Below are 72089 nucleotides of genomic sequence, written 5' to 3' on the forward strand. Positions count from 1 at the left end.
CACTGCTTTCAGCTGCGCTGTCATGTTTGCGCGATATGACTTGTATGGTATAAAAATTGCGTAAAAAGGCACACCAAAAATATGGGAGCATAGAATGCGAAATCGCACATCTGAAAAAGATAGAATAGAATGTGGTCGCTTTGGTTAGGCCAATAAAGAGTATGTGCAGTACGCCTTGGAGCAGCTTTCACAAGGGACATTGTACAAAATCCAAAGGCATTTGATGGCAGTCCTCATCGATTAACTATCAAAGAGTTCTTTAAATAGTAGCGCAGTTTTTGAGTAATATTACACTAAAGGTTCCCGAGAGATAGTTTTGGAACTATGCTGTGGAGAATCGACGAAAAAAACACAGAAAAAATGGCTGAGGCTTAACTTGGTTAAGCCTGGAGAATGCGAAGCATCATCGTGTCGCGTAATTTCGAGGCGCACAACCACAGCGACGGCCCGAGGTGGGCCCCCGTTTCTCCACTGCCGTGACGTCATTAGATCACGTGGTGTGACGTCATGTATCACGTGATTTGGAGGCGCACAACCACAGCGACGGCGCGAGGTGGGCCCCCGTTTCTCCACTGTCTTGACGTCATCGTGTCACGTGGTGTGACGTCATGTATCACCTGATTTGGAGGCGCACAACCACAGCGACGGCACGAGGTGGACCCCCGTTTCTCCACTGCCGTGACGTCATCGTGTCACGTGGTGTGATGTCATGTATCACGTGATTTGGAGGCGCACAACCACAGCGACGGCGCGAGGTGGGCCCCCGTTTCTCTACTGTCGTGACGTCATCGTGTCACGTGGTGTGACGTCATGTATCACGTTATTTGGAGGCGCATAACCACGGTGAAGGGCTGAAGTGGTAGCTAATGTAGTATGCTTCGCATAAAAATATTGAATGAAGTGCCAAGATTGGTTTCCGCTATTCCGTGGCCGCCTGCGAGAAAAGCAGCCCGTGTGACGAATATTTAATGGCTTATCGAGTGGCTGCTTTTTGAAAGAGGTAAGTTGAAGGTTTGCTGCAGTCATCCTACCGCTAGCCCAGCGTTTCAAGTTTTCTGCGAAAGAGTATTCGTTTTGGGCCAACTACCGTTGCGGAAATAGATGATTCGAGCTAGCTTGCATCCATGGTGATTTGGTTGTTCACTCAAGCTAACAGGTAGGATATCACGCTTTACTAAATTAGAGAAGAAAATGTATGGCGAAGTTATCAAACTTAAGCTTTCTGCATTCTCGGTTGGTTTTTTTGATACCCCAGCGGATATTGATGAAATCTATCATGCTTAGTGAAGCAGTTCAAGCAAAAAAGCAAGAAAACGAAGAAAGTTCGTAGTAAAATATCCCACCCTTAATTTTTTGATCTCCTGTGGCTCAGCTTACCGCATAAGCAAGATAAGAGGTAGAATATTTAGAGCACTCACCTGCTGTTAGCACGGCGAAGATGGCCAAAGCTACCAGAATTGCTTTGCAGTTCATGGTTGATTCAGAAGGAAGAGCTGCGTTAAGATTAGTGTGAGCCGTGAGGTTAATAATTGTTAGCAACGAAGTGAAGCTGTCGTCTAAAGATGTCTTTTGCAGAAGCCTGTTTCCTTTCGAGTTAAACCTGAAGGTCGTGGCATCACAGCTAAGATTTTCTGACTCATGGTCGTTCAAGCGGCAGGTGAATACGGTTCCGCCCACTTGAGAAAAAGTAGCTTTCATAAATTCACTCTTCCTTTCAAAAATGAGTTAAGTACTCTTCTTTTCTGCATATTTGACTTGCCCCATGCGCAATTTTTACTCAGGAAAAGCTTTGTAATTATGCAAATTTAAACAGAAAATGATCATTCAGCTCTCTAATGCGCTATTTTAGTAATGACTAAAAATTCTCACTTACATTGTGCTGCTCAGAAGGGACCAAGAACAGTGTAACATCGTCAAGATTTCCTCCTCTTTTATACCCGTTGGCGCCATGAAGCCGAGAATTCCTGAGACGTCCTAGCTAACTGTGTGGCCAATCACGAGCGTTGTAAGCATGATAGAGGAGCATGGGTCAAACGTATCACTTTTTCTGGGCTATGATTGGTGAAAGTCATCAGGCAAGGGAACGCCTACCGTCTGCCAGGGCATTGACGCACGACAACATTCCAGCTGTCGCAACAAGCAGCAGTGGAAAGATAGCAGTACTTCTATCAGCCGTGGCACCGGATGTTAGAGGTGGAAAGAGAATCGTGACAGCGGCGGAGGAGCTCTGCCGCATGACTCATACTCTGCAATACAATGAGCTTTCTTTAAAATTTGGATAACTAGAGGAGGCGCGCTCAGTCGTGACCGCAATTTTTTCTGCTGGCTATGGAGAAAAGGCAACTCCTGAATTCTATCGAAAATATGATCTCCTAAAATAAAACCATTGCAGCAGTAAAGTACTTACCTAAAAGAAGAATATATATAAAAAAAACGCCTCATTCCGTTCTTGACACGAAGTCAATGGCTCTAGAGACGCTCGTAAACCAAACTTAGTCTTGAATACTTCTCATAAAACCACATTGTGCTCATATTGTTGTGTTCACAAAGAAGCCTGAACAGTAAGACGCCTGCAGATATGTGTTTTCGTTGGTTTGAGTCAGCAGAAGCTTTATAAGTTGAATGTTTTACCGTGTGACTGAAAGTAACATAATGGAGAAACGAAGTCGCATCGTTGTTTCCTGGTTCGTTTGTGTAAGTCTTCGCTCTTTGAGCCATCAGTCCTGTGTGCCTTTATGCAGAATGAGCTCTCAACAGGCGCCCTTTATTGCGCGTTTAATGTCATATATCTAGCGATATTCTCATGTTGCTCAATTCAAGGAAATCCACCGAGGTATAAGCACTTAACTTCAAAAGGAGGTGGAATTATATTGACTGTCATGAAAGGGATTTGCCGCGTCACTACTTCGGTCGGAGAACCACAAGCTTCAAGTAGAAGTAAATATTCCCTAGAGGATTGTTTCGTCTGAAGAGCGGATTTCTTAGTTCATATGCACATTTGATACTTCATGAATCATGCAAAGAACGATGAAGAAGATATGAACTTGTAAGACTCGTAGCGCGGTTCAAAGCGCACCCCATGCTGTGCTCTTACTGCTCCTAAAGATGCAGTACTTTCAACAAAAAGTGTAAGTTGCTTCCTTCACTCAAGGCACTTAATTAGTGCCCTCACATCGTAATCTTGGTGCGCCCTATGTAGCGACCCTACGTAGCGAGCGATTTTAATTTAGCTTTCTTTCAAATTTACTTACTTTAGCAGCTCACTACGTGCAATAAAAGTTATGATGAACTGCGTAATCAAATATCAATAAGCATTTTTTTTATAAATGTGAATTCGTTTAGCTTTCTCAGGCATAAAGAAAAATGTGTGACAAGTGGCACCGAGACGCGACATATATGCGCATGATATGGGCTGGCAAGCTGCAGAAAACACAGCCACCACGCTCTCTTCGTATGCATACATGACCACGGCTACCACATTTCGTTAAAAAATAAATACAGTCCTGAACACTATTCAAAGTTCCGTTATAAGGAACAGTGATTGAGTTTAATGGCAGAAACCTAGGTAGAAAAAGCGCACCCGACCGGCTTTTAACTGATGTTCACATGGCGCTGAAGTATGGCAGCCGAAGCAGTTGTGATATTAATTTGCTACACGCATATTTCGCTGTCTGCTTAGCAGCCTCCATTCATTTGTTCAGTTCAATATTTATATAGCAGATGACAAAAAATCTTAAAGGGACCAACAGCGTCACCTAAATGATAGGGCTGATAGCTCTGAGCGATTTGTGACAGAATTTTATGGTCGTTGAATGCGAACAGAAATCTGTATGGTTTTTGTTGCAAAAGCAACACTACGCTAGCAACACTACGCTAGTCGACGAGCCATTTTGCGGAGCCGAAGAAAGGCCATACTGCGCGTGCGCGAGGAGCGGTGACGTCACACGGCGCGCAGCCGGCGCGCCGCCGCCGCCGTCGTCGCTACGCGGGTGACTCAGAGGTGCCGCCGCGGCGCTCGACAGTTGCGCATGCGCAGTAGCGGCGCATAGCTAGCGTGCCGGGGCCGTCGGCACGCCAGCTGTGCGTAGTGACGTCACTTGCTCCTCGCGCAAGCGCAGTATGGTCGTGCAAGAGCACGCGAAACAACGAGACTGTGGGCAGTGTAGCTGACGCAACAGTATATGGCTACGCGCAGATGTTGCTTTCGGAAATCTCCAGGTTTAACCAGAGCTAAACCACAGCCAATTTTATTTCGTTCAACCTCTCGTCTGTGGAGCACCATCGCCTTCGTTCTCCTCTATTTCTTTAGATTAAATTTCATACATTGCACATCAAACTCGTGGCCTAGTGTAAAAGGACCTTACTGAAACTTCTGCTCGAAGGTGCTACAGAACCCAGCCCTAAAATGTTCAAGACGACTGCAATCTAACTCTCAAGTGGCCACTTCGAAACGCAAACACCGTCTTAGCCGAGGTTTTATGTAGAATATAATTTTTTAAATGCAAAAATTTCTATAACAGACGGAATAAGAACTTGAGGCCCACTATCCTTTTGCACACATGAAGATAGGCTTTTAGTTAGGAAATCAAAAAATAAACCTATGAAGATGTCTTTATTTCCTAATAAAAAAAATGAGCAAGTATCGTTAAGCGCATTCCGACATTACGCCCCTAGGAGAATTATTAATTTCGCTAGGAAAAGAGCTAAACGAGCTCGAAGTTTCGCATGCAGAGTTTTTTTTTTATATAACGAACAATTTTTTCTGCTTCATTAACACGTTTGTAATATGTGTGACTGTGGTCCCTTTCGTCCGGACCGCATTCATTTTTATGATGGTAAATTAAGTGGCCTGCCATTGTTCGTCTGCGCCACTTTTTAAATTACATTTTCGTTCAGAAGATACCCATGTTTGAAGACGATGATGCAGCAGTACTCCCGTTAAAGCAATGAGCAATGACCAATGTGGCTAGTTTGCGCAACACCCTAGGGTCTGAGGACTTATGACCTCGAATAACAGGTGCGGTGTTTGCTGAAAACTGCACGAAAAAAAAAGACAGCTTTGTTCCCCCACGTTACAGCGTTGGCACGGCACCGTCCGCAGAAATGAACTCACCAGGGAGTGCGGCGGAGAGTAAGAACACTAATAAAATGAAAACACGTTAACTGATGAAATGAATCTGGGCAACCAGTATAAGGGAAACTAATATAGTTGAAATATCGACCGTCAGACTCGGGAGTATAGCTGCTTATTCGAAAAACCGCTGAACTTTTTCACATGCATTTCCTCTGGAGCTAAGGGCGTTGAAGTTTTTTTTTAAAAAAAAGCTTGCAGTATTTTGGGCAATAAATCTCTCCCTGATTACCTCTTTTGTTCCATCACTATTTACAGATACAGACTTTGATGACAGTGCTCTGAGGTAAAGTATGCAGCGTCGTCTCCATCATCGGTTTTGCATGTACTGGGGAAGGGGTTAAAAACTCCGATTTTCCATCTTTTAGAGTATCAGAAGTATGCCAACGCTCCAGTGAGAGGTGTCACAGAGCTGCAGTGACATGTAAGGACGACAGCAGATTGGTCAGTTCGGATGTTGTACCTGTTGGCTCTTAGAAAATGGCACTTGTCCTCTTAATAAACAGAACGGTGATCACCTTTTTCGCGCAGAGCGTTAGGAAAGCTTATATGCATATAACTAAGGGTGACTAATGGCGCGCCGAATGCTTTCCTATAAAGTGCTTACGTGGGTAATATTTCACGAGGGAATGTCAATACATAAACACCACAATCCTTCGTATCAGCCTCCAACAAATTTGCCACAATCACTTCTTATGATAACTTACGATATGATGATATGATCGTTACAATCGTGCCGAAATACTTTTGTTTTTAAAATAGCCGTGACCGATTTACACGATATATATTTTAGGCCAAAAAATATTACAGTCAAGTGAAGCGTCCGGTCGGCCGATTCAATGAGTGACTCACATCACTTGGCAAAAAGCACCAAACCAGCAGCGGTTAAAAGAAATGTTCACTTTTTCATCAACGGCACTGCAGACATCTGTGCTCTCTTTGTCAAAAAAATTTTTCCCGGCGTCCGGGACATGAGGCTGCTGCAACAAGAGCGAAACGTTTGTAGACGCGAAAATAGGCAGCCATAAATTAGCCAGCGATCAGGCTTTGTACTCTCGAACTTTTACAAGATCTATGAACGCGGGAACGCCATTGCCTTCTACTAACCTGGGGCACAATTAATGCAGTGCTACGGCGCAGTTAAGAGAGAACGTCGTAAATTACTTCGCAGCCATGTATATGTACGTAGTTCGCGCAGAACCTAAATCTGCAACAATAATTCATGTAACCAGTGCCGACGACGAAGGTCCAGAACAACCTAGAAAAATTTATATCAGGCTCCGCAACGTTCTGGAGATTAATAATCTCCAGTGGTGTAGGTGGCTTGCAAACTACGTTTGTTTTTTGTTGTTGTTTTTTTCAAGTATTACGCATGAGATTACCGGATGCCTCAATGAGCGTTTGCCGTAATGTTCCCTCGTAGTGTTTACCGTAATGTTTTTAGCTCCTGGCAACCGATCGATCTTGCAGCGTATTTTGCTCTAATTAAATTCTGCATAACTAAGACGCTCATGCCCGAGTGAACTGAACGGGCGTTATTTTTCTCTTAAGGTATACATGTGTACTTGCGACCAAAAATATCAAAACAGCACTCCTATAAAAGTGATCCCTATTGAATATGTATTATCGATAATTGCTAACTTTGTGACAGCACGCTTAGAGCTTTTTTCACTTTAAATTAAAATACGTATCAGATAAGATAGCATATTTCCAGCCAGCTTTTTCCTCACATTGGTCTACCATTTTTAAGACACGTTTCATCATGCATCATTTACTGAAAATATTTGTTGTCGGATGTGCAGACGATGTTTTTTGTACAACATAGTTTGGGCTGTGCGAGGTATTTTCTTCGCGGCTGTGTTGCAAACAATGTGATATATAGAACAATTCGAAGTCAAAACTCCGGCATGTAGAAACACATTCAGGTTACCTTACTTCATATGGCTAAGTTTGGAAGCTCTCTTCAAACGTGAGCGACTGTACGAAACAGCTTCAAATGATGGGTAAGCAGGAGGTGTTCATAAAATTTCGCTTATATAAAAAACTAACAAAATCGGCCGCCCTATCAACAATGATGTTTGAGTACGTTGACGTGCGATACAGGCGATTCGCACTACCGCACTCCGTGAACTTCCCACGATGTTAACAGATGTGACTGCCAATATTTGTATCGGCTCGTCGAATAAAAGAGAATGTATGAACAACCATTTATTTACTTACTCGTTTATTCGCACATACTGCAGCCCCGCAGGGGCTATGGCAGGAGTGGAGATATGTAATACTTGAAAAGTGTATATATGTTCATACATACAATCATGCATGCGTAAAACACAAAATCAAACGTAAGTTGAACAAAATAGGGTGTCAGTGATGTTCAATGGCAACCGAAAATTACGAGAATAGAATTGAATGAATTTCAATGGACACGGAGTTCTAGCACTCGAAAGTACGTGTGAAGAAGCTGTGCTGATGTGTCGGTCAGCGAGTAAAGTGGAGAAATGTTTCAACTATGGTTGCGCCATATAGATAATCGAGCAGAAAACGTAATATGGGTGCGCGTTTCCAGCATGGGTGTTCATTGCGGCGATTTAATGAGCGTGTAGATAAACTTAAGGCACTGAATGTACCGGCGTGTTGGAAGCGGAGTTAGAGAGAATGCGCTCAGATTAGACGAGAGCGAAAAACTTCTGCAAAAGCGACAATAGATAAAAGGAGTTGTTTTCTTCTAGGCAGATTTCATTATGCCATAGTACAGTTCCTGATACGGATTCCAAACAAATGAGCCGTAATCAATAAGCGGTCGGGTTAGCGTTTTGTAAGCTAAAGAAAGCTTTGTATGACGTGGTGCTGCACGTAATGTGCGCCGCAGATATCCTAGTCTCTGAAGAGCTTTACTACATGTTAAGTTGGTGTGTTTCGACCAAGAAATGTTGGAAGTGAAAAGCAGTCCGAGGTATATATATTCCGTAACTTTATTTAAGAACCAGCCGTGAAACGAATATGCGAAGAGGGAAGGAGACAAGGATGTGCTAAAAGACATAAAGACAGTTTTAGTGAAGTTAATTTTCGTCATCCACGTTTCGCCCCACTGACAGAAGCTAGGAAAGAAATTATTTAAAACTTTTCGATCTTTACTACAGGTGATGGTGTTGTACAGCTCGCAGTCGACAGCATATAAGCGAATTTTAGTAGATACGCTAGAAGGTGTTGGTTTATGATTGATTTGTGTGGTTTTAACGTCGCAAAGCGACTCAGGCTATGAGGAACGCCGCTGTAAATGGCTCCGGAAATTTCGGCCACCTGGGGTTGTTTAACGTGCACTGACATCGCAGAGTACCCCAGCCCCTAGAACTTGGCCTCCATCTAAATTCGACAGTCGCTGCCGGGGTCGAACCCGCTACATTCGGGACACCAGCCGAGCACCATAACCACTCGGCCACCGCGGCGGCTAAATGTGCTAGAAGGGTTTTTGTACAGAAGGAAAACAATTGGCACTAAAACAGATCATCGCGGGACACCTGACGAGACAACCACTACAGAAGTGGTCGAGTGGAAGGGTACGTACTGCGAAAGAAAAGAAACTAGCAATCCATTTGACAGCGGTCGGATTTTCAGTATCTTTTACAGTTTTTGTAGGTGTTTAGGGGGAGGAGCTGTGTCAAATGCTTTTGATAGGTCAACGAATATATAGCGTTAATCTGGCTACCGAGATCAAGAAAATGAGTAGCATGAAGAGTGAATGCGGTTTATTGCGAAATGGTGTGGAAGCAGCGACAAAAGCCTTGCTGAAACACACTAAGGATAGTTTTAGCTTCTAGGAACTTCATGATATGTTTGAAAATTATGTGTTCGAGAAGCTTGCAAGAATGAGATGTGAGCGAGGTTGGTCCATATTTTTTTAATATTGTTCTATCCTGATTTAGGAAAAGGAACAATTTTCGCGAGCTTCCATGACGTCGGTGCAGTGGCGCTAGATGACTTCTCAGATGTACTTTGTTATATCCTATTCCATTGGGCATCGCGTGCACGAACTAAGTTGTTGACGTCGCCAGGACCAGGACACTTTTTAGTATATAAATTCAGGATGAGGTTTAGAATTGCCTTCCTGCGTACACGGATGAAGAAAAAGGTGAAATCACGCAGTTATCAGTTGTGGATAGAGATTGGAGATGCATGTTAAATGCGTTCGCTTTTACGAATGCGCCATTAGTAGCAACGTCATCGATGACTAAGCTATTTGGTACTTCGGGACCAGGTAAAACTGATTTCCAAAACTTGCGAGGGTTACATTTTTTTAAGTTTACGATGTTAGAAGAAAATAGTTATTGCGCAGAGTTACTCTTCAGTCGATGTTCCTCCTTTGCTTCAACAAAGTCGGCCCCTTTCAAAGGGCCTCCATAACGCTTCGGCCGTCGCAGCGTGTTGAGACGTCTAGACAATTGCAGCAATTTCCTTCTAATCCATAGTATATTAACATTTGTCTTTCATCTCCTTATTGGTAGATGAGGCTATATGCATTCCTAGACCATGTTTTCAAAGAAAGCAACTAAAACATTGACATCACTGCAGATGTTAAGTTGTTTAAATCTTTCTTTTGCGTCACATAGTGCATCCGTAATGGACAAATCGTCGGCCGGTGCAAAATCTTGAAACTCAGTGCAAATGTGCTCCGTTTTGCGAAGCGTACAGTGAATTGAGGTGACAATAAACCGTTAGTGAACTCACATTCGCCATCATTTTGAAGCAACGAAGCACCGATAGACACCAAATCTTAAATTGCATTACCACGAGTGCCATCGTTTATGATTTCTTGCAAACAAAAAGATAGAGACATGTCGAACAACTCACTAGACACAGCTACCTCATGTCCACTAACAGATAACGTTAACGGATAACGAGTAATGCTAGTCGAACGGAAGCTCAATCAAATCATTATGGATGACACCGCGGAAGTTCGACGGAATAGAAACGGTATAGAAATGGAATAGAAACGACGGTGTGGAATAGTCCGGGTATTGTCGACGTCATTACAGAATTTCGCTTCGCTTCTGCAGCGTCCACATTGAATGTCGGTAGTGAAACGACCTGGCAACTGATATTCACAAGCAGTGTATCTAGAAGAAAAGTAAAATACAGATTTCCACTGACCCACCTCTATTCGAATCAGAGCAACGAAATTTAACGCACAGTGTGTAGTAGCTGCCGTGTTCTGAACTCAAGCTGTCGAATATATCACATTAGTTGCAACACAACTCCGAAAACTAAACTTTTGTGACACCGCAACCTATCTTCTTTACGAAAATATCTACATAACAGACAACAAACATTTTCAGCGTATGCTGCCTGAGAAAGCACCAGTCATAAGAAATTATAGAGGAATCTGAGGAGACATTTGCCTTATATATTTCATGTTCTTTGATGGGTAGTTTACAATTAAAATGGAAAAAAGCTTATATCGAGCGGTTACGAAGTTAATAGTTGTCGATTATACCTATCAAATTCGAAGGACTGTAATAAAATTACATTTTTTGCTATTCTTGCTATCAAGTAGCTAGGTACAACTTTGCAGGAAAAAAAGCTGATTAAGTTCACAATGACAAAGGCTACTAAATTCAACGGAACCTAAGTACAGCACACTACGCAGCGAGATCAGATGCTGGCAAGGAGATAAAAGAGCACAAATTTTCTAAGCCAAACACTCATTGAGGCATCCTGTAACGTCGCTCGTAATTTCTAAAAAATAAGCGCATTTGTTTTCTGGAATACACCTATGTCATTCGAGATCATTCATGTGATGAACGTTTTAGCGTGAAATAAACTATTCTATTGTACTTTAGACCTTCATCACTGGACGCTAGTGACATAAATTATGCTTGGAGGATTAGTTTATAAGTGGCCTACAGACCTATATATGTCTGTGAAGTATTTTATTCATGGGGAAAAACTGCGCTACAATGACGGATCACACAAGAGAAAGGATACGCGACACTACACGTCACAGCGCATCCAAACTGAACATGCTTCTTACAATGCTCTGTAGAAGACGCTGAACATTTGCCTCTTCCGGCCCGGATGCTTGAAAGCGATCCTCTTCACACGTCTTAGCTTAGAATCCATCTCCTGCCTGAAATATGTAGCATTCAACTAAACGCCAGCCATATAGTAGCAATGCTGTTTAGGTGTGCTGAGCTTCCACTCAAACATTATGTTGCATTGGTTTCTTCCACAACCATCAGGTACTGCAAAAGCACCTCGCTTTGCGACACTAAAGTTATAGCCCTTCTCTCTACTGGCAGCCAAACGTTCACAAACCTTGCATTCTAATGCGTCTCATCGCAGACTGTTCCTTTGTAGACTAAGCAGCTACCTTGATAGTGTCTTCCTGCGTCTAGTCAGTCTTGTGTGGACCTCTGTACACTTCTCCACCGATATCATCGAGAAGGTAAGCGACATTGCACCAGTCGACGACGAGGTCATGGGTCTGTTTCGCGTTAAGTCGTTTTTGACATACGTTTGGCCCTACAATTTGCTCTGCTCTTCTCGAAGTTGACAAATTTTTACCGCTGAGAACCATCATCGACAATTTGGATCCATTCTTCCACTTAAAATTCTTGTTGTCAATTATTATTTCTTCTCATAAGGATGTTTTTACCGACCGCTTCAGAGCAGGCCAACGGGTGCCTCTTTCACCGCGATCGTTGTAAACATCACTGTAGAGTTATTCCAACATACTTAACTTGGGCATCGTAAAACTTGGGCATCGTAAAACTTGGGCATTGCCACTAACAATTGCCCTCCGATGTACCGACGACTGCTTTTGTCTTATGGCTAAAGATGCTAAGTCACATTTCATTGCTATTGAATTTTATACAAGAAGCGATTGACTTCTCCACTGAAGTAGACGCGAATGGTATGTTGGCGTTTCTTTACGTTCTCATAAAACGCGATAGCAGCAAGCTCTCATTCAGCGTTTATGGGAAACGAACCCACTACACAAGACCCCTTAATTTGAAATCTCTTGACCCAGCCCCCTCAACAAATATCTGTTGAAACATCCTTGTTCAAACTAGCAGAGCACAACAGCAGGTTTCCTGGAGGCCGTGCATGTTTCTTTTACACTGTGTCGCAAGACCTTTTGGCTACAAGTACCCAACTGCTTTTGTGGTATCTGTGGCAAAGCAAGCTTCTCGAGCAGCACGTGGAGTCCCCTTGCCGTAATCCACGAAACGCGCGGCTGTTCAATACGCTCCCCAAATATGCGAAGCCTTCGAATTCAGTTAGAACGCCACTGAATCACGGCAAAACTCAGCAACAGTGCATCAGCATCGCCCTGTCTCCTATACGCTGGTTGCCTAGAACAGTGGTTCTCGAACTTTTTCGCTTGGAGGAACCCCAAAATCCTTCAATAAGTTCCAGGGAACCTCCCCCCCCCCCCCCGCTTTCACTTACCAGCAATGTTGTCGAGTGCATTTTTGGAAAGAGAGAGTTGCAAAAGTTAAATGTTTATTGCACAGATTAATACAAATACTAATGTGATGGGTGGTACTGCTTCCCTTTTAAGAGCAAGTCAAAGCGTGGCTCAGTAGCACTCAGAGCCAGTCTCATATCAGCTGCCGGGTCAGAGCTGGTGAGGGTTCTCGCGGAACACAAGAAGACAGCCCGCGGAACGCCTGTGTTCCGCGGAACCCAGCTTGAGAACCCCTGGTCTAGAAGAATAGTTCCGATGAGCCAGGGTGTTCTCATATGTATTCTGTGAGACGACAGAAACATTTTGCCAAGCAGTTTTGAATGCAGTAGGCAATGTGCTGCGTTTTGATGTTCTAATCGACTCCACCGCTCATCTGAGTACTCCAAATAAGTTTCAGTTAAGTACTACCCTGTTTTCTTTCTCGACATTCAACCAACATTGCTCAAGTCTTCTATGCTTAGGCATAGTTTGACGACGTTTGTTGCCGTCCCTTTAATTTGAAGACAACTTAGATATCCAGCGCCTAGACGTAGGCAAGGTTAATCGGCTCAAGTACTTATCTGAGTAGTTAAGTATTGCCCTGTTTTATTTCTCGGCATTCAACCAGCATTTTTCAAGCCTTCTGTCCTTAGGCACTGTTTGGCGAGGATTGTTGTCGTTGCTTACATTGGAAAAGAGCTTAGATATTCAGCTGCTACATGTAGGCTAGGCTTATCACATGAGCCAGTTAGGCATCTTTCCTTTACTCTAATCCAGAGGTCGCTCTCGTCTGCGATTAAGGTTAGTCTGGGAAGTGGACAGTCTTAATTGATTCGTGCAAGTGGACCTTCAACAGAGAGGCAGATGATAAAACTCATTAGCTGAGAACGTCGTAGGATCACCTCATAACGGCTAGCCCCTCCAACCCGGCGCTCGAGTCGTGAAGGGTGCTGGCAGTGCGGTCGAACCGAGACTGCAAGCGGAACAAGGCCGATTATGGACGTGAGTGCAGACTCGCCTAGCCAGACAAAGCAAAACAAACAGGTAAATTCTTTGGACCGAATTAGTGTAAAAGCACGCGATGCGAGAAATCGGCCATAAAGAATTAAAAAGGATCGAATACTCTAGAATACCCACTCATCGAGAAATCTGGCAACCCTGCTCGTAATTAGCGCAGAATACAAACGCAAGTGTTTTTTGCAAAAGACCGAAAATCCGTAGGTATTTTATATCCAGCAGATTGCTTAGCGCGAGTCAGCACACGTGTCGACGGTTTATCGGCCATTCTCGCCGGATGGAAGTGAAATAAGTTATTAATCCAGAATCAGAGATAAGATCCGGCCTACTTACATATTCACGGCTGGGAAGTGGTTTACGACCTCCCTCAACAGTTTCGCCATGGCACTGATTTCAGCGTATCAGAAGTTCGTTAAACGCGAGAGCAATTCCCATATTTTGAACCTGGGGAGTTTCGATCTAAAAGCATTATCTCGAGCTAATTTATACAGCAGTTATTTACTTGTTTAAACTTTTGACGTGTGACGTGAGTAATAACATTCCAGAGCACGGGACAATCTATCATCCGGACAGCAAGGGCACAGGGGCCCGCAGCGGCGATGCTCGAAAATGATAACAGTGCCTTTGAACCTGTTCCGATTTCCTCCTGTCCGCCGTATCATGGAAATCACGTGATGACTCGCCGAACTGGCGCTTCTGATTGGTGTGATCATGCTTTCTCCCAGATTTAAGTTAGGTCAATTCAATTTTTATATTCTGCAAAAAAATTAGTTGAAGATTAAAACAGTCATAAAAATGAGCAGTGTTACAAACTGATTGTGGGAAGTACCGTCTGGATTGATCAAAAAAATAATGATTTAGTATTGAATTTTGGTCCACAAAAATTACACACATTGGCACTTGCCGTGGCGCGTTCATCATGATATAATTTCAGGGAAACACCCCGATCTCTTATCGCACCATTTTCTGCTGTGTCCATTCAAAGGCGCCGATGTGCTGTGAGATATCGCTGTGTGTTGTTGTCTAGTTATTGTCCCCGAGTTGTCTAATTATTTCGGAGCCCTGCACTAGGCCACCTCTTTAATTCTTCTTTCACCCCCCCCCCCCCCCCCCCCCCTTCGCCCCTTTGTTCACGGCGCAGTTCGGGCGTGATAATAGACAATTACTGCTCTATTTGCTTACTTCAAAAACAAGTTTTCAATTTTAATAAATTTAATATCATCATCACCATTTCAAAAAAACTACACCAGTGGGCTTAACTGCTTTAATGAGACGACACTCCTGTTTATTTCCGAGCGATAAGCTGTAACATCGAACATCCAGAAATCTTCCTTTTCTCAGTGCTTATCAGCGCTCCCATACCGACAGGGAGGAAACATTTTAAGGCACCTCGGCACAAGCTGCAGAAATCAGCGCGGAAAGTTCTCAAAGAGAATCGAAAGAAAATTCTCTGGGCAGAGCCTCTCGCTTCATCCGGCTTAGATTTCGCACAGATGTAGCATTTGGAGGTCAGTTTCGCTTATATTATGTTGGGATATGGCATCTAGCTGTATATTTCGGTCAAAATTATTAATAATTCTCCATCGTCTGCAACGACGACGAACCAAAACAGCAATACGCCGGAACAAAGGCGCCGGTAGCCCCACCACGCGCTTTCCCGAAAAACGAACGCTATATCACGCAAGGATGCTGCGAAGAAATGCATGAGAGCAACGCAAGGTGCGGGAAGGGCGCAGCCGCGTCCAAACTATGTTTTCACTCAAAACTTTGATAAAGTAGCCGGGAAAGCACCTACAAAACCTCACATCCGCTTCTTCCCTCTTTTTTTTTTCTGCACATCCAACGACAAAGCGCTCTTTCCTCCGATTGGCACCAGATGGTGTTGCCGGTGCCACTGCTGCAGAAGCTTGCCCTTCTGGTGCGCCGTCAACATAGACGATTGAGATCTTCGATTATTTCACATCGGATCAAGCAAGCATTCCGCCCACATGTAGTTTAAAACAAGACCACTTGCCATTTGCAACCTGAAAGCGAAATGTGACCACGAACAAGCTGCCGATGGTCGGCGGAATTTTCACCGACTTTCAGATGGCGACGCTCAAGTCGGTACTACTTTTCTGCTGCAGTACCATGGAGATACAAAATTTCCTGCTTTCGCGCTGATGCTGCAATAACACGCTTTCCAGCTCGTAGACGTTGATGGGGTATCGATATAGTACGGCGGGACACGATATACCAGGAATTTCAGGGAAGAGCTTCAAAATTTTTCGAAAATTGTTGCCAAAATACTGGCGTTTTTGGTCGAAAATATGGTAATAGTGCGCGCCTAAACTTTGCTAAGACATGTATCAGCGAGTCACTGCAAGAACCGCCTGGTACAGTTCTTGTCCCTCCTGAGCGCTGAACAATGACAAGCTGTAAATAAGTATCTCGTTGTAATTGCAGCGCACAAAAGCAACACCGCAGTTCTTCTGAACCGGGCAGACTACGTCAGCAGAATTCAAAGCTTGACTTTGACGGCACCTACTCCTGAGAGGGCATGTACCCAACCACGAAAGTGCAGCGTGATTTACATAAATTTTATTTGGCATCTTTTGTTTGATTCCGTCCGCCAGACACCAACCTTAGTTCACCCTATTGTGCGCGAGCGGTTCGGTGCCGGCTCTCAAAGGGTTGTGCAATGGAAACAAAGGTGGTATTCCAGTGCATACAATCCTGGGCAACTCTCATTCTCCATGTCGCAGTCTGTCGACCTACCTTCTGCATATCATCTGGCCACTTGTCGGTATTTGTTTTACACATGTAAGCGATTCGTTTGAATTCATCTACTGCTAAGAGATTTAGAGCCACACAACAACGAGCTCAGGAATTTGTTTCGCGTCCAGTGGCTGCCCGTTGCGTGCCCGTTGACCTGACCGTACAAGTTTCTTCTGTCGCACTGGAAGCTGATCAATATTTACCTTACTTCACTCTGTATATTTAGAATCATTTTGATGATTTTTTATCTTGAGGTGTGAGACCAGATACACTACATTTCATTAATTTGAAGGCCTCTCACACGACTCCTGCGCTGAGTTCTGGAGTTGCTAATTTATAAAAGAATGCATTAAAAGAAAATGGAGCAATACTAAACCATTTTTGATTCTAAAAAAAATAAGTTTCTGGTTCTCCACAAACTGTTCACTTCTTCCTAAAACAATATTATTCCTTTTTCGCACATTGTTTTTACCAACAATTTGGGACACGCGAATAGGAGCCTTTATCTCCGAGATAGCCGCAAGCATATCAGTGGCATCATTCGAATGCTATGCGCTTCAACCTTTCGCATCACTACTAACAGATGAAGCGAATGATACGCTGCCCTTTCTATTCGCCTTGGTAAAATGATATAGTAAGAACTCTCGTTCAGGATTTAACTGTACATGACCTTTGTACAGCTACAGATGAATGCCAACAGGTAGATGTTGTATGTATAGACTTTGCGAAGGCATTCGATAAAGTTGCACATCATAAACTACTTTCCAAATTGAGGAGCCTAGGAATTAGTGAAAATGTAGTATTGTGGATTCAGGCATATTTAAAAAACCGTTATCAAAGGGTCAGAATCGGGAAAAGTGAGTCGGGGAAGTGTGAAGTTGTGTCTGGAGTGCCGCAGGGGTCTGTTTTAGGCCCACTTTTGTTTTTATTGTATATTAATGATATTCCGTCTAATATTAACCCACCTGTAAAAATTAAACTATTCGCCGATGATTGTCTAATTTACACGCGTGTAGCCTGCACGGAAGATCAGATCAAACTAAATAAATGCCTACAATCATTAAACTCGTGGTGCCAAAGATGGGGCATGGTAATTAACTACAATAAATCTATATACACTCACGTAACTAAAAAACAGAACGTTATCAGATTTGAATATAATATTGGAGAAAATACCTTGGTCGAGGTGCAGAGTTTCCGGTACTTAGGGGTGACAGTGACGCATAATCTAGACTGGCGTATTCATATTGAGAATATCTATTCAAAAGCGTACCAGAAGCTTTGCTTTCTTAGGAGAAAACTTCCAAACGCAACTAGAGAAATTAAGTTAGTCGCCTACAAAACGTTTATACGACCAGTTCTGGAATATGCGAATGCTGTGTGGAGCCCTCACCAAAAATGCTTAAAAAAGAAGGTAGAAAGAGTACAGCGGATTTCAGCACGTTTTATATGTTCAAATAATCGCCGTACTGACTCGGTTACAAAGATGATGCAGCAGTGTGAACTGGAAACGCTGGAAATTAGAAGAATAAAACATAGACTCAAACTTTTTTTCCAGATAATGCAAGGGACATTAAAAATAAATAAAGAACATTATGTGAAAGCGCCTCTAAAACGTGGTTCCCGGAAAAACCACAGCAGGGTACTAGAGCCTATTAACACACGTACGGATGTGTACCGGTATTCTTTCTTCCCTGATGTAATTGAAATGTGGAACAGATTGCCAAGTCATGTTGTGGAGAGTATGAACGTGCAACAATTTGAGCTAGGTGTTGATATATTTTTGAGAAATGGTGCACAAATTTTGAACTCTGACTCATGATTGCTCATTTATGTATTTGTTTTTGTTCCCTCCCTGTAACGACCCTCATTTGAGGGTTAACAGTATGACCAAATAAATAAAAATAAAAACAATATGTCAACTCATTATTTTTGATTGATCATAGATGTGCGAGGTGTGCTGGCAGCTAAGGAAACTAACTATAAGCACTTGTGCAAAATTTATTGCAATCTTATTAGCCGTAGGCGCCGTTTTAGAAGTAAAATCTGTAGAAATCTCGGGTCATGCAGGGAACCAAAACCTTTGCGCCATGAGCTCCACCGGGTTGCTCGTGGGTACTTCACAGAGTACACTGAGTAACCGTTCATTGATATTCTCATTGGTAGCCGTAGAGCGGCAAGTGAAAGCCATCACGAAGTATGTGAACAAAGGAACAGAACATAAGTGTATCACTCTTTATTTCAGTCCACAAACCCCCAATCACATTAGGCGCGTTTACCCCATCACCAAGGGAGCAAACGCTGGTGATTTTATCGAATGCATGACTTGAAATGGCAGCTGTTGCTCGAAACTGCGCACCAAAGAGGATCTTTTCCAACTAGCCGTCGCAGCGGCCAGTGTGCCCGTCGCAGCGGGCTGACGCTCCACTGGACGCTGCGCTGTCCTGGCGAGCCTCGGGGACTCCATGGTCGCTGCGGCCGTGGTCGCCACATCTGCCGGACTCGCCATGGCCATCGCCACCGCAGGCTGAGGTGCCTTAGAACGGAAAGTAATGTTGGTATCAGTGATGCGTGCAGCAGAATAATGCCGTGCTCCTACATCACTCCACCCACAATATAGTTGAAGTTTTTGGCTGAAATGTTGCACCCACTATCGGCGGTTGTGTAAAAATCCACAAGGACATATACGAAGAAGGTTCGCGGAGAAGGCAGTAACTTACAGCACAATGGGGAACTAAACAAAGCCTTTTAGAAAAAGCACAAATAAAACTTAGTGTAGCCCCCGTGGCGCCAGTGGTAGCTATTGCAAGAGAGCAGTATATGCGGGAATTTCATCGAACACTTTCAAAAATTTACAAAATAGGCTCTTTGGGAAAAAATATACTGCTATTGCTAACTAACTAGCTATTACTAATATATCGCTGTTACTAACGACCAGTTAAAAATCTATAATTGCAACCAGCTTCCATCCTGTGATAGTTAAAAAGTTAGCTGTCTAAAATTAGTTGACCAGCTTGCTACCTCAAATAATTTACTGGCTTTCTGGTGTCCGCCAACACTGATAATAATATGCCGCAAAAGCTATCTTTTTACCCCGAAAAGCCTATATTTGAAAATGTTTTAAAACCTTCCCTGAACCCCTGGTATTGTATGACCGTTCGTGTGTACAGAGCTATGGGCGAAATATCATAACAGTACTAATAGAAAGGACACTGGCTTGACGTATAACGCAGTGATTGGTATACTATTAAGAATATATTTCTCTATTAAAAAACGTCGAAATTGATGGAGGGATTGAGTGAGTCTCAGAATTGTTTCTCCACTGCACTTAAAGCACTATTATGCCAAGACCGCTTCTTTCAGCTGCGCTTTCACGTTTCCGCAACAAAAAGCTCTCCGATATGCCTTGTGTGCTTACAAAATTGTGTAAAAAGGCACGCGGAAAATATGGGAGCATAAAATGCGAAATCGCACATTTGAAAGGGATACAAGAGAATGCCTTCGCACTGGTTTGAATAATAAAGAGTATGTACAGCACACCATGAAGCAGCTTTCACAAGGAACATTGTATAAAATCCAGAGGCATTTGAGGGTTGTCCTTATCGAATAACTATCATGGAATTCTTTAAACAAGTAGTGCAGTTTTGGACTTATAATGCGCTAACGGTTGCCGAGGAATCGTTTAGTTACTATGCTGTGCAGAATGCACGAAACAACAGAGAAAAGATATTGAATGAATAGCTAAGACTGGGTTGCGCTATTGCGCGGCCGTATCCGAGTAAAGCAACCCGTGTGACGTATATTTAACGGCTTATCGAGCGGCTGCTTCCTGAAAGAGGTAAATGAAAGGTTTGGTGCAGTCATTCTTTCGCTAGCCGTGCGGTGCAAGTTTTCTCCGAAAATAAGTTCCTTACACTAAGCTTTTGAGTGAATTATCGTTGCGCAAGTAGATGATTCGAGCTAGCCTATTTACAAGTCCACTTGTGTATTTATTCACGCTAACCCATAAGATATGATGCTTCACTAAAATGGGAAGGAAAATGTGTGGCGAAGTAATCAAACTGAAGTGTTCTCGATTCTCGGTGGATTTTAGAATGCCGCTGCGGATGATGATGAAATCCGCAATACTTAATGAAGCAGTTCAAGGATAAAGCAACAAAACAAACAATGACCGCAGTAAAATATTAGTAGTAAACCGCAGAAGTAAGATAACAGGTGAAACATCTAGCGCACTCACCTGCTGTTACCACGGCGAAGATGGCCAAAGCTACCAGGAGTGCTTTGCAGTTCATGGTTGATTCAGAGGAATGAGCTGCGTTAAGATTAGTGAGATTCGTAAGGTTAATAATTGTTAGCAACGTAGTTGAACTGTCATGTAATGATGCTTTTCAAGAAGCCTGTTTGCTTTCGAGTTAAACATGACAGTCGTGGCATTTCACTATTACTTTAAAAAATGAGATAAGTATTCTTGTTTTCTGCATACTTGACTTGCCGCATCCGTATTTTTTTACACACGAAAATGCTTTATGACTGTGCAAGTTTAAACAGAAAATGATCATTCAGCTCTCTAATGCGCCATTATAGTAATTACTACAAAATTCTTACTTACATTGTGGTGCTTGAAAGCGAACAAGAACAGTGTAACATCGTCCGCATTTTCTCCTCTTTTATACCCGTTGGCGCCACGAAACTGAGAATTCCTGAGATAGCTGCGTGGCCAATCACGAGCGTTGCAAGCATGAGTGAGGAGCATGGCTCAAAAGTATCGCTTTTTCTGGGTTACGATTGGTGAAAGTCATCCGGCGAGGGAACGCCTACCGTATTCCAGGGCATTGACGCACGAGAGCATTCCAGCTGTCGCAACCAGCAGCAATAGAAAGAGTGCAGCTACTTCTATCAGTCGGGACACCGGATGTCGGAGGTGGAAAGATATCGTGACATAGCGGCTGATGAGCTCTGCCGCATGAATCATACTACGCAAGTCAACAAGCTTTGTTTAAAATTAGGATAACTAGAAGTGGTGCGGTCAGTCGTGACCACAGTCTTTTCTGTTGGCTGTGTACAAAAGGCAACGCCTGAATTATATCACAGGTCTCATCTCCTAACATAAAACACTTATTTACGCAGCAAAATATTTACTTAAAAGAAGAATATCTACGCGAAAAAACACCTTACATGCGTTATTGAGACGAAGTCAATGGCTCTACAGACGCTCTTAAACCAAACGTAGTTTTGAATGCTTCTTATGAAACCGCACTGTGCTGAGACTGTAGCATTTCCAAAGAGAGGCCTGAACAAGAACACGCCTGCAGACATGTATACTCGTTGGTTTAAGTCAGCTTTATAACTTGAAAGTGTTATCTTGTGACGGAAAATAAGATAATGAGAAACGAAGGCGGATAGTTGTTTGAAGGTTCGTTTGTGCAAGCCTTCGCTGTTTCCCCGATCTGTCCTCGGCGCTTTTATTCAGAACGAACAGTCAGCAAGCGCCTTTTTTTGCACTCTCGCATTTTCACGCTGCTCATTTCAAGAAAAACCACTTAGTCATATAAGTGATCAGCCGAGTCACTACTGCGGTCGGAGAACCAAAAGCTTCAAGTCTAACGAAATAACCCCAGGAAGATGGTTTCGTCTGAAGTGTGCAATTCTTAGTTCAAATGATATTTAGATATTTCATGAATTATGAAAACAACGTCCAAGGATACAAGAGCGTGGTTCGAAAACGCACCCTATGCTGTGCTCTTACTTCTCCTGAAGATGGGGTACTTTAAACACGAAGTGTAAGTTGCTTGCTTCAGTCATGACCCATAATTAGTGCACTCAGGTCGTAACCCTGATACGCTCCTAGGTAGCGACCCTACGTAGCCAGCGATTTTAATTTCGCTCGTTTAAAATTTACCTCCTTTAGAAGCTCACTAGGTGCAATAAAAGTTATGATAAACTGCGTATTCGATCAGCAATAAGCATTTTTTTAATAAATGTGTATTCATGTACCTTTCTCAGGCATCAAGAAAAAATGTGTGGTAAGTGGCACCGAGACGCCACATATATGCGCAATATGGCCTGGCAAACTGCGTCAGAACACAGTCGCCAGGCTCTCTTCTTATGCATGCATGATCACGACTACAACATTTCGTTAAAAATAAAGACAGTGCTGAACACGACTTAAAGTTGCGTTAAAAGAAACAATGATGAGCTTAATGACAGCAACCTACGTGCAGAACGCGCACACGATCGGCGTTTAACTGATGTTAACATGGCGTTCAAGTATGGCAGCCGAAGCAGCTGTGATATTCATTTGCTACACGCATATTTTGCTCTCTGCTGAGCAGCCTGCATTATTTTGTTAATCTAAATATTTATATTGCAGATAACAAAATCTGAAGAGGACCAACTTTGTCCCCTAAATGATAGGGCGAAGAGCACTCAGCGATATGTGAAAGAATTTTTTGGGTAGTTGATTGCGAACAGAAATCTCCTTGGTTTTCTTTCTCTTCATGACACGTTTGTGGAGCGGTATCGTCTTGGTTCTCAGATTCAATTTCTCTAGATTAAATTTAATGCATTGCTCATCAAACACATGAACTAGTGCTAAAATGACCTTACTGATACCGGGGATAAAGTATAGGCAGTAAAGACAGCTGAAAAGAAACTTCTGTTCGGAAGAGCTGCAGAACCCAGCCTTCAAACTGCTTAAAGCGACTGCAATCGAACCCTCAAGTGGCCACTCCGAAGCGGAAAGCCAGTCTTATGGGGGTTTTATGTACAACATAATTTTTCGAAACCAAAGATTCCCATAACAGGTCGCATAACAACTTGAAGCGCAAGATCTTTTTTTTGATAAGTGAAATAAGGCTTTTAGTTAGGACTTCAAAAAAAAAACCTTTGAAAAGCTTTTTGTTTAATAAGAAAAAAAAATAGCAAGCATCGTTAAGCGGATTACGATATTACGCTCCTTCAAGGAAAATTATAATGTTCGCTAGAAAAACAGTTATATGAACCCGGAGTTTCGCGCGCTGAGTTTGTTCCTTTACACTACAAATACTTTTTTTTTTCTGCGCCATTTACATATTTTTTATATGTGTCATTGTGGTTGTTGCAGTCGCGACGCCATCCTCTCTTTTTGATGGTAAATTGAGTATCCTGCCGTTGTTCGTCTGCGACACTTTCTAAATATTGTTTTGCATTCAATAGGTAAGTACACACGTTTGAAGCCCATTTTGTAGCAGTACTCTTGCTAAAGCCGTGACTATTGTGGCTAGTTTGCGCAACACCCTCGGGTGTAAGGACTTCATACTTCGAATAATGGTGCGGTGTTTCCCAAAAACTGTACGAAAAAAAAGACATCATTGTTCACCCTCGTTACAGTGGAAGCACGCCACCGTCCTCAGAAATGAACGCACCTGGAAGTGCGACAGAGGAGTAGAAAGATTAATAAAATGAAAACGGGTTAACTCATGAAATGAAATCGGAAAACCAAAGGAAGGGAAACTAATATAATTAAAATACTGACCGCCACAGTCGGTGCCATAGCGGCTTTTCGAAAAACGTCTGGACGCTTTCATATACATTTCCTCTCAAGCTAAACGCGTTTCAGTTTGAAAAAAAAAGCATTGCACTATTTTTTGTAATAAATCTATTTCTGATTATCTCTATGGTCCGCCGATTATTTACAGCTAGAGACTTTGATGACAGGGCTGTGAGCTAAATTATACAACGCCGTCTCCATCATTAGTTTTGCGAGCACTGGAGAAAGAAAAAAGGTCTCCGGCTTCATTTATTTTAGAGTCACTAGATGTGAACCGGCGTCCACTGAGAGGAGTCACAGCATCGCAGTGGGATGGATCGACGACAGCCAATTGGTCTCCTAAGAGTTTGTACCTATGCCCTGCTATGAAATGGCAGTTGTCCCCTTAATACCAGTACCTGGGTATTCATACATACAAGTACCTAGGTATTCATATCACTCAAAATTTAACATGGTCTATTCATATTGACTACGTTATTAATAACGCTAACCGCATGTTAGGGTACTTACGTCGCAATTTCTCAGCCGCTCCCTCATCTCTTAAAATTATCCTCTATAAAACACGTATACGTCCTAAACTAGAATACGCAGCATCAGTATGGGACCCTACACATGAAAACCTCGTATATTCCTTGGAACTAGTCCAAAATAATTCCGTTCGCTTCATTCTTTCAAATTATAACCGTACGGCAAGCATCACAGCCATGAAATCTAACGTGTCACTCCCACCGTTACAATCTCGCCGTAAAATTGGTCGCCTAACACTATTATACAAGGTATATCATCACGTTACGCTTCACGACTATTTCATATCACCCCCAGAATACATTTCACGTCGCATCGATCACCGCCACAAGGTTGGCATCCCAACATGCCACACCAAATGTTCTTTTCAGTCATATCTTCCTCGCACATCTGTGGAATGGAACCGCCTTCCCCCCGATATTGCAGCGATTGCAGACAACAAAACCTTTCACGACGCAATAGCTAACATTGTTTATTCAGAAGGAAGTTGATCATGTGTTATATCTTTTTCCACTGTGTTGTGTACATTGATTTTAAGTTATTTACGCTTTGTAAATGTTGTTTGTTTTATTCTGGAGAAAATTGTGTTTGTACTACCTGTTTTCACTGTATTCTATTCATTGTTCATTATCCTAATTAACCCACTCCCCTCTGTAATGCCTTTGGCCCTGAGGGTACAATAAATAAATAAATAAATAAGCGGACCATCCTTAAGATGTTATTACGTCTTTAGCAAAGAACGTAAACAAAAACTTATGCGCACATCATTAAGGGTGACTAATTTCGCGCCGGATGCCTTCATGGAATGTGCTTACATCAGCAATTTTTTACGAGCCAATGCAAATACGAAAGCACCACATTCTTGTTGAACAGCCTCGAACACATTGCAAAAAATCACTTCTTAAGAACGTGAATTATATCGTGAATTGAGCTTTACAATGGTACCGAAATATATTTGTTTTTGAAATGACACGCACAAATTTATCCGACATATAACTTGAGGCAATAATAATACTGCCAATGGAAAGCGACGGTTGGGCGATTCATTGAGTGACTCAAATAGCAAGGTAGAAAGTGCGAAACCCAAACCAGTTCAAAGCTAATGTTTACTTTTTTCATCAATGGCGCTCTAGGCACCTCTTTGTCGACATAATATTTTTTGAAGCGAAAAGCTTCAGAACGAGGGTCGGAGCCGAGCTTCGCGCATACCAGGTATGCTGCAAAAGCCATATTCTGCACATGCGCGAAACTTAGTGAAGTCACGCGCAGCGCAGGTGGCCGCCGACTCCTTATTAAATAAAGAATAAATATAAGCCCAGAAACGAAAATAAAAAAGAAATGAAAGAAATGAAATATCACAAATAAAAAAATAAAAGCAAACAGTGCGCCAGGAAACTCTTATATCTCGGTGGACACCGGAACCGCGCCGTAAGGAACGGAAAATGAAAAGAAAATTGGTTTTAAAGAAATGAAACGACGCCCGTCTCTCTCATATCTGGATCGATACCCGAACCGCGCCGTAAGGGCCTTAAAGAAAATGAAATTAATTGAAAATTCATATTAAGGAAAGAAAATGCCTGTCTCTCACATCTTGGTGCACACCCGAAAGGAATGCACACCACAGTACATGTATCTAAGGCAACCTTCTAAGACAGCACCGTATTCACTACACGCGCGTCTCCTCCGCCTCCGTACAGGCGGTGTGTGGACGGCCGAACGCCTCCACAGTTATCGTTGTGCTTCCAGTGCATTGTGCGCGAACTGCGACAGTCATGACGTCAAACCAAGGTAACTGAATCTTTTCGCTTCTATATTCAGGCTTATCCACAGCCAAGCCACTGCCAAATTTTTTCCCTCGTCCGTACTATATGCATGCTGCAACATGTACAAAATGTTTGAACCAGAGAAAATCTCCGTCCATAAATTAGCCCGAGATCATGCTTTGTACTCTCCAACTATGTCAAGCTAAATACACGCGAGAGTTGCGTCGCCTTCTACTAACATGGTTCGCACTTGATGCAGTGCTAGAGCGCAGTTATGAGAGGACATCTTAAATTACTTCACAGTCTCTATATATACGCAGTTCGCGCAGAAATTAATTCTGCAACAATAATTTATGTGACTAGCATCCGATGATGAAGATCCAGAACACATTAGGAAAATTTATATCAGGCACCGCTACGTTCTAGAAATAAATGATCTGCGGTAGTGTAGATGGTTTCCAAACTGCGTTTGTTTTTTGGACTATTACGCACGAGATTACCGGAAGCCTCGAAAAGTGTTTTCCGTAGAATGCTTCACCTTTTTTAACTCCCTGCAACCTATTGATCTTCCAGCGTACAAGGGTAATCCCAAAAGTAAGGTCTCCAAAGGGCTGCGGCCGCAGAGAAACTATTTGCGCGGCTGCTCGACATACTGCTGTGTTCATTGTTCCCCGTCTCCCAAACAAGCCATGACTCAGCGCGAAAGGGACTGCCAGTCTTAGCACGGCAGCCATTTGAAATGGAGCTCCCGTTTGTCGCTACCGCCAGGCGGGAAGTTCGCGCAGTTATTCGATTTTTGAACGCAAAAGGCGTTCAAACAGTCGAAATTCATCGCCAGTTGACGCAAATGTACGGAGAGGCATGTATGGATGTTAAAACATCCGCATGTTGTGTAGGGAGTTCGCAACTGCTCGCACTGAAATTCATGACGAACAACGGAGCGGGAGACCGTCAATTTCTGGTGAGACAGTCGCGAAGGTTGAAAAAATGATGCGGCAAGATCGGAGGACGCCACTCGATGAACTCTGCATTTTGGTTCCCGGCATTTCTAGAAGCACTATTTATAACATTTTGACAGAAAAGTTGAAATATCGAAAGGTGTGCGCAAGATGGGTTCCGCGAATGCTCACTGATGACCATCAACGGCAATGCGTTGACTCCTCCCGCGAATTTCTTCGGTGTTGTGGAGATGAAAAGGAGGCCTTTTTGGGTTACATTGTTACGGGTGATGAAACTTGGGCATTAAGCTTCACACATGAGACCAAACAAGAATCACGTGATTGACGCCACTCCTCTTCGCCCAAGCCGCGAAAATTCAAGCGAACACAGCCTGCCGGCAAAGTCATGGCAAGTGTGTTTTGGGATCGAAAAGGGGCATTGTTGGTAGACCACATGGCTCTTGTTACCGCAGTAAACACGGGCAGATATTGTGAGACCCTAAAGAAACTCAGACGGGCGATTCGAAATCACAGAGGAGGAATGCTGAGCAAGGCCATGAGTCTTCTCCACGACAATGCTCGCCCCCACGTTGCCTGCCAAACCGTCGCTCTCCTGTAACAGTTTGGATGGGACGTCATCAGCTACCCGCCCTACAGTCCGGACTTGGCACCAAGTGACTACCCCTTGTTTCCAAAGCTAAAAGAACAACTCGCTGGAAGGCGCTTCGCCGGTGATGACGAAGTGAAAGATGCGGTCAAACGCTTCCTCAACGGCATGGCGGCAAGCTGGTATGACAGCGGCATACAAAAACTGCCCCAACATCTGCAAAAATGCATAGAACGCAACGGCGATTATGTGGAAAAGTAGAAGAATGGTCTGCCTTTGAAGTGATTTCTACATTGCTTAAAATAAACATTTATTTCGATTTATAAAAGAACAGGAGACCTTAATTTTGGGCTCCCCCTCGTATTTTGGTTTAATTAGGTTCCGTAGGATATACACGCGCCTGCCCGAGTGAACTGAATGGCCGTTCTCAAGCTGCACATGAATATTTGAGACCAAAAATATCAAAACTGCACTTTTATAAAAGTCCTATGCATTTAATTTACATAACTGATAATTCATAACTTCGTCCTCGCTTTTAGTTTTTTTTTTAACTTTAAATCACAATACATATGAGAGGAGATAACATATTTCCGGCCAGTTTTTTTTGTCACATTGTTCTACCATTTTTAAGACAGATTTTATCAGGCACCGTTTACTGAAAATCTTTGTTGTCTGTTATGTTGAAGATGTTTTGTTGTAGAACAGTGTTTGGGCTGCGCAAGACTGTTGCATTCGCAGCTCTGCTGCGACTAATATGTGATATATAAAACAGCTTCAAATCATAACACACTTAGGTAAGCTTACTTCAAACAGCTGTTTTTAAGCTCTTTTCAAACGTCAGCGATAGTACGAAACCCCTTCAAATGATGGGTAAGCTAGAATCGTTCATAAAATTTCGCTGATGTATTAAAAAATAAAGACCTCTGCGCGACCCACGAGAAACTATGTAAAAGATTTTGATACGTCAACAAATATAGCGTCAAACTGGCTACCGAGATCAGGAGAATAAGTGACATCATGAATGAATTTGGTTTATTGCATAACGGCGCTCAAGGTGCGGTGAAAGCCATGCAGAAAAACACTCATGATATTGTTAGCTTCTAGGAAACCCATGATATGTTTGAAAATGGTATGCTAGTGAATATTGAAAGAATGGGATATGAGCGAGGTCCATAATATTTAGCAAATGTGCTACCTCGATTTATGCAAAAGAACAACTTTCGCGAGCTTCCGTGACTACGGAACAGTGGCGCTGGATAACGACTTCTCAGATATGATAGTGAGGTATCTGGCTAGTCAATTCCTCATAGCGCACAAGAAACCAGTTTTTAAAAAACACTTTTTAGTGTATAAATTCTCGTTGAGGTTCAGGACTCGCTGCTTGCCTACACGGATGTCGCTGATTGACGTACGAGGAATAGTAGCCAAAGGAGAAATTTCGCAGTTAATATTTGTGAATACATATTAAAAATAGCAACATCATCGATGATTAAGCTATTAGGGGCTTCGAAACCAGGTAAAATTGATTTTCAGTGTTTGCGAGGGTTACTTTTTATTAAGTTCTGCAATGTGACTAGAAAACAGCAGTCTTTCACATAGTCTCCAGTAAAATCCCTCTTTCACTTTATCAAAGTGGGTCCCTTTCAAAGGGTCACCAGAACGCTTCGCCCGTAGCAGCGTGTGGAGACGCGAGTTAATTACATCAATTTTCTTGTGATCCATGAAAGACTGACATTTGTTATTTTTGTTCTTATCAGTACATCACGCTACATCCATTCCTGGACTATACTTTCAAAGAAAGTAACTATAACGTTGATATCACTGCAGACGCTAAGTTCAAATCTTTCTTGCGCGTCACATAGTGCATGGGTAATGGACAAATCGTCGGTGCTTGCAAAATCGTGAAACCTAGTACAAGCGTACTGTGTTCTGCGACTCGAACAAGCAATTGAAATGACAATAAACCATTAGTGACTTCAGATTCCACATCATTTCGAAGCAGGGACGCACTGATAAAGACCAAATCTTTGATTGCACTACCGCGGGCGCAATCGTTTCCCATTTATTTTAATATAAAAGATAGAGATGTGTCGCAACCCTCAATAGACAGGGCGACCTCATTCCCGCTAACGGATAACGTTAACAAATAACAGATAATGCTTGTAGAGAGAAAACTCGATGTGGCTATTATGGTCGGCAGGGTGGAAGCTCGACAGAATATTACGGTAAACGGTATGGTTGAGGCCATTACATAATTTCGATATTCTTCTGTAGCGTCCATGTTGAATGTAGATAGTAAAATGTACTGCTTTCTTTGAATAAATTTCAGTTGTGAGTTAGCGTTTGTCCTGTGTTTTCTTCTACTCTGTCTGCGTCGTTGAGCTGTTTTCCTTCAAAATTTAACTTCGCAACCTGTGTAATATGAAGAAAGTGAAATAAAAATTTCCAATTACCCACTCCTTTTGAAATGAGAGCCAAGAAATTTAGTGCTCATTGTGTTAGGACCTGCCGTGTTCTGACATCAGGCTGTCGGGTATATCACATCAGCGCGACGCACCTCCGAAAAGAGCAATCGTGAGACACCCCGACATACCCTCTGCAAACAAAACATCATCTGCTTAACAAACAACAAACATTTTAAGCGTATAGTGTCTCATAAAGCACCAGTCATGAGAAATTATAGAGGATTCTCAGAAAAAAACTGGCCGAACATGTTTTATGTTCTTTGAAACGTAATTTAGAGATAAATTGGCAAAAAAGTTCTTATCCAGCAGTCATGAAGTTAGCAATTATCAGTTATACCTATAAAATACGAAGAATTATTATAAAATATATTTTGATATTCTTGGTATCAAGTACCTATGCTCACCTTTATAGGAAAAAAGGCCTATTAAGATCACAATGAAAGAAGGCACTAAATTCTACGGAACATAATCACAGCAAACTACGCAGTGAGATCAGTTGCCTTCAAGGTGTTAAAAGGGCACAAACATTCTAGACCTAACACTCATCGAGACATCCTGTAACGTCGCCAGCAATTTGTAAAAACTAAACACATTTATTTTCTGGAAATCGCCTATGTCATTCGCAATCATTCATCTCTAGAACATTGGAGCCTGATATAAGCCACCCTAGGGTACTTTCGACCTTCATCACCGAATGCTAGGTACATAAGTTACTGCTGCCGGATTAGTTTCTGAGTGACCTACAGACATATGTATGACTGTGAAGTAATTTATTCATGGGGCATAACAGTGCTAAAATGAGGGAGCTTACAAGAGAAAGGAGACGCGACACCACACGTGACCGCACGTGTGGCGCTTTTTTTCCTTACTGTGTTCTGTCTAGTATGCGCGTTTCTCGCCAATAATTTCGCCACAAATTATTTCACATTTTAATGTCTGGCCGCTAATTCGACCCCCCAAAAAAGGAATCAAGATAGACGGGGCCGTGTCTTGTGTAAGCTGCGCACATGGAAGGAAATGGATTAAAGCATTAAAATCTACACGCCGACCATAAAATAAAAAAACTAGACAGCAAGATGTTCTCAGTTCTTTCCGGGAGCACGACCTCAACTTTGCTTTTCTTTGTTTAGTCACAAGTAGGATCCCGAATGGGAGTCGCAACACCTTTTCTTTTTTAATTTGTTTATTTTATGGCGGACGTCTACATGAACACATTTTGCTCCCGACAATAATGTCCCTTTCCAACTATCGACTTCATCAGGCGACCATCAGTACGTGTCCCTGATCATTCAGGCCCACCTCAGTTCAACCTAACGTGCAAGTGCCAAGCTGTTATTGCACCTCCGTTCTTTTGATTCGTTGAGACTGAACATATTTCGGGCAAAGCGCTGTAACCGAAGCTGAACATTCGTCTCTTCTGACCCGGATGCTTGAACTCGCTCCTCTTCACTCGCTGCCGCTTAGAATCCAAAAACTGGTTGAAATATGCAGCATTAAGCTATTCGCCAGCTATAAGGTAGTAGTGCTGGTTAGGTGTGCTGACCTCGCACTCAATGAATAAGTTGCGTCGGTTTTTCCCACACCAATCAGGTACTGCAAAAGCAGCCCCTTTTTACAACAAAATCAGCACGCTTTTCGGCACTATAGCTTAAGCCTTTCTCTCTCCTGGCTGCCAAAGGTCTCACTGCTGACGACAGTTTTTCTCTGCTTTGGCGCCTATTCAGCTACCTTGATAGTGTCCTCTTGCCTATAGTCGGTCTTGCCTCGTCCTTTGTACACTAGTCGACGGATATCATCGAGAAGGCAAGCGACATAGAACCCCACGACGACGAGGTCATGATTCCGTTTCACGTTAAGTCGTTTCTGACATGGGTTCCGGTGGCATGGCCTTATAGGTTTGCTATGCTGTTTTCGAAGCTGACAAATTTTCACCGCTGACAACCATCATTGAAGTTCTGTATCTCTCCATCCTGTGACAGTTCTTGTTGGACAACACTTATTTCTTCCTATAAGGAGTTTTTTACCGACAGCTTCAGGGCACGTCAATGACCTTTTTCGTTGTGATAGTCGTAAACCTCATTGTGAAGTTATTCAAACATCGTGCCCTTAATACTTGCACATCACCACCAAGAATTGCCCTCGTATATACAGACGACTGCTTTTGTCTTATCGGTAAAGATACTAGGTCACATTTCAGTCCCATTTCAATTCTTTGTATGTTTACCTTTCTTTATGCCTTCGTAATACACGATAGCAGCAAGCCAGCAAGCACTCATTCAGTGAATATGTGAAAGCAACCCATTGCGGAAGACCCCTTCACTTAAAATCTGTTCACCCAGCCCCCAACAAACATTCGTTGAAGCATCCTTGTTGAAAACAGAGGACACCACGCATGTCTCTTTGAAACTATGCGGCAAGAACTATCTGTCTACGATACCGAACTGGTTTTGTGGCATCTGTGGCAAAGCAGCCTTCTCGAGCAGCACGTGGTGTCGCCTTGTCGTACGCCAGGAAGAGCGCTGCTGTTCCATGCGCTCCCCAAATATGCGAAGCCTTCGAATTCATTTAGAACGCGACAGAATCACGGAGCACCCTGCAAAAGTGACTCAACACCGAAATGTCTGAAATATGCGGGTTTTCTGGAGGAATAGTTCCGAGGAGCTAACATGTTCTCGTATAGAAAAGCTGAGATCTGGGCGAGTTGGTATGCATCCATACTGGTGAACAGCGCACTAAAAGGCGGGACAACGACAGCGCTTGTCTTGTCGTTGTCCCGCCTTTTTGTGCGCTGTTCACCAGTATGGATGTTCTCGTATATATTCGTTGAGACGACACTAATATTTTTCAATACAGCTTGCAAGGCAATAGGCAATGTGCAGCGCCCCGAAATTCGAATTCGGAAATTCGGACGTTTTAGTTAAGTATTATCCTGTTTTTTTCTCGACCTTCAATCCACATTCTTCAAGTCTCCTGCGCTTAAGCAACATTTGGCGAGGTTTGTTGCAGGCCCATACATTTGAACAGATCATAGATAATGGGCTGCTACAAGTAGGCAGAGCTAATCGCATGAGCCAGTTATGTGACTTTCGTTTATTCTAACCCAGGAGTGGCTCTCGACTGCGAATAAGGTAAGTCGGGGAACAGGATAGTCTTATTTGTTTTGTGCGAGCAGGCCTTAGACAAACAAAGAGATGGTAAAATTCATGATAGGTCAAATGTTTAGGGGAATCCCCCAAGGTGGAGTAGATTTGTAATAAGTGAGTAATTACTCATTGACGTCCACCCAAGCGCAGCCATACGGCTACAAAGGAAAGCTATACAGCTTTCCTTTGTAGCCGTATGGCTGCGCTTGGGTGGACGTCAATGAGTAATTACTCCCTTATTATAAAATTCATGAATTGAAAGAGGCGGTCGGGGCACCTCATAACAGCTGCCCCCGCTAACCGGGTCCTCGAGTCCATGAATTGTGCAGGCAATGCGGTCGAACCGACACTGCAAGCAGAAGAAGGTCGAGTATGCACGTGAGCGTAGAGGACCCGAACCGGACATTCTCCTGTCAGACGACAAAATGCGTCTGCCGCTCCTGACCACTTGGCCGCTAATCACACTTAGCTTTCGGTGATTAATATGCCACGCCCTTAACATTGGGTACAATCTTTTTTTAAACACTCGAGAGGTTTATTAAAATGAATTTTCCGCAATTTTTCGTCTCAGTGATATACGTGAACAAAAAATGCCAGTTCAGTTCACAAAAACAAGAACAGGTAAACTCTGCTGGAACTAATTAGGATAAAACACGTAATGCGAGAGATTGCCTATAAAAAACAAAAAAAAGAACGATTGTTCTAGAACCCACACTCGTCAAATATTATCGTAACCCAACGCGTGAATACTGAAAAAGCAAATGCATGTGTTTTCTGCGAACCAACGAAACATCTGTGAATATTTTTTCACCAGGTCGTTGTGTAGAGTGAGGAAGCACATGTTTCGAGGGCTTATCTGCCAATCTCACCGGATGCAAGCGAAATAAATTAATGCAGAACAACCGATAAGCTACGACCTGCCTATGTATTCATGGCGGGGAACTGGTCTATAGCATCCCTTAAGCAATGGAGCAATAAAAAAGAAGAAAGCAGCTGGTGATGATCAGATAAGACCACATTTTTTGAAGGACGGAGGGGAGAATGTGCCAGAAAAACTAGCCACCCTGTACACGCAATGCCTTGTGACCTCAAGCGTACCACCAGCTTGGAAGAATGATGACATTATCTTAATTCATACGAAAGGAGATGTAAAGAACTTCAAAAATTACACACCAATGGGCTTACTGTCCGTTGCCTACAAACTATTTACTAAGTTAATCGCTAATACCATCAGGACAACGTTGGACTTCAAACAACCAAATAATCAGGCAAGCGTTCGTAAAGGATACTCGACAATAGACCATATTCACGCTATCAATCAGGTAGTAGAGAGAAGCGCAGAATATAATCGACCCATATATATAGCCTTCTTTGATACGAGAAAGCATTTTACTCAGTGAAAATCTCAGTAGTGATGCAGGCGTTGCGGAATCAAGGTGTGGAAGAGTGTTATGTGAAGATATTGAAAAATATTTATAACGATTGCACAGCTACCATAGTCCCCCATAAGGTCAGTAGTAAAATTCCAATAAGGAAAGGTGTCAGGCAGGTAGACCGCATCTCGCCAATGGTATTCACCACCTGTTTACAGGAGATATTTTGGGGCCTGAAAAGGAAACAGTTGGGGATAAGAGTTAATGGAGAATACCTAAGTAATCTGCGTTTCGCTGATGACATTGCCTTCCTAAGTCACTTAGGACATAAACAGCAAACTATGATGAATGAGTTACACAAGCAGAGCGGAATGGTGGCCTAAAAATTAATGTCCAAAAAAACCAAAGCTATATTCAATTGTTAAGCAAGGGAAGTGCGGTCGCGATTGGTAGCGATATGCTGGAAGTAGTAAGAGAATATATCTACTTTGGGCGGTTAGTAGCGGCTCATCGGGTTCTTGAGAGGGAAATAAATAGAAAGATAAGAATTTGGTGTATCGCAAATGGCAGGTTTTCCAGGTTATGAATGGCAGTTTACCAATATCCCTCAATATAGAAGTATACAACAGCTGTATATTACCGGTGCTCACCTATGGGGCAGAAACGATGAGGCTGAAGAAGAGGGTAAAGTTTAAGTTAAGGACAACGCAGCCAGCTATGGAAAGAAAAATGATAGCTGTAACGTTAAGAGATCGCAAGCCTGCGGAGTGGGTAAGGAAATAATCGCTGGTTAGAGACACCCTAGTCGAAACCAAAATGGAAGAAACGGGCTTACACTGTATTACCCAGTGTGTAATGGGTGTAATGGGTATTACACTGTTTTCTTTCTCGACATTCAACCAACATTGTTCAAGACTTCTGTGCTTAGGCTTTATTCTGTGGGGTTGGTTGCAGTCTCTTAAATTTGAGCGGAGCTTAGATATTCAGGTGCGGTAAGTAAACTAGGCTAATTGCATGCACCAGTTATGCGACTTTCGTTTAACGAAATCTAAGAGTGACTATCGATTGCTAATAAGGTTAGTCTGGGAACTGGGCCGCCTTATTTCCTTTATGCAGACGGGCCTTCGACAGGCACACAGATGATAAAATTGATTAGCTTAGAGGGTCGGTCGGGGCACCTCATGACTGCTATTTCCTCCAACCGGGCCCTTGAGTTCGTGAATTGAGCAGGCAATGCGGTCATACCAAGACTTCAAGCGAAGAAGGCCGCATAGGCTCAGGAGTAGGAGGCGCACAACTGGAGATTCGCCTATGAAACGTCAAAAGTGGTCTCCAGCTCCTGTCCACTCGGCCGATTTTTAAAACATTCTACAGGTTTATTGACATGCATTTCCCAGTAAATCTTTGTCTGAATGGCGTACGACAAGAGAAATACCAATTCAGTTCACAAGAACACGAACAGGTAAGTTCTCAGGGAACTATTTAGCTTAAAACACATAATGCGAGATATCGGCTATAAAAAAATTAGAAATGAACGTATTTTCTAGAACACTAACTCCCCGATTAATCTGAACACCCCGCGCGAAATTATTGTAAAAAACAAACGCAAGTGTTTCCTGTAAAAGACCAAAACATCTGCAGTTTTTTTATCTCCAGAACGTTGCCTAGCTCGAAGCAGAACATGTTTCGAGGGTTTATCGGCCACTTTCACCGGATGCAGCTGAAATAATTTATTAATGCAGAATTGCAGATAATATGCAACCTACCCACATATTCATGGCGTGGAAGTTGTTTGTGACGTCCCTTAAGAGTGACGCCATGGCTTTCACTTAACCGCATCCAAGGCTCATTAAGCGCATTAGCAATTCGCTGTAATTTGAACCCGACAGTTTCCGATTTTAAAGCATAACCTCGAGCTCATTTATACAGCAGCTGTTTATTTGTTGAAAATTTGCAGCGTTATGATATTCGAGAGCACCGGAAAATCTATCATTCGGACAGCAAGAGCACAGGAGCCCGCAGTGGCGATGCGGCAAAAGGATAACAGTACCGATCCCATCTAAACTTCACTATTTCTGCCTACGGTGGGAATCCCGTCCAGGCTCGTTAAACTCGCTCTTGTAATTAATGTGATTATAATTTTCCCGACATTTAAGCCCATTGCATGGATTTTTGATATTATGGAAAAAAAATTAATCTTGTGACAATTAAATCGCCAACAAAAATGAGTAGATTTATCAACTGGCTCTGGGCAATACGATCGCAACTGATAGAAGAAATTAATTACTTGGTATTGACTTCTGGTGGACATAGCATACCCGCGTTGGCGCTTGCCGTGGCGTGTTTCAGGGAAACACTCTGATCTCAAATGGCGCTGTTTTCTGATGTGTAGATGCAAAGCCGCATGTGTTCTTCGAGATATCAGTGCACGTTAAGTACCCCGAGTTGTCAAAATATACATCCGAGACCTCGACTATGGCTCCTCTTTTTTTCTTCCTTCTTTCACTCCAACCTTAAACCCTTCGCTTAGGGTGCGGCTGGGATGTTCATCAAGATGTCGGACAAATACTGCGCCGTTTCGTTTCTCCAAAAACCACGGCAATGGCACTTCCAGCGCACAAATTGTTGATCTACCTTCATCATATGACGAAACGTGGCACATCGTCTACACCATACTTTTCAGCGCGTATGTCTCGTTCTCAGAGAGACGGGGGATTGGCCACGGAACACTTGGAGAAAATCGCGCATTGAACGCCTCTTTCTGTGCAAAATATTTACCCTAATAATTTCACGGTAACGTTCATTTTATAAAATAAACGCTTTGCAAGAAAGCACCTTGCAATTCTCGGAAATTCCGCTGCTGCGAACGCACCAGTTCTGCCCACACCCAGTTTCTGCTGACGTCCGCCGCTCTGAGAAAAATCGAAAAAAAATTCTATCGGTTAAACAGCTCGCTTCATCGGCCTTAGATTTCGCCCAGAGGAATCATTTCGACGTCAGTTTTGTCTTATATTAGGTTGCGTTAGATTACCTTCATTATTCGGTAAAAACAAATAAGAAAGAGCCATCGGCAGCGAGAACGGCGGACCAGAAAAGCAATATGTCGCATCCAAAGCCCCGGTAGCCCCATCACATGTCATCCGGAAGAAAGAAAGCTCTATCATACAGGCATGCTGTGGACAAACGCATGAGAGCTACGCAAGATGCGGGAAGGGTGCAGTCACGATCAAACAGTGTTTTTGCGCAAATTCTTGATAAACGAGCCCAGAAAGCACCTTTTAAGCCCGCACAACCAATTTTTCCCTCTTACGCTTCTCTGCACTTCAAACGAAGGAACGTTCTTTCCTACGATGAGCCAGAGATGGCGTTACTGGTACCACTGCTCACTGCTGCAGAAGCTTGCAGTTTTGATGCGCCGTAAACATAGAAGATGTAATTTTCTAATAATTCTCCCCGGAAGAAGCAATCACCCCACCCAAATGTATCTTCAAAGAAGAGGACTTGCCAGTTACAATCTTCATGCGAAATCTGAGCGCGAACAAGCTAGCGGTTCGGTGGAAAGAATTTTATTGCGATTTTCGCAGTGACGCAACAGTGAATACTTCTGAACTGCTGCAGATATCACGACCAGACACAACGCTCTTCTTTTAGCGCTGATGCTGCGATGACACGCTTTCCAGTTCGTCGATGTTGCCGGGGCACGGATGTAGTACGACGGGAGACGATATAGTTAGGGAGATGCAAGGTACACGGTGAAACACACTACGCAGGATTGCTTGAGCGAGTTATCCTGCGAGAATTTCTATTCAGACTGCCACAGAGAGCGACAGCGCCCAGGCTCTCTCCTAGCCTGCCTTGTGTAAGGCGTGCATATCATGCACAGCGAACACGTGATCAAATGGGACGACAATGTTAAGCTAGCATACAGTAATAAATCCACGCAGTCACAATCTTCAACGTAATAGTTTCTGCGGCAGGACGCGCAACCATTTTTTTTTCAAGCAGGCAGCCGACAACAAAAACCACATTCACGATGCGGAAAACGCACCCAACATAAGATTCTCCTGGCCGAAGCAAAAAATTCCTGATGTGCAAGTTGCTGGCGATTTTTATTCCAGACACAGAGCAGCCATCACCTGTTGATGTTAGGTCAGCGCATCGGAAAGTGAAGAGATTTAGAACTACGTCTTCAAATCACTCCACAAATATGACACCATAAAGAAAGTTTGAGCGCTTTTCAACACTAATTCTATTCTTATTTGACGCCGTTTACATTAAACTCTCTATAATATAAATATTCCGCATTCTGAGTTCTGAGCAGTAAGAAAATTTTTGAGCGAAATATTTGTGCTGACAAGCTAGTCTTCAGGACTAACTTCGTCGCATAAATTACAGGGTGTATAGCTCCCAGCGATGTGTTATGATTTTTAGGGTCAATAAATGCGAACGGAAATCTGCATGGTTTTCTTTCAACTAACCACACGTTTTTGGAGCGTCGTAGTGTTCGATCTCTTCCATTTCATTCGATTAAATCTCATGCGTTGCACATCAAACTCAGATGTAGTGCTAAAATTACATCACTGATACCGAGGAATGGCGTGTAGGCAATAAAGACATCTGCAGAGAAACTTGTGTTTGAGGGCCCTGCAGAACCTAGCCTTCTGAACGCTCCAGTTTAGACGACTGCAGTGAAACCTTCAATTAGCCACTCCCATGCGCAAAACGAGTCCTATACGGCGTTATGTGTAGTATATAGCGTTTCCAAACCAGAGATTCGCATAACAGTAGTCAGAAAAACTTGAAGCGTAGGATGTTTTTGTCGCAAGTGAAATAAAGCTTCTAGTTACGACTACAATAATTAAACCTTTGAAAAGCTATATGTCTGATAATAAAAAAAGGAGTAGGTCCCGTTAAGCGGATTACGGCATCACGCTTGGTTAAGGAGAATTCCAAATTTCTTTGGTAAAAGGGCTGCACAAATTCTGTGTTTTGAATGCTCAACTTCTTTTACATCAAGAAGACTTTTTTTGCGCCCCATTTACACTTTCTAAACGTGTCAATGTGGTCCTTTCCTTCGCGACCGCATACACTCTTTAAAATGGTAAACTAAGTGCCCAGCCATTGTTCGCCTGCACCACTTTCTGAATATGCTTTCGCATTTTGAAGGTACACATATTTGAAAGCGATGCTGTAGCAGAACTCTTCCTATAACAGTGACTATTGTGCTCGTTTGCAAAACACTCTCGGGTCTGAGGACTGTACTCCTGATATAACAGGTGCGGTGCTCCCCACAAACTGTTCCAAAAAGAAGCGCGTTCACCGCCGTAATAGTGCAAGCGCAGCACAGTAAGCAGAAATGGACGCACCAAGGAGAGTGGCAGAGGAATAAGGGCAATAATAAAAGATAGGTTAACTAATGAAACTATTCTCAGAATGCAGAAGTAGTATTGTTGATTTACTCGTTGTGTTCTTTTTCCCTTTTCTATATAGTTGTCATCTCTACGGAAATTTATTTTTCTACTTGTATCCAACATTCAACACTGCCCCCACCCGGGCGCTGTAGGTCCCAGAAATTTAGAATAAATAAATAAAGTAATATATCGACGTTAGACGATAGAGTATAGCTGCTTATTGGAAAAAGCTACGAAAGTTTTCATCTGCGTTCCTTTTGGAGCTAAAGGTGTTGCACATGAAAAATAGGCTTATGTTGCGTAATTAATCCTTTTCTGATTCACTCTATTTTCCTTTGACTATTGGCACCTACAGGTTTCGATGAGCCGAACTCACAGCTATAGTACCTAGCATTGTGTTCATATACGGCTTTACGAGCACTGGAGGAGGGAAAACAAAGTCTCCGACTTAATATATTTTTGAATTATCAGAAGCCAACCGGCAACGCAGTGTGAGGTGTCAAAGCCTCGCAGTGGCATGCAATGACAACAGCAGATTGACCAGCTCAGACACTGTAACTACTGGCTCTGATGTAATGGCAGTTGTCCCCTTAATAAGCTGCACTGTGATTGCCTATCTCGCGAAGGGCGTAAAAATGTTCATATACACACCAATAAGGCTGCCTAATTACGCACCGCATGCTTTCCTATTAGTTGCATGCGCGGGTAATTTTAAGGCGGAAGCCTTTAATGGCTCATCGTTGTAAGCAGGAGTTCTCGACAGAAATGTCACGCTTTTCGATTGGTCGAAGTGGTCGTGACGTCAAAGAGCGCGAATTTCAAACGGGGCCAATTGAACTTTGGCTAGTAACCATGCAACCAATCAAAGGGATCGTATAGTGATGCTCCAAGTGAGTGGGACTGAGTTTATTTAATTGCGTAATTAACCAAGTAGCCTATTAACCTTTCTAGTGAGACCAGAAAAATAAAACCGAATAGGAAATTGGTCGAGTTGGGGAATCGAACCCCGGTCTCCGGAGTGCGAGACGAGCAGGCTATCACTCCGCCATGCCAGCTCGATGGTTCGGAATGAACAAGGGCGCGTCTAGCAAATGCGGCGTCTTCGTTCACTTTGATCTTCCTCCCTTCCCGTAACGGCGAAGTTCAGGTGTCCACCGAGATATGCGAGACAGATACATTTCCTTTCCTCAAAAACCAATTTACGGACGAGCAAGGCGTTGATCCGAACGGGCGATGGCGTTCTGTGGACACCCCGGAAGCGTTGCAAGACGCTGTTGCACTCTTAGAGGTGAAGCTTAACATCTTAACCACATGTCAGTGACACAAGCAGCACCACGGCGCTTAAGGCTTCCGACTCACCGCACGTTAGGTCAACAAGGCGCCCCCCCCCCCCCCCTGATGTTTTTGGTAGGAAATGTCGGTACATGAACACCATGTTTATTTTTATCAGCCTCCAATAAATTTGCCAAAATCCCTTCTTCAGATCACGTGTGATAATATGATATGAGAGTCACAATAGTGCCGAAATATATTTGTCTTTATAATAGCATCGACACGTTTACTCGACATATACTTAGGGGCAAAAATAATCGTGCCAATTGAAATCGGTGGCTCGTGATTCATTGAGTTAATCATATCACACGGGAAAGAGCATGAAACCCGTACCGGTTTAAAGGAAATGTTCGCTTTTTCATTAACGGCATTGCAAGTATCGGGGCTCTCTTTGTCAGGTAATATTTCTTTCGCCCCTCAGAAATAGGAGAACGCTGCAAAAAGCGCGAAACATTTGAACAAGTAAAAATCTGCAGCCATTAATTACCCCGAGATCATGATTTGTACGGTCCGACTATGTCAAGCTCTATTCACGCCGGAGTGCCGTCGCCTACTAACCTGGGGCACAATTAATGCAGTGCTACGGCACAGTTATGAGAGGACGTAGTAAATTACTTCGCAGTCGTGTATATGTACGTAGATCGTGCAGGAAATAATTTTGCAACAACAATTTATTTCACCAGCATCCGATGATGAAGGTTCAGAACACCCTAGGAAAATTTATATCAGGCATCGCAAAGTTCTGCACATGAATGATCTCCAGTGGTGTGGGCGATTTCCAAACTGCGTTTGTTTTTTTTTTCAAGTATTACGCACGAGATTACCGGATGCCTCGTTGAGTTTTCGTCGCAGAATTATTGACCTTTTTAACTCCTCGAAACCGACTGATCTTTCAGCGTATATTCCTCGAATTAGATTCCGTGGAATGTAGACGTTCATGCCCCAGTGAACTGAATGGGCGTTCTGAAGCTGTACATGAGCACTTGAGATCAAAAATACCAAAACTGCACTTTAATAGAAGGCCTGTATATTTAATATGCATAACTGATAATTTCTAACTTCCTGAAGGCGAGCTTTGAGTTTTTTTGCCTCTTTAAATTAACTTTACGTAACAGACAAAACATATATCCGGCGAGTTTTTTTTCTCGCATTGGTCTATTATTTTTAACGCTTGTTTTATCAGGCACCATATACTGAAGATGTTTGTTGTCTGTTACACAGAAGTTATTTTGTGGAAGAACATAGCTTAGTGTGTTGCAACTAATGTCATCTATCCAACCGCCGGATTTCAGAATTCCGGCGGGTACTAACATCTTGAGCTTAGCTTACTTGAAACAGCTGAGTTTGTCAGCACTTTTCAAAACGTAAGCGACCTTAAGAAACCTCCTCAAATGATGGGTAAGCAGGAGGCGTTCATGATATTTCGCTTTTGTAATAAAAGTAAAAAAAGACACTGTGAGACCTATCCACAATAATATTTCAGTGCGTTCATGTACGATACACGCGATTTGCACTGGCGCATTTCGCGCATTTCCCATTTTTTCAAGCGATGTAGAAACTTATATCTGTATCACCTCGTCGAATACATGAGAATGCATGAGCAACCGTGCTAGTCGAGCGGCAGCTCGTCGGAGCCCTAATGTTAGGCAGGGTGGAACTTCCGCGGATTATTCCGGGCATAGGTATTGTCTAGGCGGTTACATAATTTCGCAATGCTTTTTTTAACGCCCATATTGAATTTCGATAGTAAAATACCAGGTTTGATCCCCGCCGCGGCGGTCGAACTTCAATGGAGGAGAAATTCAGAGTTCCGTGTAGTGTGCGAAGTTAGGCACGTTAAAGAACCCCAGGTGGTTGAAATTTCCGGACTCCTTTACAAAGGCGTCCCTCATAGCTTGAGTCACTTTGAGACGTTAAACCCCCACCAAATAAATAAAGTAAATGTACCTCGCAGTTTATTTTCAGAATCTGTGACCTACGTGGGGGTGAAATAAAGATCTCCCCTCACTCACTTCTTTTGGAATGACAGCAACAAAATTTAGTGTTCTGTGCGTTAGGATTTGTTGTGTTCTAAAATGAGGCTGTCGGATATGTCACACTAGTTGCAACGCAACTCCGAAAACAACCGTCTTGCGACACCAAAACTTAACTACTTTAACAATATATCATCTGTATAACAAACAACAAACAATTTCAGAATATGGCACCCGATAAAGCATCAGTCATAAAAAATAATAGATGAAGGTGAGGAAAAAACTGGCCGCAAAATGCTTAAACACGTGACTAAGTCTGGTTTTGTATTTCGGAATGACCACTTCAATGGCTTTACAGACGTCTTATACGGAAGCCTTTTGAAAGCTTCGTTGGGCAGAGTCTTCAAGCAGCAGTTTTTTTGTAGATGTCTGTACTTCCCGCATGCCATCGCCCTGTATCAGTAGAATATTTTTAGCACTCGTCTATGAGCTAGACGTGAAACGAATGAAATGCATTGGAATAAACCAGAAGAGAGCGGAGACAACAGCGTACCACACATGTGTGGTTGCATGAAAGATAAGCGCGTAGAATTCTGTTCATATTCAACGAACTGCGAATTGCGTCACCCATTGCTGAGAGCTGGCCCCATACCTTTAAGTATCGAAGTTGGTTCACGTGAAGAACACTTGTGTTGCAATCAAAAATTATTTTTCACATGATAGCTAGTGACTGCTGTGCTCACAACCGAAAATTCGAGTAACACATGATTATGAAAGCAGTTTCAGCTGCCCTACAGACAGTCGACATTAACATCAGTTGAGAGCTGATCATATGTATGGTGTTGTTATTCAATAAATGCTTGTTTTGTCTCTGCTTTAAATCGTGAGCAGTGTTGTCTTTTTTGCGAAAGGTCGTGGTCCTAGTCATAGATGCTCAAGTGGACACAATGGTGGTAGTGTTCAATGCAGCTATCCACCGATATCGTGCGTATATATGTGGCATTTCAGTGATATTTGCCAGAGAATTTTCTTAGTCCCTGAAAAAGCTAAATGAGTACAGATATCAAATAAATTCTTTTTGGTGAAGGAATACAATACTCATCATAAATCTTTATTTTACGCTGTGGACTACTGAAGCAGATAAATTAGGAGAGAATATAATTAAAATGAATGCACGCTAATAACCAAGAGGCAGTCGCTACATAGAGTTGTGGCCTGAGTGCGCTATACAAGGGGCTTGACTAAAGACGGAAGCAACCTACACGTAGTGTTGAAAGTACCACGCCTACAGGACCATTAAGAACACAGCATTGGGTGCTCTTTACGACGGAACAACGATTCTTGGATATGCAATTGTTCTTCGACACTGATTCTATGATTCACGAAGTATTTCATAGTGCTTATTTACTAAATTTTCTACTCTTCCCACAAAACCATCTTCTAGGGCTTATTTCTTTAGACTTGAAGATTGTGGTTCTTCGACATCAGTGACTGGGCTAACCACTTTCGGGATAACAGTAATATATTCACAGCACTTAATGTAAGTGAGTGCTTAGACATCAGTGGTTATCTTGGAAATGAGCATATGAACATTTTGCTAGAACTGTGATACTAACAGTGCAATAAAGTGCGCTAGTTGCCAGTTCAGTGTGTACGGAAAAGCGCCGGACTTATCGCTGAATCAACGAAGACACAAACGAACCACGAAAGAACGATGCGCTTTGGTTTCTTCCTCCTATTTTTTGTTCTCCTCGCGATTAAGTAATTTGTCCTTCGCGGACTCCACTCAATAATATCTTTATTTTGATCACAGGGTGATGCTTGCCAGTTTTCACCCTTCTGTTGACTGAACCCAATGACGAAGAGAAAAAAAATGTAGTATTCGTTATATATGTCTACAGACTTCATAATTTTTAAGCCATTCCTTCTGAACCGTACAGTATAATCATACTTGGCGTTCAACACAGGTATTCAAGACCAGCTTTATTTTCTAAGCGTCTTTGCGGCAAAAGTCTGCATGCCTAGTATACATATAGGGGCGTAAATAAAGCAAGCAATTGCTTTATTTGAAAAGATCAGGCCTGTGACATATTATATTGTGGTCACAAATGACCGCAATTACTGGAGCTGTTCAAATTTTAAGCCTAGCGTATTGACTCGCATAGGAGAAGTTATGCACGATATCACAATTTTGTTTCTGTCTCCAACTTCCGGTGGCGCGATGGATTGACGTAGCTGCCCTGTTATCACTGCTGCTTGTTGCGACAGCTGGAACGGCCTCGTGCCTCAATTCCCTCTGTTACAGGAGGCGTTTCTTCGCTGTATGACGTCAACCAATCATAGCCGAGAAAAAGCGGTACCCTTTTTTCGTGCTCCCCGGTCATGATTCCGACGCCCGTGATTGGCCACACAGTTACCTAAGGCGTCTCGTGAATTCTCGTTTTTTGAGGCACCAACGGGTATAAATTAAGAGCGAATGCAGGCGCTATTACACAGCTCTTCACCGCTTCCAGGCAGCACAATGTAAGCGACAATTTTGTATTCATTGCTTTATTGGCTGATTTGAGAGTTCAGTGTTCATTTTCTGTTAGAACGCGCATAGTCACAAAATATTTTTCATGTGTGAAAAATTCGTATGCGACTAGTGACAAATGCAGAAAAACAAAAATAGTTGCCTTGTTTTTGAAAGTGTCAGTGATATTGTGCACTTTGATTTTTTTTGTGAATGGGACAGTAAGACAGTTCGCCTGCAGTGTCACTGATGATAATTCTTGCTGGAATTACATATTATCTGGAATTATCTGGAAAATATTATCTATATTATTACATGACGTTCAGGAATAATTCTGAAGAGGTTCATGAAGAAAACACCATTAGATGACTTCCTTAGCGTAGTCCGAATAATTATTAATCTTACTTATCTTAACGCAGCCATTCTCCCTGAATCAACCATGAACTGCAAAGCATTCCTGGTAGCTCTGGCTATCTTCGCCATTGTGGCAGCAGGTGAGTGAGCTAGACGTCCAACCTTTCCTCTTACTTAGTGCGGTAAGCTGAACAAGAAAGCGGTATGGAAACTAAATGGCTTGATACTTTACTCGATACTTATAATTTAGTTTCTTTTCACCCTTTAAATGCTTCAATAAACCTCTTCGACAACACCATTATACGCCGCCTCATCAAACCTATGAAAAATTCAGAACGCTTCACTTTGGCCTCTTTATCGTAAAAATCGTTTTCCATTCTAGTAAAACGGCAAAGAGTAGTAGTGGATCGCGTGCCTGAAGATCCAAATGAAAGGAGATATAAGCTAGCCAGAATCAGCTAACGGCGGTAAGGAAAGTTGACTAATAAATAAAAGAAATAAATAAAAGCTTAGTCAAGATCATTTTGTTTGGCACACAAGCTGCAATGCTGGGCTAGTGGAAGTATGTGTGCAGAATACCTCGCATTTACCTGTCGCAGGAAAGCTGCCTCGCGATAGGCTGTAAAAAATTGTGACGCTTGTACCGCGCCTCGCATGGAGTTCCGCAAAACAATCTTGGCTACTCATTTGATGATCTTTCAGTGTTTTTTTATGTATTCTTCACCACACAGCTTCTTTACTATTTCTCGGCAATAGTTAGGGCATTCTGCCTAAAAAATGTGGAACTTATTTAAAGAATTTTAAGGCACTTATTCTATGAAGAGTGTTCTGAAATGTCTGCGGAATTTGTGGAATGTGCCTTGTTAAACGTCTTGAAATATTTGCATCACATAGTGTTTATTTGCCTAGCCAACAGTATCACGCTCCATTCTATGCCTTTGAAATGTATGAGTTCACTTTTTCTGCTCCACTACTTTCGCTGCCCATTATAGAATAGTTTAAACGCACATAGCGCACATGGGCCAGCTTTTTGTCCTTCCAAATACGACAACCAACTGAAAGCAGCGATTCTGACACGATAGTGCAGCAAGTACAGTGGACTGTGGCGAATACACTGCTGAGACACATGCAATCGTTGCCATTGTTTCGGAGCTGTTGTATTTGTGAATCACAAGCGTACCGATATCCGTACCACGGCGTAAAATGGCAAGCCTGGGGCCGGTCTACTAAGGCTTTCATGACATTTTTGCCCCATTGTTCGAAAAAATTGCCCTGTCTACACGGAAATTCTTCTCTACACGGGTCTACGTCAAATTTTGTACTGTGCTTGGCCTTGAAATGCTATTCTGTTTAATTCCCGGTTACGCCGGTGTCTACTTCCTTCTTCTCAGACCTCCTTCAAGCATGTCCTTGAGCGTAGGCACCAATAGTGGCGGCTACATTCTCCCCAAAAACTTTACTTTTATTGTGGGACGAGTGAAACATGAGAAAGTTTGTCCTTGCATGGCAAAGATCGCGTGCACGCTTGACTTATACCAGCATTACTGTTTGTGATAAGGCACCTCGGCCTGCGGTGGCGATGGCCATGGCGAGTCCGGAAGATGTGGCGACCACGGCCGCAGCGACCAGGGGACTCCTGAAGCCCGCCAGGACAGCGCGGCGTCCGGTGGAGCGTCTGCCCGCTGCGATGGACACTCTGGCCGCTGCGACGGCTAATTGGAGAACATTATCTTTCGCAGAGGAGTATTGAGGAAGTACTGGCGTTGCAAGTAGAACATAGTGCAGATCTCCAACGTTTGCTGACAGGATGAAGAAATATATTCGCCTAATTTCACAGCTCCTTTCGCGCCCTGAAATAAAAATAAATAAACCCATTTTTTGTGTCTTTGTTAACATTCTTCGCAAAGGATTTCATTTGCTGCTGTACGACCAGTGATGAAAATTTATTTAAACGATCACTCAGGGTACTCTGTGAAGTGCCAATGTGTAGCTCTTCGGCGCTCTTGCAGAAGCGTAAGGTTTTTGGTTGCCTGTGTGACTCGACACTAATTCTGATTACACTTCTGAAGCCACGCCTACGGCTAAGAACATTAACAGGCAGTTCGGGATTAGCTCTTCTAGCTCCCTTGGCTTCTAACACGTTGTGCATAACTTTTAACATTAAAAACTAGCTCGCTTTCATTCATCGCAAAGCCTTTGGGTTCCTTTTCAGATTGCTGACACATCACGTTGTAACTTTGAATTCCAGTTATAGTGTATGTTGGATAATTGGCAATATATCTATTTTTCTCACAATTAGTCATTTTTTGAACACACCTATCTACGTGAGCTTTTTTTTCAACGTAAATTGGAGTTCGCATAGGTACCCTGTGTTGGCCGAGCCAAGGATGCATCATGATTTCCATCTGAACAATCAAATTTATGAATTTAAAAAAGCTTTATTATTGTTTCAAAAGGCAGTACAGCCTTTTCGGCACGTTTTATAAATAAAAATTTGAAGCTTGCTGGCGGCCCTTAATGTACCGAACAGGTTATAGGTTGAGCACCTAGTTTTTAGTCCCAAAAATTGCCGTTCGGATGAACCGATAGCCTGCGAAAATATTTCTAGTGTGGAGACATTCTTATGCTTACTCCGTTTACATTGTCACCTTTCCGAGCTATTTTTTCTCTCATTCTTGTTCTGCTTACTATATAGCCTTATCCCGAGGTTAAGAACGAAAAGATATTGAGAACAACACAGTCGGCTTGTGTTTATTTTGTCTTCAACTTGATGAATACAAGACCTTATCGGTCGGCACAGGCCCAGATCAATGAGTCATTCTCGAAATACAGGCGAAGAACCGATGTCGTAAAGGAAATCATAATTAATAACACCTGCGGGGATACTTTCGCTTCAGGACAATATATAAAACGAACTGCCTGCTTCTGGACGGATTCCGTTCTATCACAAAAGACTTGCTGATACGGATTCCAATTAACTGAACCGTATTTGATAAGCGGTCGGATTAGCGTTTTGTAAGTTGAAAACTTTTTATGACGTGGTGCTGCACGTAATGAGCGCCTCCTATACCCGAGTCTCTGCAGCGCTTTAATCCATATCAGATTGACGTGTTTCGACCAAGAAATATTGGAAGTGAAGAGCAGTCTGACGTATGTATACTTGGTTATTTTATTCAAGAACGAGCCAATAAACGATTATGTGAAAAGAGAAGGAGACAAGAATTTGCTAAAAGATAAAGAGTTTTAGGGAAGTTAGTTTTCATCTTCCACATGCCAAACCACTCACAGAAGCTACGAAAGGAATTATTTGAAAATTTTCATCTTGAATAGATGTGATCGTGTGGTACAGCACGCAAGCGTCAGCTTACAAGCGAATTTTAGTAGATATGCTAAAAGGAAGGTCGTTAGTGCACTCAAGGAAAAGAAGTGGCCCTAAATGAGATCCTCGCTGGACACCTGACGAGGTATTTACTGCAGAAGCGACCGAGTTGAAGAATACGTACTGCGAAAGAAAAGAAAGGAAACTGGCAATCCACTTGACAACGGTCGGATTGTTTAGTATGGCGTTGAGTTTTTGTGGGAGTTTAGGGGGAGGAAACTGTGCAAATGCTTTTGATCGGTCAACGAATATAGCGTCAAACTGACAACGGAGATCAAGCAAATGAGTGACATCATGAGCGAATTCACTTTATTGCAAAATTGTGCTGAAGCTGCGGCGAAAGCCTTACTGAAAAACACTAAGGACATTGTTAGCTTCCTGGAACTCCATATGTTTGAAAATTATGGGCTAGAGAAGCTTGAAAGAATGGGATATGAGGGAGATTCATAATTTTTAATAACTGTGCTATCCCGATTTATGCAAAAGAACAACTTTCGCGAGCTTCCGTGACGTCGGAATAGTGGCTCTGGATAACGACTTCTCAAATATCATAGTCAGGTATCTGCTAGTCAGTTCTTCATAGCACACAAGAAATACGTTTTTACGAAACACTTTTTTTAGCATCTAAATTCTGGTTGAGGTTCAGAATTCCTAGCTTGCCTAAACGGATGTCGCTGATTGACGTACCAGGAATAGTAGCAAAAGGAGAAATTTCGCAGTTATCAGTTCTGAATACAGATTGCAGATAGTTGTTAAATACGTTCCATTTTACGAATGCGTCATTAGTAGTAAAATAATCGATGATTAAGCTATTAGGGGCTTCGGAACCAGGTAAAATATGATTTCCAAAGCTTCTGAGGGTTACTTTCTTCTGCAATGTGACAAGAAAATGCAAGTCTTTCGCAGAGTTAGTCCCTAGTCGAGTTCCCCCTTCGCTTTATCTAAGTGGGCCCCCTTTAAAGAGTCGCCAGGACGCTTCGCCCGTAGCAGCGTGTATAAACGCGAGTGAATTACAGCAACTTCATTCTAATCCATGGAGTATTCACATTTGCCTTTTTTGTTCTTATCAGTACACCACGCTACATGCATTCCTGGACTATGCTTTCAAAGAAATCAACTAAAACATTGATGTCACTAAAGACGCTAAGCTGTTCAAACCTTTCTTGTGCGTCACATAGTGCATCGGTAATAGACAACTCGTTGGCGCATGAAAAATCGCGAAACGTAGTACAAACGTACCGTATTTTGCGAAGCAAACAAGGAATTGAGATGACAATAAACCGTTTGTGATTCACACTCCAGATCTTTTTAAAGCAGGGAAGCACTGGTAAAGACCAAATCTTAAATTGCATTACCACGAGAGCAATTGTTTACCATTTAATTGAATTCAAAATATAGAGATATGTCGATAGCCTCAATAGGCACAGGTACCTCATGCCCGCTAACGAATAACGTTAACGTGTAACGGATAATGCTCGTAAAGAGGAAGCTCGATTGTGCTCTTATGCTCGTCAGGGTGAAAGTTCGACGGAATATTAAGGCCGTCGGTATGTTCGAGGCCATTACCTATTTTCGATATGCTTCTGTAGTGTCCATATTGAATGTAGATAATAAAAAGGCCTGACAGCTTAATTTTACAATTTGTGTACTAAGAAGGGAATAAAACAAAAAATTAAAATGACCCACTTATTTTGGAACGACAGCCACGAAATTTAGTGTTCATTGCGTTAGGACGTGCCCTGTTCTGAAATCAGGCTGTCGGATATATCATATTTAGCGCAAAACAACTCCGAAAAAAAAAACAATCTTGCGACACCCCACCTATCCTCTGCAACAAAACCTCACCTGCATAGGAAACAACAAACATTTTCTGCATATAGTGTCTCATAAACACCAGTCATGAGAAATTATTGAGGAATCTCAAACAAAAACTGACCGAAGATGTTTCATATTCTTTGAAACGTAATTTAAATTTAAATTGGCAAATAAAGTTCCTATAGCAAAGTCATGAAATTAGCAATCGTCGATTATACCTATGAAATACGAACGAATATTATAAAATATTTTTGATAATCTTGGTATCAAGTACCTATGTACAGCTTTATAGGAAAAAAACCTATTAAGATCAGAATAACAGAAGCTGCTGAATTCTACGGAACATAATCACAGCAAAGTACGCAGTGAGATCAGTTGCCTGCAAGGAGCTAAAAGAGCCATTCAAGTCTGGACCCAACACCCATCGAGGTATCCTGTAACGTCGCCCGTAATTTGTAAAAAAATAAGCGCATTTGTTTTCTGGAAGTCACTTATGTCCTTCGTGATCATTCATCTCAAGAACGTTGGAGCCTGATGTAAGCCATTATAGGCTACGTTCGACCTTCATCACCAAATGCTAGGTACATAAATTACTGTTGTAAGTTTAGTTTCTGGGTGACTTACAAACATATATATGACTGTGAAGTAATTAATTCATGGGGGAAAACTACGCTAAAATTACGCATCACACAAAAGAAAGGAGACGCGACACCACACGCGACAGCGCGACGGGTGTCATTTTTCTCTACTGTATTCTGTCTAGTTCGCGAGTTTTTCGCAAATAATTTCGCCACATAGGATTTCAAATTTTAATGCCTGACCCCTATCTTGACCTCCCAAAAAAGGAATCAAGATAGACAGGGGCGTGTCTTGTGTAAGCTGCGCACATGGAAGAAAATAGATTAAAGCACTAAAATCTGTACGCCGACCATAAAATAGAGAAAAGCAGACAACAAGACGTTTTCGGTCCCTTACGGGAGCATAACCTCCACTTTGGTTTTCTTTGTTTAGTCTCAAGTAGGATCCCGAACGGCAGCCGCAACGTCTTTTGTTTCTTATTTTGTTTATTTTATGGTGGACGTCTACATCATCACATTTTCTTCCCGACAAGAATGTACTCTTCCTACTGACAGTACGTGTCCCTGATCACTCAGACCGTATACTTAAAAGCCCACCTTAGTTCAACCTAACGTGCAAGAGTCAAGCTGTTATTGCACCATTCATTCTTTTAAATCGTTGAGACTGAACACATTCCAGACAAAGCGCTGTAACCGAAGCTAAACATTCACCTCTTCTGATCCGGATGCTTGAATGCGCTCTTCTTCACTCGCCGCCGCTTAGAATCCGTCTACTGGCTGAATTATGCCGCATTAAGCTATTCGCCTGCTATAAGGTAGCAGTGCTGTTTCGGTGTGCTGACCTCGCACTGAAACATTAAGTTGCATCGGTTTGTTCCACAACCATCAGATACTGCAAAAGCAGCACCTTTTTGCAACGAAGTCAGGACGCTTTTCGCCACTAAATGTTCAGCCTTTCTCTCTACTGGCTGCCAAAGGTTCACAAACCTTGCACGGCAGTGGGTCTCATTGCCGACGACAGTTTTTCTCTGCCTTGCAGCCTATACAGCTAACAGCTAATTTGATAGTGTCTTCTTGCCTCTAGTCGGCCTTGCCTCGACATATGTACACTAGTCGGATATCATCAAGAAGGTAAGCGACGACGTGGTCATGATTCCGTTTCACGTTAAGTCGTTTTTGACCTAGGTTCTGGTGGCCTGACCCTACAGGTTTGCTAGTCTCTTTTCGAAGCTAACCAATCTTTACCGCTGAGAACCATCATTGAAGTTCTGGATATCTTCATCCTCGAAAAGCTCTTGTTGGACAACTCTTATTTCTTCCTATCAGGACGTTTTTACCGACAGCTTCAGGGCACGTCAATGGCCGCCTCTTTCTTTGAGATTGTCTAAAACCTATCTATGAATTTATTCCAACATCGTGCCCTTAATACTTGCACACCACCACCAATAATTTCCCTCGTACATACAGGCGACTGCTTTTCTCTTATAAGTACATATACTAGGTCGCATTTCAGTCCCATTTGAATTCCTGGTATCTTTATTTTTCTTCATTTCTTCGTAATACACGATAGCAGCAAGCTCTCGTTCAGCAATTATGGGAAAGCAACCCACTCTGGAAGACCCCTTCACTTGAAATCTGCTCACCCAGTCCCCAACAAAAATTCATTGAATCCTCCTTGTTGAAACCAACAGACACAACAGCAGCTCTCCTGTAGACCACGCATGTTCCTTTTAGACTTTGTGGAAAGAACTTTCTGGCTACAATACCGAACTGGTTTTGTGGCCTCTGTGGCAAAGCAGCCTTCTCGAGCAGCACGTAGAGTTGCCTTGACGTACGTCATGAAACGCTCCGCTGTTCCACACGCTCCCCAAATATGTGAAGCCTTGGAATTCAATTAAAACTTGGAATAATCGTGGCAGAACCGAGCAATAGTGCATAAACACCGAAATGTCTGGAATATGAGGGTTGTCTGGATGAATAGCCCCGAGAAGCTAGGAAGTTCTCGTATGTATTCGGTGCGACGACACTAACATTTCTCAACAACTTGCAACGCAATAGGCAATGTGCAGCTTCTCGAAATTCAAATCGGCTCAAGTATTCATCGCAGTACTGAAACGGGCATTTTATGAGGATAATACCCTGCTTTCTTCTCGACCCTCAATCAACATTCTTCTAGTTTTCTGTGCTTACGCAACATTTGGTGAGGTTTGTTGCAGTCGCATACACTTGAACAGAGCTTAGATATTCGGCTGATACAAGCAGACAAGGCCAATCACATGAGCCAGTTATGCGCTTTTCCTTTATTCAAACCCAGGGGTGGCTCTCGACTGCGAATGAGGTTAGTCGGGGAACTGGACAGTGTTATTTGCTTTCAGCAAGCAGGCGTGAGGCAAACAGACAGATGATAAAATTCACGAGATGAGAGGGACGGTCTTGGGCACTTCATAACAGCTACCCTGGCTAACCCGGTCCTGGAGTCCATGAACTGAGCAGGCAATGTGGTCGAACCGAGACTGCAAGCGGAAGAAGATCGAGTATGCACATGAGCGTAGGGGAGCCAAACCGGACATTCACCTGTGAGACGTCAAAACGCGTCTGCAGCTCCAGACCACTCGGCCGCTAATCACATTAGCTTTGGCTGATTAATACGCCACTCCCTTAACGTTAGGTACACTATTCTTTTTTAAATATTCGAGAGGTTCAATAAAATGAATTTTCCAGCAATTCTTCGTCTCAATGATATATGACAAGAAAAAATGAGTTCGCAAGAACAGAAAAAGGTATATACTGCTGGACCTAATTAGGATAAAGCTAGTAATGCGAGAGATCGCCTACAAATAATATAAAAGAACGAATATTCTAGAACACACGCTCATCAAGTAATATGGCAACCCAACGCGTAAATAGTGAAGAAAACAAATGCAAGTGTTCTCTGCAAACGACCGAAACATCTGTATTTTATCACCAGAACGTTGTCTAGCATGAGGCAGCACGTGTTTCAAGGGTTTATCGGCTACTCTCACCGGATGCAAGTGAAATAAATTATTAATGCAGAAGCGCAGATAAGATGCGACCTACCTATGCATTAATGGCGGAGAACTGGTTTATAACGTTCCTTATGCAATGTAGCAATGAAAAGGGGGAAAGCAGCTGGTGACAATCAGGGAACAGAAAATTTATTGACGGACGGAGGGGAGATTGTGCTAGAAAAACTAGCCACCCTGTGCACGCAATGTCTAGTGACCTCAAGCGTACCACAAGATTGGAAGAATGATAACATTATCTTAATTCATAGGAAAGGAGACGTGAAGAACTTGAAAAAATACACGCCAATGAGCTTACTGTCCATTGCCTACAAAATATTTACCAAGGTGATCGCTGTGTCAGGACTACCTTACACTTAAAAAGACCAAATAATCAGGCAGGCTTTCGTAAAGGACACTCGTCAATAGGATATATTCGCACTATCAACCAGGTGATAGAGAAATGCGCGAAATATAACCGACCCCTATTTGTAGCCTTCATTGATACGAGATATTTTATTCAGTGAAAACCTCAGCTGTGATGCAGGCATTGCAGAATCATGGTGTAAAAGAGTGTTATGTGAAAACATGGATAGATATTTATAACGATTGCACCGCTACCACAGTCCTCGTTAAACTCTGCGATAAAATTACAATAAGGAACGGTGTCAGGCAGGGAGACCCAATCTCGCCAATGCTATTCACCGCCTGTTTACAGGAGGTATTTTGGGGCCTAAGATGGGAACACTTGGGAATAATACTTAATGGAGAATACCTAAGTATTCTGCGATAGGCTGATGACATTGTCCCTCAGGACATGAACTGCAAACTATGATCGAAGATTTAGACAGGCAGAGCAGAACGGTCGGTCTAAAAATGAACATCCAAAGAACCAAAGTAATGTTCAACAGTCTAGCAAGGGAAGTGCGGTTGCAATTGGCAGCGAAGGGCTGAAAGTACTAAATGAATATGTCTACATAGGGTCAGTAGAGACTGCTGATCCGGATCATGAGAGGGAAATAAATTGAAGGATAAGAATGTTGTGGAGCGCATATGGCAGGTTTTCCAGGTCGTGAATGACAGTTTACGAATATCCCTGAATTACAACATCTGTATATTACTGATGCTCACCTATGGGGCAGAAACGTGGGCGCTAAACAAGAGGGTAAAGTTTAAGTTAAGGACAACGCAGCCACCTATGGAAAGAAAAATGATAGCAGTAACTTTAAGAGATCGCAAGCGGGCGGGGTGTGTGCGAGAACAATCTCTGGTTAGTGATACCCTAGTCGAAATCAAAACGAAGAAAGGGGATTACGTTTTATTTCACTGTGTAAGGGGTGTAATGGGTATTACACTCTTTTCTTTTTTGGCATTCAACCAACATTGTTCAAGACTTCTGTGCTTAAGCTTTATTTTGCGGGGTTGGTTGCAGTTTCTTACATTTGAGGAGAGCTTAGATATTCAGCTGCTACAAGTAGACTAGGTTAATTGCATGAGCCAGTTATACGCTTTTCTTTTAACGAAATCCAAGGGTGGTTCTCGAATGCGAGAACCAAGGTTAGTCTGGGAACTGGGCAGCCTTATTTGCTTCATGCAGACGGACCTTCGACAGGAAGACAGGTGATAAAATTCATTAGCTGATAGGATCGGTCGGGGCACCTCATGACGGCTACTGCTGCGTTACCTGTTGTGTTTTTGTTGTGTACCACCCACTCCTCTCTGTAATGCTTCGGCCCTGAGAGTAAATAAATAAATAAATAAATAAATAAATAAATAAATAAATAAATAAATAAATAAATAAATAAATAAATAAACCGTGCCCTCAAGTTCGTGAATAGAGCAGGCAATGCGGTCATACCAAGACTTCAAGCGGAAGAAGGCCGAGTATGCATAGGAGAAAGAGGCGCACAACAGGACATTCGCTTGTGAAACGTCAAAACGAGTCTGCAACTCCAGACCATTCGGCCGCTATTAACAGTTAACTTTCGCTCGTTAATCTGAGGTGCACTATTGTTTCTAAATATTCTAAAGGTTTACTGAAATGCATTTTGCAGTAATTCTTCGTCTCAATGGCGTACGACAAGAAAAATGCCAGTGCAGTTCACAAGAACGCGAACAGGTCAATTCTGCGGGACCTATTCAGGTTAAAACACGTAATTTCAGATATCGCCTATACAAAGTTAGAAATGATCGTATTTTCTAGAACACTAACTCCTCGAGTAATCTGGCAACCCCGCGTGTAATTTGTGAAAAAAAACAAACGCAAGTATATTGTGTAAAAGACCGAAACATCTGCAGGTTTTTTTATCTCCAGCCCATTGCCTAGCATGAGGCAGAAAATGTTCCCAGGGCTTATCTGCCACCCTGACCGGATGCAGCTGAAATAAATTATTAATGCAGAATCACAGATAAGATGCAACCTACCTCCATATTCATGGCGGAAAGTTCTTGCTGACGTCCCTTAAGAGTGGCGCCATGGCGTTCAACTATCCTTATCCCAGATTCGTTAAAAGCGATAGCGATTGGGCGCATTTTGAACCTGACAGAGTTTCCAATATTAAAGCATAGCATCGCGTTAATTTATATTCCAGTTGTTTACTTGTTTAAAATTTTCATGTGTGTTCCAGCGTTATGATATTTGAGGGCACCGGAGAATCTATCATCCGGACAGCAAGAGCACAGGTGCCCGCAGTGGCGATGCTGCAAAAGATAACAGTACCTTAGAGCCCATCTCAACTTCATTCTTTCTGCTGTAGATTGGAATCACGTCAAGACTTGCTGAACTGCACTCCTAATTGGTGTGATTTTAATTTCCCCGAGCATTAAGTCCATTGAATGCATTTTAATATTTTGCAAAAATGTAGATTATATGACGATTAAACCGCCAACAAAAATGAGTAGTTTTATCAACTGACTGCGGGCAATATGATCGTAACTGATAGAAGAAATTAATTACTTGGTATTGACTTCTGGTGGACAGAGCATACCCGCGATGGCAATTGCCGTGTCGCGTCCGTCATAAGAAAATTTCAGGGAAACACTTCGATCTCAAACGGCACCATTTACTGATGTGCAGATGCCAACTCGCCTGTGTACTGCGAGATTTCAGTGCACCTTAGAGATCCGGAGTTGTCGACATATATATCCGAGACCTACACTATGGCCCCTCTTTCTTTCTTCCTTCTTTCACTTCAACCCTTCGTTTAAGGCGCGAATGGGGTGTCCACCAAGGTGTCAGACAAATACTGCGCCATTTAATTTCTTCAAAAACGAGTTTGCAACTTCCAATAACTTTTAATAGCATCTTGTCCGTGTCAAAAAAATCCCAGCTGTGGGATTTACTGCTTAAACCAGACGACAGTGGTCATTTTTACAAGCGATTAATTATAACGGGAAACATTCAGCAGTCTTCCTTCGTCGGTGATTATCAGCGCTTTATACCGACTGGAAAAAGGCACTAATGGAGACGTCCGCATACAGAACTCAGCGCGGGCAGTTGTCGCAATGGCGTATTTCTTGACGCCCAAAATGACGTGATGACGTATTTCTTGACGCCCAAAATGACGTGAAATATGGTAACAATTTTCCCTCTTAGTAGCGTGAGGAAGTTACAAAAGCGGCTAATAAGAAATCAGACGGCACTAACACCTCCAGCTCAAAAATTCTTGATCTACCTGCACCGTACGACGAAACGTAGCACATCGTCCGCACCACTGTTTTCGGCGCGCATGACTCGTTCTCAGGTAGTCGGAAGATTGGCCACAGAATTATTGCCGAAAATCGCTCCTTGAACGGCCCTTTCTGTGCAAAACTTCTACTGTAATAATTTCACAGTAATGTTCATTTTAGAAAAACGAACGCTTTGCAGCAAGCCACGCTGCACATGTCGGAACTTTCGCTGCTGGGAACGCACCTGTTCTACCCTCCCCCAATTTCTGCTGACCTGCGCCGCTCAGAGAAAATCGAAAAAATTTCTCTAGGCTAAACCGCTTGCTTCATCGGGCTTAGATTTTGCAAGGGGGTATAATTTGCAGGTCAGTTTTGTCTTATATATTAGGTTGAGATAGGGTACCTTCTTTATTCTGTAAAAATTAATAGGAAATCGCCATCGGCTGCGACGACGGCGAACCAGGAAAGCAATATGTCGCAGCCAAGGCGCCGGTAGCCCCATCACATGTCATCCGTAAGAAGGAGAGCTCTTTCATGCACGTATGCTGCGGACAAACGCATGAGAGCAATGCAGCGTGCGCGATGGGTGCAGTCACGATCAAACAATGTTTTTGCGCAAAGTCTTAATAAAAGAGTCCAGACAGCACCTTCTGAACCGCAAAACCACTTTCACCATCTTGCGCTTCTCTGGACTTCAAACGACAGAGCGTTCTTCCCTAAGATGGGCGCGATATGGTGTTATTGGTACCACTGCTCACTGCTGCAGAAGCTTGCAGTTTTGGTGCGCCGTCAAGATAGAAGATGGAATTTTCCCATCATGCTAACCAGAGGAAGCAATCAACCCGCCCAAATGTAGTTTGAAACAAGACCGCTAGCCAATTACAATCTTCATGCGAAATCCGAGCAAGAACAAGCTAGCGCTTCGGTGGAATGAATTTTATTGCGATTTTCGCAGTCACGCAACAGTCAGTACTTCTCGGCTGCTGCAGATACCATGACCAGACAAAACGCTCTTCTCTGGGCGATAATGCTGCGAAAACACGCTTTTCAGCTCGTCGATGTTGCCGGGGCACGGGTGTAGTCCGACGGGAGACGATATAGTTAGGGAGATGCAAGGTACACGGTGAAACACACTGAGCAGGATTACTTGAGTGAGTGACTCTGCGACAATTTCAATTCACACAGCCGCAGAGTGCGACAGCGCCCAGACGCACTTCTAGCCTGCCTTCTGAACAGCCTGCATTTCATGCAAAGCAAGCACATGTTATCAAATGGGACGATAATGTTAAGCTAGCATACAGTAATTAAAATCAGCAGTCACAATATTCTACGCAAAATTTTTCGTGGCAGGACGCTCGTTCATTGTTGTTCAAGCAGGCAGCAGACAACAGCAAAACACCTTCTCGATACGGAAAACACATGATACATAGGATTCTCCGGCCGAAGGACAAAATTTTTGTTCTGCAAGTCGCTCGCCATTCTTATTCTAGACAAAGAGCAGCCATCACCTGCCTGAGGTTAGGTCAGGGCATCAGAAAATGGACAGATTTAGAACTACGTCTTCAGATTACTTCACACATATTACATCATGAAGAAATTGGAAATGCTTTTCAACATTAAATGTATTCTCCCTTCACGCGGTTTATATTAAACTTACTATCGTAAAAAAATTTCGAATTCTAAATTCGGAGCAGTCTAAATTTTATGTTAAAGGAAATATTGCATATCTTAGAAGCATATCTTGAGGACCAAATTCGTCACCTAAATAATAAGAAAGATAAGTCTCAGCAATGTGTGACGCATTTTGAGAGTTGTTAAATGCAAACAGAAATCTGCATCGTTTTCTTTCAACTAACCACACGTCGTCTGGAACGCCGTAGTCTTCGTTCTCTTCCATCTCATCCAATTAAATTTCATGCATAGCACATCAAATACGTGGCCTAGTGCTAAAATGGCCTTCCAGATACCGGGGAATGGCATGTAGACAGTACAGACATCTGCAAAGAAACTTGTGTTGGAAGGCGCTGCAGAACCTTTTATGACAGAACAGCGCAAAACAACGGGACAAGAGACAAGCGCTGGCTTACAACAGATTTTTATTTCGAAGAAACACTGCTTCTTATACCTTCTTCACACCCTCAAAACACATGCTTCACAGCCATATCGTTCAAGCGTCCTAAAATAGCAACCTAAGACAAATAATCAAAGATATTTATAATCACATTTTTAACATGTCGAATTCTTTATTTGTTAAAGCAACAGACGGCGTTCAGGACGCTTGAACGATATGGATGGGATGCATGTGTTTTGAGGGTGTCAAGAAGGTACAAGGAGCAGTGTTTCTTCGAAATAAAAATCAGTTGTAAGTCAGCGCTTGTCTCTTGTCCCGGTGTTTTGCGCTGTTCCGCCACAAATGAGTGACTAACATGGCCAAGCTGCTGTCCTTGCAGAACCTTGCGTTCAAAACGCTCCAGTCTGAGACGACTGCAATGAAACCCTCAAATGGCCACTCCCATGCGGAAAACCAGTCTTAGACAGGATTTTATGCAGTATACGTATAGTGTTCCCAAACCAGAGATACGCTTAACAGTAGTCAGAAAAACTTGAGGCATATGGTGTTTTTTTCGCAAATGAACTAAAGCTTTTAGTCACGACTACAATAATTAAACCTTTGAAAAGCTATTTGTCTGATAATAAAAAATGAGTAGGCACAGTTAAGCCCATTACGGCATTAAGCTTGTACAAGGACAATTCTAAGTTCCGGTAGGAAAATCAGCCTTACGGCCCTGAATTCCCCATGATCAGTTCCTTCTTTTGCATGAAGAACACTTTTCTTCCGCCCCATTCACACTGGAGTGCATATTGCAACCGCGCAAAACGACGAGGGACGAAGAGAGGAAAGCACAGGGCAAGACGCATATCACAACCACCAACTAGCCCGCCTTCACTTGTTACATGCCCATTCACACTTCCGTAACGTTTTTCTGTGGTCCTTACGGTCGAGACCGCATCCAATCTTTATTATGCTAAATTTGTCCTACATTGTCCACCTGCAGCACTTTCTAAATATGCTTGTGCATTGAGAAGGTGCACTTGTTTGAAAGCGATGCTGCAGCAGTACTCTCGCTACAGCAGTGACTATTGTGGTTCGTTTGCAAAACACTTCAGGGTCTAAGGACTGCACACCTCAAATAACAAGTGCGCCGTTCCCCCCAAACTGTTTCAAAAGAAGCATTTTGACAGCCGTAGCATGGCGCCGTAAGCTGAAATGAACGCAACACGGAGAGTGGCAGAGGAATAAGGAAAGTAATAAAAAAAGTTAACTAATAAAATTATTCGGAGAATACAGGGAAAGTGTTGTTGTTTTACTCGTTGTGTTCTTTCTCCCTTTTCTGTATTATTGTCATCTCTACGGAAATTTATTTTTCCCCTTGTATACCCCATACAACATCGCCCCCAAAGGCGCTGTAGGTAACAGAATTTCAGAATAAATAAATAGATAAATAATGAAAGTAATATATCGAACATCCGACGAGAGAGTATACCTGCTTATTTGAATAACCTACGAAAGCTTTCATGTTCGTTTCTTTTCGAGTTAAAGACGTTGCACGCGAAAAATAGGCTTATGCTGCATAATAAGTCCTTTACTGATTCACTCTATGGTCCTTTCGTTCTTCGCATCTACAGGCTTTGACGACCGAACTCAGAGCTGAAGTACCTAGCACTGTGTCCATATACGGCTTTACAAGCACTGGACAAGGGGAAAAGGTATGCGACTTTATTTCTTTTACAGTTATCAGAAGTAGACCGGCAATCCAGTGTGAGGTGTCACAGCCTAGCAGTGACATGTAGTGACGACAGCAGATTGGCCAGCTCACAGACTGTAGCTATTAGTTTTTATTTAATGGTAGTTGTCCCTTTAATAGGCCGAAATGTGTTTACCTATCTCGCGAAGAACATAAAAATGTTCTTATACCCATCAATAAGGGGGCTTATTTACGCACTAACAATTGCATGCGCGGGTAATTTTTACTAGAAAATGTCAATGCATGAACACCACATTTCTTTTCATCAGCCTTCAAAAAATTTCTAAACTCACTTCTTAAGACCCATGTTGATATTATGTATGAGCGTTACAATCGTGCCGAAATATCTTTTTAAAATAGCAACGACCCGTTTACTCCACATATATTTTGGGGCAAAAATATTACTGCCAGTTGAAAGCCTCGGCTCGTGATTCATTGAGTTACTAATATCACATGGGAAAGAGCATGAAACTTGTACCGGTTTAAAGGAAATATTCGCTTTTTCATCAACAGTATTGCAAGCATCGGTGCTCTCTTTGACAGGTAATAGTTCTTTCGCCCCTCGGAAATATGAGAACGCTGCAAAAAGCGCGTAACATTTGAACAAATAAAAATCTGCAACCATGAATTACCCCGAGATCATGTTTTATACGCTCCAACTATGTGAAGCTATATTCACGCCGGAGTGCCGTCGCCTTCTGCTAACCTGGGGCACAATTAATCCAGTGCTACGGCGCAGCTATGACAGGACGTAGTAAATTACTTCGCAGTCGTGTATATGTACGTAGATCGCGCAGGAAATAATTTTGCAACAACAATTTATTTAACCAGCATCCGACGATGAAGGTTCAGAACACCCTAGGAAAATTTATATCAGGCATCGCAAAGTTCTGCACATGAATGATCTCCAGTGGTGTAGGCGATTTCCAAACTGCGTTTGTTTTTTCAAGTATTACGCACGAGATTACCGGATGCCTCGATGAGTGTTCGCTGCAGAATTATTGACCTCTTTTAACTCCTCGAATCCGACTGATCTTTCAGCGTATATTTCTCTAATTAGATTCCGTGGAATTTAGACGTTATGCCCCAGTGAACTGAATGGGTGTTCTCAACCTGTACATGAGTACTTGATACGAAAAATACCAAAATTGCACTTTTATAGAAATCCTGTATATTTATTATGCATAACTGATAATTGCTAACTTCCTGAAGGCCCGCTTTGAGTTTTTTTTTTGGCCCTTTCAATTAACTTTACGTAACAGACAAAACATATATCTGACCAGTTTTTTTCTCGCATTGGTCTATCATTTTTAAGGTTTGTTTTATCAGGCACCATATACTGAAGATGTTTGTTGTCTGTTACACAGAAGTTATTTTGTTGAAGAACATAGCTTGGGCTGTCGCAAGATTACTGTCTTCGCAGTTGTGTTGCAACTAATGTCATCTATTTAACCGCCGGATATCAAAAACTCCGACAGGTACTAACGGCTTGAGCTTAGCTTACTTGAAACACCTGAGTTTGTCAGTACTTTTCAAAACGTAAGGGAACTTAAGAAACCGCTTCAAATGATGGGCAAGCAGGAGGCGTTCATGACATTTTGCTTTTGTAATAAAAGTGAAAAAAACACTGTGAAACCTATCCACAATAATATTTCAGTGCGTTCATGTACGATACACGCGATTTGCACAGGCGCACTCCACACATTTCCCGTTTATTTAAGCGATGTGGAATCAATATCTGTGTCACCTTGTCGAATACATCAGAATGCACGAGCAACCGTGCTAGTCGAGCGGCAGCTCGTCGGAGCCCTAATGTTAGGCAGGGTGGAACTTCCGCGGATTATTCCGGGCATAGGTATTAACTAGGCTGCTAAATAATTTCGCACTGCTTTTTTTAACGCCCATATTGAATGTAGACCGTAAAATGCCTGGTTCGCTCCTCGCCGGGGTAAGTCGAACTTCAATGGAGGAGAAATTCAGAGTTTCGTGTAGTGTGCGATAATAGGCATGTTAAAGAACCCCAGGTGGTTGAAATTTGCGGAGTCCTTCACAAAAGCGTCCCTCAAAGCATGAGTCACTTTGGGACGTTAAACCCCCATAAAATAAATAAAGTAAGCGAACCTCACACTTTCTTTTCAGAATCTGTGAGCTACGTAGGGGGTGAAATAAAGATCTCCCCTCAAACATTTCTTTTGGAATGACAACAATGAAATTTAGTGCTCTGTGCGTTAGGATCTGCCGTGTTCTAAAATGAGGCTGTCGGATATGTCACATTAGTTGCAACACAACTCCGAAAATAACAGTCTTGTGACACCCAAAGTTAACTACCGTAATAAAATATCATCTGCATAACAAACAACAAACAATTTCAGCATATAGAATCTGAGAAAGCATCAGTCATAAAAAATAATAGATGAAGATGAGAAAAAAACTGGCCAGAATATTCGTAAACACGTGACTAAGTCTGGTTTTGTATTTCGGAATGACCACTTCAATGGCTTTACAGACGTCTTATACGGATGCCTTTTGAAGCTTCGTTGGGCAGCGCTTTTAAACATCAGTTTTTTCGTAGATGTCTGTACTGGCCACATGCCATCGCCCTGTATCAGTAAAGTATTTTTAGCACTAGTCCATGAGATAGACGTGAAACGTATGAAATGCATTGGAGTAAACCAGGAGAGAGCGGGGACAACAGCGTACCACAGATTTGTGTTTGCATGAAAGATAACCGCGCATAATTCTCTTCATATTCAACGACCTACGAATTGCGGCACTCATTGCTGAGAGCTGGCCCCATACCTTTAAGTGGCGAAGCTGGTTCACCTGAAGAATATTTGTGTTGCAATAAAAAATTATTCTTCCAATGATAGCTAGTGATTGCTCTGCTCACAACCGAAAATTGGAGTAACACATGATTATGAAAACAGGTTCAGCAGCCCTACAGACACGCGATATTAACATCAGTTGAGAGTCGATCGTCAGTATGGTGGTGCTATTCAATAACTGCTTGTTTTGTGTCTGCTTTAAATCGTCAGCAGTGTTGTCTTTTTTTGTGTCGTAGTCCTAGTCATAGATGCTCAAGAGAACTCAATGGTGGCGGTGTTTAATGCAGCTATCCACCGATATTGTGCGTATATGTGTGGTATTTCTGTGATACTTGCCAGAGGATTTTCTTAGTCCCTGAAAAAGCTAAATGAATACAGATATCGAATAAATTTTTTGGTAAAGGATTTAAATACTCATCATAAATCTTTATTTTACGCTGCGGACTACTGAAGCAGATAAATTAGGAGAGAACATAATTAAATTGAATGATCGGAAATCACCAAGAGACAGTCGCTACATAGAGCTGTGGCCTGAGTGCGCTATATAAGCGGCTTGACTAAAGACGGAAGCAACCTACACGCAGTGTTGAAAGTACCACCCCTAAAAGCCCATTAAGAACACAGCATGTTGTGCTCTTTACAACTGAACAACGATTCTTGGATATGCAATGTTCTTCGACAATGATTCTATGATTAACGAAGTATTTCATGCCGCATATTTACAAGATATTCTACTCTTCCTACGAAACCATCTTCGGGGCTTATTTTTTTACACTTGAAGATTGTGGTTCTCCAACATCAGTGACTAGACTAACCACTTTTGGGATAACAGTAATTTATTCACAGCACTTGTAAGTGCTTATACTTCAGTGGTTATCCTTGAAATGAGCATATGAACATTTTGCTAGAACTGTGACACTAACAGTGCAATAAAGTGCGCTAGTTGCCTGTTCCATCTGCACGGAACCGCGCCGGACTTATCGCTGAAACAACAAAGACAGAAACAAACCACGAACGAACGATGCGCTTTGGTTTCTTCCTCCTATTTTTTGCTGTCCTCGTGATTAAGTAATTTCTGATTCGCAGACTCCATTCAATAATATCTTACTTTTCGTCACAGGGTGATGCTTGCCAGTTTTGACCCTTCTATTGACTGAACCCAACGACGAAGAGAAAAAAAATGTAGTATTCGATTATATATGTCTACAAACTTCATATTGTTCAGGCCTTTCCTTCTGAACCGCACAGTATAACCACAGTTGGCGCTCAAGACAGATATTCAAGACCAGTTTTATTTTCCAAGCGTCTTTGTGGCAAAAGACTGCATCTCGAGTAAATATATAGGGGCGTAAACAAAGCAAACAATACCGTTATTTGAAAAGATCAGGGCTGTGACATCTTACATTGTGGTCACAAATGACCGCAATTACTGTAGTTGTTCAAATTTTAAGCCTAGCGTATTGACCTGCATAGGAGAAGTTATGCACAATATCACAATTTTCATTCTCTCTCCAACTTCCGGTGGCGTGATGGATAGATGTAGCTGCCCTGTTATCACTGCTGCTTGTTACGACAGCTGGGACGGTCTCGGGCCTCAATTCCCTCTGTTACTGGAGGCGTTTCTTCGTTGGATGACGTTAACCAATCATAGACCAGAAAAAGCGGTACCCTTGTTCCGTGCTCCTCTATCATAATTCCGACGCCCGTGATTGGCCACACAGTTATCTAAGGCGCCTCGTGGATTCTCGTTTTTTGAGGCAAAAACGGGTATAAATTAAGAGCGAATGCAGGCGATGTTGCACTGCTCTTCACCGCTTCCAGGCAGCACAATGTAAGCGACAATTTTGTATTCATTGCTTTATTAGCTGATTTGAGAGTTCAGTGTTCATTTTCTGTTTCAACGCGCATAGTCACAAAAGATGTTTCATGTGTGAAAAATTCCGATGCGACAAGTGACAAATGCAGAACAACAAAATAGTTGCCTTGTGTTTGAAACTGTCAGTTATATTGTGCACTTTGCTTTCTTTTGTGAAGGGGGCAGTAAGACAGTTCGCCTGCCGTCTCATTGACGATAATTCTTAATATATTATCTGGAATTACACGACGTTCAGGTTTAATTCTGGAAAGGGTCATGAAAAAAACACCATTAGATGACTTCCTTACAGTGATGCTAATAATTATTAATTTTATCTTAACGCAGCCATTTTCCCTGAATCAACCATGAACTGCAAAGCATTCCTGGCAGCTCTGGCTATCTTCGCCATTCTGGCAGCAGGTGAGTGCACTAGATGTCCACCCTTTCATCTAACTTAGTGCGGTAAGCTGCATAAGAAAGTGGTGCATAAAATAATGGTGAGATAGTTTACTCCGACTCTTATTAATTTAGTTGCTTTGTGCCCTTTAATTGCTTAAATAAACCTCTTCGACAACACCATTATACGCCGCCTCATCAAACCTCGGAAAAATTCAGAACGCTTCACTTTGGCCTCTTTCTCATAAAAATTGTTTTCCATTCTAGTAAAATGGCAAAGGGTAGTGGATGGCGTGCCTGAAAATCCAAATGAAAGGAGATCGCTAGCTAGAATCAGCTAACGGCGGTAAGGAAATTCGACTCAAAATCTTAGTCAAGATCATTTTGTTTGGCACAGAAGCTGCAATGCTGCGCGGCTAGTGGAATTATGTGTGCAGAATACCTCGCATTTACCTGTCGCAGGAAAGCTGCCTCGCGATAAGCTGTAAAAAATTATCACGCTTGTAACGTGTCTCGCATGAAGTACCGCAAAACAATCTTGGCTACTCATTCGATGACCTTTCAGTGTTTTTTTTTTATGTATTCTTCACCGCACAGCTCGTATACTATTTCTCGGCAATAGTAAGGGCTTTATGCCTAAAAAATGTGAAACTTATTTAAAGAATTTTAAGGCACTTATTGCATGAAGAGTGCTCTGAAATGTCTGCGGAATTTGTGGAATGTGCCTTGTCAAACTTGTTGAAAAATTTGCATCACATAGTATTTGCCTATCCAACAGTATCACGCTCTATTTTATGTCTTTCAAATGTATGAGTTCGCTTTTTCTATTCCAATATTTAGGCTGTCCCTTATAGCATTTTTTAAACGCACACAGCGCACATGGGCCAGCTTTTGTCCTTCCAAACCCGACAACCAACTTAAAGCAGCGATTCTGATACGATAGTACACCAATTGCTGTACTTAAGTACAGTGGACTGCGGCGAATACACTGCTGAGACACATGCAATCCTTGCCAAAGTTTCGGAGCTATTGTATTCGTGAATCACAAGCGTACCGATATCCACACCACGGCGTAAAATGGCAAGCCTGGGTAGGGTCTACTAAGGCTGACATCATTTTCTCATTGCTCAAAAAAATTGCCCTCTCGAAATAGCCATCTTGGCTCCACGGGGCTACGTCACATTTTTACTGTGCTGTGCGTTAGGATGCTATTCTATTTAATTCCCATTACGCCGGTATCTACTTCATTCTCCTCAGACCTTCTTCAAGCATGTTTTTGTGCGTACGCACCAATAGTGGCTGCTACATTCTACCCGAAAACTGTACTTTTTTTGTGGGACGAGAGATACATGACGAAATTAAAGTTATCCTTGCATGGCAATGATCCCGTGCACGCTTAACTTACACCAACAATACTGTTTGTGCTAAGGCACCTCGGCCTGCGGTGGCGATGGCCATGGCGAGTCCGGAAGATGTGGCGACCACGGCCGCAGCGACCAGGGGACTCCTGAAGCCCGCCAGGACAGCGCAGCGTCCGGTGGAGCGTCTGCCCGCTGCGATGGCCACTCTGGCCGCTGCGACGGCTAGTTGGAGAACATTATCTTTCGCAGAGGAGTATTGAGGAAGTGCTCGCGTTGCAAGTAGAACATAGTGCAGATCTCCAACGTTTGCTGACAGGATGAATAAATATATTCGCCTAATTTCACAGCTCCTTTCGCGCCCTGAAATAAAAATAAATAAACCCATTTTTTTTGTCTTTGTTAACATTCTTCGCGATGGACTTCATTTGCTCTTGTACGGCAAGTGATGAAAATTTCTTTAAAGGATCACTCAGGGTACTCTGTGAAGTGCCAATGTGCAGCTTGACGGCGCTCTCGCAGAAGCGTGAGGTTTTTGGTTGCCTGTGTGACTCGACATTAATCCTGATTACACTTGTGAAGCCGTGCCTACGGTAAAGAACATTAACAGGCAGTTCGGGATTAGCTCTTCTAGTACCCTTGGCTTCTAACACGTTGTGCATTGCTTTCGACATTAAAAACTAGCTGGCTTTCATTCGTCGCAAAAGCATTTGGGTTCCTTTTCAGATTGCTGGTACATCAAGTTGTAACTTTGAATTCCAGCGATAGTGCATGTTTGATAATTGTCTATGTAACTATTTTTCTCACAATTAGTCATTTTTGAACACACCTATCTACGTGGGCTTGTTTTTTTTCTTCGTAAATTGGAGTTCGCATAGGTACCCTGTGTTGGCCGAGCCAAGGATGCATCATATTGTTACATTAGGCGGTGCATGCATAAGGAAGGAAGAAGAAGAAGCTCTTGAGTTTTTGTGAAGAAGACGACGGTCGAGCAGTGTCGGCTGGTGCCTGCAGTAAACGCCTGTGGTTTTAAAGCCCTGTTTTCCGTGTCCGCTCTCTGCAATCCCAAGCGGAACTACCCCGTAACATCTTGGTGGAGGTGCTTTCGATCCCCCTGGCCACAGCTCCTCGTATTTCTGCGCCAGAAACCTGGATTTGCGCAGTGGACGCCATCTCCCCGGACTCACACCACCGACTGCCACAGTAAGCATGGCTTCCCAGGACACATCTCCCGCTCCGGACACTCCAGCTGCCCACATGGTCTTAACCAAAATCCGCCATCCGCCTATTTTTAACGGCGAAGACAAGACGGATGTTGAAGATTGGCTCGACGAATACGAAAGGTGCGGCAAGAATAACCGTTGGGATGCTAGCATAATGCTCGCAAACATCATCTTTTATCTCGCGGGAACTGCGAAGACCTGGTTTACAAACCACGAACAGGAGATGCCTACTTGGGACATCTGCAAGCAAAAACTTCAGGACTTGTTCGGCAAGCCAATTGGGCGAGCTCTCGCAGCCAAAAACGACCTGGCTACTCGCGCTCAATCGTCAACCGAATCTTACCTTGCCTACATACAGGACGTCCTCGCCCTCTGTCGAAAGGTAAACACCTCCATGACCGAAGCTGACAAAGTGGGCCATATACTTAAGGGTATCGCCGATGACGCATTCAATATACTTATCTGCAAAGACTGCTCTACGGTGGACTCAGTCCTGCAAGTGTGTCGCCGTTTCGAACAGGCGAAGCAGCACCGCATCGTCCATCGGTTTGCGCGCCTTCCCAACACGGCGACTACATCCTCATGCGACGATCTGCCCACTTTGCAGCAGCCTTCAAGTCAGAATAACCTCACTACCATCGTCCGCAGGGAAATCGAGGCCTTGACTCCTGTTCCACTTACAGCACCTCCTGCAGAGGCAACAATAGCTATGATACAGGCTGTTGTCCGCCAAGAATTCGCGAATGTGGGCCTCGTTTGCAATCCTACCACGCCACCCCCTGCACCACAGCCAATTCCAGTGGTTGCTGCTGCTACGACAACCCCGTCCTACACACCGCCCTACACACCGCGCTACACCACCCGCAATCCTGCGGAGTGGCGCACGTCTCACAACAGGCCTATTTGCTTCGTCTGTTGTCGGGCTGGCCATACGTCCCGCTATTGTCGCAGCCGCCCGGCTCCCCCCTCTCACCCCTACTACAGCCCTGTCCGCCATGACTATTATGCACCGCGGCGTGTTTCTGTCACCCCAGCACAGCATCGTGCCGAAAACATTGAGCAAGTCCGTCGTCCTAGCCGTTCGCCATCGCCACAGGCCCACCGTTCCCGATCACCTACTCCTCGCCGCAGCTTGTCCCCAACGTACCAAGACTCCTACTCGGGAAACTAGGCGACGCAGCGCCCGGACGTGACGCTGCGTTACCGACCCGGACAGCCAACTGTGTCTCGACCATCGCACCACGCCGCAACCTGATCAATGTCCTCGTAGATAGAGTCCCTGTGCCCGCTCTCATTGACACTGGAGCCCATATTTCAGTCCTTAGTTCGTCGTTCCGCCAGCGCCTCAAAAAAGTTCTTACGCCCGCTAACACCTCTACAGTTCGTGTTGCTGACGGAAACACTGCTGCCATCATCGGAATGTGCACTGCGCGCGTTAGCATCGCCGGCCACCACGTACCTGTGCTATTCGCCGTCCTTACTACTTGTCCTCAAGACGTCATTTTAGGCCTAGACTTTTTAACAGCCCATTCCGCTCTCATCGACTGTTCCTCCGGACTTCTGCGCCTAGCCCTGCCCCATTGTGTTCACGACCCCAGTGCTGACCATTCCCAGCCTCGCCTCCGCTCCAGTACATTTACTCGCCTACCTCCCGAGGCGGCAGTATACGTGCCCATGTCACCTTTTCCCTCCCTTCCTGACGGCGACTACGTTGTCAACCCCATCACCGACGTCACTCTACAACACAACATCGCCCTACCTCATAACATTGTACACGTCGAGAACAACCTCACCTACATTCCCGTACTCAACTTCAGCATGTCCTCGCAAGTTCTCCCGGAGGGCATTTGCCTTGCCGAGCTGTCACCTTTGTCCACATTTACTAT

General features: G+C 42.9%; 3 long non-coding RNA genes across 3 annotated transcripts; 2 read left to right on the forward strand and 1 right to left on the reverse strand.

Annotated features, from left to right (window-relative positions):
• Window positions 1-18683: 18683 nt before the first annotated feature.
• LOC149362566 (uncharacterized) lies at window positions 18684-21092 on the reverse strand. Its single transcript, XR_016288514.1, has 3 exons — window positions 20962-21092; window positions 20590-20664; window positions 18684-18888 (listed from the first exon to the last, which is right to left on the reverse strand). It is a non-coding gene; the product is annotated as an uncharacterized LOC149362566 (long non-coding RNA).
• Window positions 21093-46346: 25254 nt separating this feature from the next.
• On the forward strand, window positions 46347-48118 carry LOC149362567 (uncharacterized). The gene is made up of 2 exons (XR_016288515.1): window positions 46347-46416; window positions 47835-48118. It is a non-coding gene; the product is annotated as an uncharacterized LOC149362567 (long non-coding RNA).
• A 19460-nt stretch (window positions 48119-67578) lies between these two features.
• On the forward strand, window positions 67579-69209 carry LOC149362568 (uncharacterized). Its single transcript, XR_016288213.1, has 2 exons — window positions 67579-67646; window positions 69052-69209. It is a non-coding gene; the product is annotated as an uncharacterized LOC149362568 (long non-coding RNA).
• Window positions 69210-72089: the final 2880 nt, after the last annotated feature.

The sequence above is a fragment of the Amblyomma mixtum genome, chromosome 2 (genome assembly GCF_055824585.1).
Source record: "Amblyomma mixtum isolate Tamu chromosome 2, ASM5582458v1, whole genome shotgun sequence".
NCBI classification, from domain to species: domain Eukaryota; kingdom Metazoa; phylum Arthropoda; class Arachnida; order Ixodida; family Ixodidae; genus Amblyomma; species Amblyomma mixtum.